The 60,948-nt window shown below is 37.3% G+C and overlaps 3 protein-coding genes and 1 long non-coding RNA gene across 6 annotated transcripts in view; 2 read left to right on the top strand and 2 right to left on the bottom strand.

Annotated features, from left to right (window-relative positions):
* Nucleotides 1–5,408, top strand: part of runx2a (RUNX family transcription factor 2a) — an 84,697-nt gene extending 79,289 nt beyond the window's left edge. For all 3 annotated transcript variants that reach the window (XM_039660853.2, XM_039660854.2, XM_089120094.1), the window contains one exon: nucleotides 684–5,408. In XM_039660853.2, coding sequence (XP_039516787.2) covers nucleotides 684–1,180 — 497 coding nt within the window. In that variant the 3' untranslated portion in view covers nucleotides 1,181–5,408. The remainder of the gene's footprint in view (nucleotides 1–683) is intronic.
* Nucleotides 5,409–22,780: 17,372 nt separating this feature from the next.
* Nucleotides 22,781–44,299, top strand: LOC120471087 (uncharacterized). Its single transcript, XR_005620759.2, has 3 exons — nucleotides 22,781–22,830; nucleotides 24,994–25,116; nucleotides 43,973–44,299. It is a non-coding gene; the product is annotated as an uncharacterized LOC120471087 (long non-coding RNA).
* On the bottom strand, nucleotides 27,962–44,420 carry clic5a (CLIC family member 5a). Its single transcript, XM_039660942.2, has 6 exons — nucleotides 44,288–44,420; nucleotides 38,896–39,005; nucleotides 32,804–32,929; nucleotides 32,611–32,717; nucleotides 32,207–32,385; nucleotides 27,962–29,164 (listed from the first exon to the last, which is right to left on the bottom strand). The coding sequence occupies exons 1-6, from the start codon at nucleotides 44,336–44,338 to the stop codon at nucleotides 29,000–29,002; spliced, it is 738 nt and encodes a 245-aa protein (XP_039516876.1). The 5' UTR covers nucleotides 44,339–44,420; the 3' UTR covers nucleotides 27,962–28,999.
* Nucleotides 44,421–50,963: 6,543 nt separating this feature from the next.
* enpp4 (ectonucleotide pyrophosphatase/phosphodiesterase 4) lies at nucleotides 50,964–60,685 on the bottom strand. Its single transcript, XM_039660960.2, has 4 exons — nucleotides 60,516–60,685; nucleotides 58,194–59,053; nucleotides 55,112–55,282; nucleotides 50,964–51,553 (listed from the first exon to the last, which is right to left on the bottom strand). Exons 2-4 carry the CDS (start codon nucleotides 59,017–59,019, stop codon nucleotides 51,180–51,182), a joined length of 1,371 nt encoding a protein of 456 aa, XP_039516894.2. The 5' UTR covers nucleotides 59,020–59,053; nucleotides 60,516–60,685; the 3' UTR covers nucleotides 50,964–51,179.
* Between the last annotated feature and the right edge of the window lie 263 nt (nucleotides 60,686–60,948).

Here is a 60,948-nt window from a genome sequence, read left to right on the forward strand (position 1 = left end):
TATCTGTGCATTAGTTAAGCATGAATTAATGCATATTAGTGCACCCGTATTGTAAAGTGTTACCGTTTTTTCTTTATTTGCTAATGTGACCGTTTTACACCACAGATTGGACAAAATGAAGCATTGCTTGGTAATTGGTTGCCCTAAGTTGGTGTTCTCTAACGGTGTGCTTAAATTTAACAGCTGACAGATATTCGGCCTGATTCATTTGTGCGAGTCTAACAGATGGATCATTGAAACCAGTGAAATTTCAACGGATTTGACATTTGAGAACTGAGTTCTTGCCATATTCTATTACCATTTTCGAAACTATAGCGAATAAACTGTGAGAAATATTGAAGGTATCTGAATATACTAAAAAGCATACTACAATTAATACGTATAGACCATTTTGCAAGATGTAAACAACACTGGTCCAGAAACACTTCCTGTTTCAGTTTGTAACCGTTTTCTTTATTTCACATGTAGAAAACATCTTAAAGGTGTTTGTTTAACTTTTTGATTCAGTTTTATATGTTCTGTTGGTTGTATTTTATCCCAGCTTTTATGTAGTGTTAAAAAACTGAATCAGGAAGTGCTTCTGGACCAGTGTTGTTTACATCTTGCAAAATGGTGGATCCCACTGAGAGAACACAACTTCCGAATTAAGAATCACTGAAAAACTGTTCTTTTCTCTCCACCAGGTACGTCGGATCTCAGTCCCTTCTCGGCCGACCCTCGGCAGTTCGAACGTCAGTTTCCCGGTCTGTCCACGCTCACAGAAAGCCGCTTCCCCAGTCCCAGAATGCACTATCCTACGACGTTCACGTACACCCCCACTCCGGTCACCTCCGGCATGTCTCTGGGCATCTCCACCAACACCCACTACCACACCTACCTGCCTCCCCCGTACCCCGGCTCCACCCAGAACCAGAGCGGGCCCTTCCAGACCAGCAGCACGCCCTATCTCTACTACGGCGCCTCGTCCGGGTCGTACCAGTTCTCCATGGTGCCGGGGGGAGACCGCTCCCCTTCCAGGATGCTTCCGCCTTGCACTAGCGCGTCCACCGGCAGCTCCCTCATCAACCCAAACCTGCCCAACCAGGCGGACGGGGGCGAAGCGGACGGCAGTCACAGCAGCTCGCCCACCGTGCTCAACTCCAGCGGCAGGATGGACGAGTCCGTTTGGCGACCCTATTGAGACAGCCTGGTCGAACCGTCTCAATAGGCTCAATAGGGAGACCTCAACGCAGCACTGTTAGCCTTAAAGACAGAGTGCGAGAGATAGTTGCATTTAGGCATGATCGGATTTGAAGCACAAACTCGTTGGTACTCATTGTTGAATGGTTGCAGTGTATTTTATGACTACACTGATGTTGTTTTGATTTTCTAATACAGATGACGATTTATCCGATTCATCTGACATTCCACATCGGCTATCGGTCACTGAATTTAAGGAATAGTTCACTCAAAAAATTCAAATGTACTGCCTCATATCGTTTTCAAAGGACTTTTAGTACAATTTCAGAGAATACAAATTCTTAAAGACATTGTTCACCCAAAATTTTCAATTCTGTCATTAATTACTGAGATGAAATCTGAGAGATTCCTGTCACTCTGTTGTCAGCTACGCAACTACTACTTTGTCGCTTCAAAGAGTTCATAAAGAGATTGTAAAACTAAACCATATGAATTGAGCGGTTTAGTCCAAGTTTGACTCCAAAAAGAGACACAATCACTTTATATGATGAACAGATTGAATTTGGACTTCAACTCACACAACAGTTCCTTCTCGTGTTACGTAGCACGTTTGAGCTTCAGCAATAGCCAATGAGGTTCATTCTCGTGTTACGCAGCACTTTTGAGCTTCAGCAATAACCAATGAGGTTTCTTCTTACACCGTGTCCTAACTACACGCGACGCAATAAAATTCCAGCGACAGGAAGTGTGTCTGTCCACACTAGACGTGACGCGTCTGTGAGACGCACACATTCAGAACAGCGTGTGAGCCTATGGTGTGAGCAGAGTCTGTCTGTGAAAGCGCACTGTTGGCCCGCACTTGCATTGGAAATGGGTAAGGACATAATCAAATCAAGAAATAACATTATTAAAAATCTAAACATTAACTAAATATACTCATTGACTAATTTTGTTACAAAGTACAGTTGTATGTTTGCATAGAATTCATTTTGAACGCTATATTACATGCTTTCAAAATCTGAGGTAAATTATCCGTTATCGCTTGTGGCACCGTGACCTATTTTTAACTAAAAATAGTTCTGTCAGCCGCGACGTCGCAGAAATAGGAACCGTTTCAAAATTAGAAACTTCGCGTGTCGCCGTCGCGTCTGGTTAGGACAAAAACTCTGATTAACATGGAAAAGATACCTTTTATCGCGTGTCGCGGCGTTGCGTGTAGTTAGGACACGGTGTTATGCTCAATTCATTTGGATTAGTTTTACAATCTCTTTGTGAACTTTTTGAAGTGTCGGGTAGTTGCGTAGCTGTCAATGGAGGGACAGAAATCTCTCAGATTTCATCAAGAAGATCTTCATTTGTGTTCTGCTGATGAACGGAAGTCTTGCGGGTTTGGAACGAAATGAGGGTGAGTAAATTATGACAATTTTCATTTTTGGGTGAACTATCCCTTTAAATAAAGATCCATTTACTTGAGAAGCAGATATAAATTCTTGTTTCCTTAAAAATTATCAAAATTGAGTTATGGGTATAGGGTAAGAAGAACAGGTATAGGGTCAGTTTTTTTTTTCTGACCCCACTGGCAGATATTTGTTATTGTTTCAAGCATGACTTCACTTAATTGTATGAATTTTTCAGATAAACAAGACTATATTATCATGTCATTTTGCTTCTCAGTTACATGTATCTTGATTTAAGAAAGTTTTGACATTCTTTCTTTTGACGAACACAAAATTAGATGTTTAGCACAATGTTAATGCTGCACATTTAAACACAATGAAAGCAAAAATTCAATGTGGTTTTTGAAGCTTGACAGCTGATCACGGGGCTTTCACCACCAAAAAATGGCAGATTTTGTGCTATATATTCTAATTATTCTGAAGGCATTCAGTAGCTTTGTGTAAAGAACAGACCAATCTTTAAGAGTAAATGTTGCCAGAACATAACTTTTTGGATGAACTATCCCTTTGCCTGTCCTAGAGTAAACTTTCATTGCAATGGGAATGCATACACACTTTTGGCTCAGAATATTTTTATACTAACTCGGTCTAATTTAGCATTTCTTAACACTGAAAGCATTTTTATTTTTATTTATGCGTGTTAGAAGTCAGCTTATTGAAATTCCCTCTGATTATCTTAATTTATGTATGAAACGGTAGCAAACGGTACTGATTGAGAAGCAATATAAGCCATATAAACTTTAAATTATGCAATGTGTTTAGAGGGACAAAATTTAAGACGTTTGAATATTATTTTTGGGACAATTGTAATCTATTGTAATTTAAATGTTTTGTTATTATTGTTGTTATTATTGTAAAGCAACCAAAAAGAAAATCCAATGGTACGCAAGCAATGAAGGAAGGATATTTCATTGTAAGATTATATCTCAGAATAATATCTCAGTCTGAAATGTTTAATATTAATAACATGAAGTAGCAAGCATTAAGACATCCAGCAATGTTTTGGACTGAGTACATCTGAGTAACATTTATAACAAAAACAATCAATAAATGTACAAAGATATGTTACGAGAGGTGACGTCCTGCACTCTCCACTTGTTTTATTTTGGTATCCAATGTTTAGCAAGTTAATTTATTTTAGATGTATTTTTTATTTAATGTTTTTTTGGTGACTACAAGAACGACCAAACTCTTGCAGCAGTGGCCTAAATCTCTGCATCTTCAGATATAGACATGATCAAATCTCATGCATGCACTTGCAATCAGTTTCAGTCCCTCGTGCAGATATGAAATCATAATCAATATCAGCCTATAACTGGATGGTTAACTGCACTTTGTAGGTTGGTTAAACACTATGCAAACTGTACTACAACAATCAAACTCTGAAATGTCTCTGCTGTGTGCTAATGTTCTTGAGGTACAATAAAGTCAAAATGCTTTAATATTACTGGCATTGAACACATGGAAACTTGGAAATCTCTGATAGAAGTACTGGCAAATGAAACGCAGGCAAACATCATACTGAACAGACAATCAAATGTAATTATTTAGCTACCGGAAAAGCTTATCATCTCGATGTCTAGAATTTATTTATTGGTCAACAAACCATAATGAGATGAGACGAGAACACATTTTCGATTATATTTGTAATGATGTGATTCTTCTTTACACCTTGGCATCTTTCATGATTAATGTATATGTATCTGGATTCAACAACAAGTGGAACTTGATCAAATGTTTGTCCAAATGTAAGTTAACAGGCTGCTGGCAGCGCCCTCTGAAACAAATGTCACTTGTCTGTTTTATTTCTATTTTTTGTGTGGAACAAAGAAAGCACTTCTTTTAAAGGGATGCAAAACAAATGAAGCCTGAATGCCAGATATAAAGAACACCAATACATGTATGGGTTATATTTTACTCAAGAAGTTATATTTTGCATGAAGAAAAGGCAATTGACAATTTTTTCCCAGACTAACCTTTCTGTTCGAATCAGCTTCGATTCAATCCAGTACAATGTTAACTACAAAATACTTTTTAATTAATATTAATATACATAATCTCAGCTTAAAACCGGTCTGTATGCGTTTGTCACGCCGGCTATTTGTTCTGTACAGTATTAAACCCCATTTCTCTCAGTTCACTCACACTGCTGTCCTTGACTTCCCCACTATTTGAGTTTACCATGGTGTCTTCTGGTAGCGAGGAGAGCGTTTATGTTTACAGAATGTTTACAAAAACTGCAAGCAGGGAACTGCTAATGTAAAGAACCTCTGCACTGTTAACTTTTTATGAATCCATGTTTAATTGCTTCAACATGCCTGATAACACAAGAACAACATTGTCACATGTCAACATGTCACAGGGCCAAAATATTGATATGCTTTTGGGCGTTTTCCTATGTTTTTCATTCACCCTTTTTCCTTGCAAGAGTCTTACAACTTCTGGGTCAAGCAGCTGAGATTCCTTCCATATCTGTTCTATATATTAAAACAAGCATTGAGATTTCATTTACGAACATTTTGTCATTTTCACAGAGTTTTTTGGGATTCTCCTATGGTATATCTATTTGCAAATTTCATTTATATTGCCAGTACGCAAGGTCAATTTTAAATATGAAGAAAACCAAATGCTTCTGCAACATATTTTGCGCTTTGTTATTTTCGTTTCTGGACCCTGGAAACACAATGCTATTGAAATATGCATTCTTTTGATTCATCACAATGCTTTGTTTGTAACTTCCTTGCACATACTGTACAGATGTTTAAGTTTCAACAGTTCTGTTTGAGAAACTTTAACCTGTTTGTATGGGACAAACAATCCAGTACAAAATATTGTGAGATTTTTGAGCGTTTCTGATGATTGTATCATTTGTCTTGAGAATAAAAATGGCTTTTTGTTATAACTTGTCGCTTTCCGACTTTTTTTTTTTTTTCCATTTCATTAATGGGAAACATAAGAGTTTGATAGACACAAATATGCATTTTTGAAACTTTATGTATTTATGAAGTTTGAAGGAATAGATCAAATGTGTCCTATTCTCGAGACAGCATGAAAAAGTTAACGATATAGACCAAATATTATACAAGTGCATGAAAGTTATAAATGTGCATTTACTTTCCACCCCATTTTAAATAATCTAAAGTCTTGCCATCATGATTGACTTTATTGAAAACACATGAGAGCAGGTGCTTCCTAGAAAACTTGAACTTGTTTTAGAAGCACCAAGGGGAGCAAGAAAAACTTCTTTCACTGCGCTAAAGTTAAAAAACAACCTGAGGCGCGTTAGCTGGTTTGACAGTTCTCTGTATTATACGGCTGCAATGGAAAACCCCCTCGACCAATGAGAGCTAATCATCAAGGAAGTGCTTCATTAAATGTCTCTATCTGAGTCACTAAAACATGTTCACAATCTGCTACATTTAAAAATGCTGTTTGGCAGCCAGCAGTTACATGGAAGTAAATTTAACTGAGCTGAACTCACCTCAACTGTATTGTACTGAGCTGAGCTGATTTTAATTCAATTTAAGGGAACTAAACTTAGCTGAGGTAAGCTGAGTGAAAATGAAAAATCTGCTACAGTAAGAAATGACAAACTTAACTAAACTTATCTTAAACCAACCGAATTAAACTGAATTCAATTCAAGTTTATTTGTAACGCTTTTCACAATGAACCCTTTAAAGTGTGAAAATGCAGTTTCAAAGCAGCTTTATAGAAAATGCATTTTTTTATTGTTACAATCAGAAAGTACCTTATCTCTCAGAGAGCTGAACTGAACTGGATAAATAGAACTAAGCTGAATTAAATCTAAGAGAAATTGAACTGAACTGAACCATGCTTAACCGAACTGAATTTATTTGAAAAGCTGAGTTAAAACGAATAGAACCAAATTGAATTTCCCTTAACATAGCTGAACTAAATAAACTGAACTAACTGACGCTTTTGACCATCCGACGTTTTAGGGCACCCTTTAACGTCAGTTAGATGACGCTATCCTAGGGCGTCATTAAAGTCCCTGTAAAGGTAATTCAACCAAAAAATTCGAAACATATAAATGTTACAAACGTATTGCTAAAACATATTACAAAGACTGTAAACTGTGAAGTTTTGAAATACGGAGTTAGACCGTTAAACAGTTTTTCACCCTTGCTATTTAACGGATTTTTTGGGCGGGGCTAAAACAGGGCTTGATGACGCACTGGAGCCCAAGAGCTCGTGGACATGCCCCAACTTGATGACGCACGTTGGCTGATCCAACCCGATCTCACGACCAAGTCGTACGAATTCGACGAATTATTAAAAAGTGGCTAATTCGTAACAATTCATTCATTTTGCTAAATCGTACATATTTTACGAATTGGCCAATTTGTATGAATTCGTACGAATGACCTACCCCTTACCCCGCCCCTAAACCTAACCATCACGTGGGTTTAGACAAATGTACGAATTAGTACGAGTGAGGTCGTACGAATTAGTATAAATTAGACACTTTTTAATCATGCGTCGAATTCGTACGAATTGGTCGTGAGATAGTGTTGGCTGATCCATAGACAGGGGCTGATCTCTCCCCTAACAATAGAGCACATTTGCATTCGCCGCTCAATCGCGAGTTACTGTCATTACTATTAGTTACTACAGTCTACAGTTTGCTAGCTTGCTATGCCTTTGACAAGGAAATGCATAGGCTACTACCTGTGCTACCTGGATGCGATCATGTACAAAACAGATCGGTGTCTTTATTTAAATTTCCTAAAAGCGATCACATCAAGAAGAGGTGGATTAATTTTGTGTAGAACCAACCTTGATGAAGAACTGAGGATCACCGACAGCAACACCGCAGTGATCATTTTACACAGGATCGTTTTATAAACTTTCCTCAGAGACAGCATTCACTGATAATCCAATCCGATGCTGCTGGTGAACAGGGCCGAAACGACTATCTTCCGCCTCAGCGTTCATCCTCCCGTTCAGAGAGCAGTCTCACCTAATATCACCGTCGACAGCTTTCCCGCGAGTGGGCGTGGTTTCAGCGCAGCCAGCAGACACGCCCCCAGCGTTTGAGAACAGAGATAACTGCAATTTTTCAAGATTTTGATGGCTTATTTTCTGTACTTGCTGGCTTTTTTATCATTCAAATTTGGCTGGGTGGCTAATATCACATTTTTCTGTGGTGTGACAGACTCAGAACACATACTTAATTTTGACTTTACAGGGACTTTAACTGATGCTTTACCTTTGGCGTCAGTTAGATGACGCGTGTAGGTTTAGGTCTGGGGTAGGGTTAGGAATAAAGGCCAATTTATACTTCTGCGTAGGGTGCGTGCAGTAGGTACGGCGTAGCATACGCACAGACGCGTCCCATTGCGCGTACCCTTCGCCGTCGCCTGACGCGCACCTCCTCAAAAATGTAACTACACGTCGCGACGACGCGGACCGCAAGATCGGTGATTGGTCGGCTTGGTAGCATCGCATTTCCTCCTACGCATTTCCGCACGTACCTTCTCACGCATTTCCATCACTGTCTATGATTTCCGCACGTACCATCTCCTCCGACGTCTTCTCTCATTTCTGCCTTTCAGTTTTAGTCATTTCACTAAAGTGAACTGTTTTTCCACCTCAATAAGCTCCAACTCCAACATGATCCACTCTCTTTCAATCGCTATTGCTTGTAGTACCCTAGCCGCGAGGAATCTAAACACAGTGGAACATTAAAACTCTCCGCCGCCAACTAGCGTTTCGGAGCAGTACTGCAGAGCAACCAAGACCTGAACGCAGAAGTATAAATGCTCATAAAGGCCAATTTATACTTCTTCGTCGAGGGTACGCCGTAGTGTACGGCGTTGGCTACGCACGTAGGCGACGCCGTTGTGAGCATTTATACTTCTGCGTTCAGGTATTGGTTGCTCTGCAGTACTGCTCCGAAACGCTAGGAGGCGGCGGAGGGTTTTAATGTTCCACTGTGATTAGATTCCTCGCGGCTAGGTTACTACAAGCAATAGCGACTGAAAGAGAGTGGATCATGTTGGAGTTGGAGCTTATTGGGGTGGAAAAACAGTTCATTTTAGTGAAATTACTAAAACTGAAAGGCAGAAATGAGAGAAGACGTCGGAGGAGATGGTACGTGTGGAAATGCGTGAGAAGGTACGTGCGGAAATGCGTATGAGGAAATACGATGCTACCAAGCCGACCAATCACCGACCTTGCGGTCCGCGTCGTCGCGACGTGTAGTTACATTTTTGAAGAGGTGCGCGTCAGGCAACGCGGAAGGGTACGCGGTATGGGACGCGTCTGTGCGCATGCTACGCCGTACCTACTGCGCGCACCCTACGCAGAAGTATAAATAACGGCGTCGCCTACGTGCGTAGCCAACGCCGCACATTACGGCGTACCCTAGGGTTGCCACCCGTCCCTTAAAATACGGATTCGTCCCGTATTTGTGAAATAAAAAGCGCGTCCCGTTTTGAATCAATACGGGACGCGATTTGTCCCGTATTTCCGAACGCATGATCCCATGCAAATCATGCCACCCGCATTCTGTGAAGACGCGTCCGTCCGCTGCCATTGTTGGTTTGATTGGTTTGTTTAACACCATCAGGTTCAGGGCCAATCAGAGTCAGGAGAGGGCGGGTCTTTTGGCAGAGAGTTGCGTCCACCTCTGAAACGAAAGTGTATGAAAAAGTAACGACGAGAGTGTGAGGAAACAAATACTTTGCTGGAAAGTGTCAGTGGCAATAAGTAGCCTAAATAAGTTATAATAAGAAATAAGAGAGTGATATTAAATACATATTTAATAATAAAAATCTGAATGTTGTGGAGAAAAATAACTTGCTTAACAAACCCAGAGAATTCCATCATTTAATAGGCTATACTATAGAATTAACAATAGCCTATGTCTGAATACATATATAATAAATAGATTTTGTTACCAATAATACAAATAGTCATATCAACAGACATAATTTTACATAGACCCATACATAAACAAATAAGGATTTTACAGTAGGCTATGGATAATACTAATAGCCTAATTATAATGAAATCAATTAATTGGCCTTATAGCGTCATCTAACTGACGTTAAAGGATACCCTAAAATGTCGGATGTATCGTCAAAAGTGTCAGTTAGATGACGTCTTGGGATCATAAATAACATTTAGCCTTTAGTTTACTAAAATGAACTGAACTTAACTGAATTGTGTGTTGTGTTCACACTTAGCTGGCGCGATTACTCTGTTAGTGCGGTTCATTTAAATGGTTGTGTTCACATGTAGTTCGGTTCGCCTGGTTTGTCTGGCCTTGACCAAAAAACAACAACATTTAGTCCTGGTCCGATTAACATTCAGATTAGCATTTTTATCCATGAACCAAAAGAGACCGGACCTAGGCTAGGGATATATTCACAACCTGATTGGTCGGCTTGTATGACGTATTGTCAGACAGAACTTACTGAACATTCAAAACAATTTTGAACAGCTGAGAACTCGTGAAGAGCTTGTAAAATGTCAAATGTGTAAATGAGTCAAAACAACAGCAGGAATCCCTCCGTCGCACCAGCCCGTTCTCATCCCAAGGCGTTATATACTGACGCTTTTGACAATGCGTATACATCCAATGCACATCGCACCAATATGAGACGCTAAATATGGTCTTAACCCTAACCCTACCCCAGACCTAAACCTACCCATAACCGAAGCGTCTTATATTGACGCTAAAGGGGATGCCATGTGCGTTGGATGTATACGCATTGTCAAAAGCGTCACTATATGACGCCCTAGGATGAGAATGCGTTGGCCGCACACACAAATGAAGATCTGCTTGTGAGGAGACGCGGTTTTAATCCCAGACAGCAACATAGTCTTGGCCCAGATCCGGCCCACATCAAATGTTTGCCTTGCTCTGTTCTGTGATGCGAGTTTGTGACTCTCCTGTTCGAACTCGTTCATTAAAATGAACGAATCTTTTTTTCGAGTCATTTCATTCATTTTTCATTTATTTTTTAACTGAGCAATCGTTTCGCTAGATAAGACCCTTATTCATCGTCTGGAATCGTTTAAAGCCCTTTGAAGCTGTCTTTTGGACCTTGAACTGTTTGGTTCCCAATGAAGTCCATTATATGGAGAAAAATCCTGGAATGTTTTCATCAAAATCCTTAATTTCTTTTCGACTGAAGAAAGAGAGACGTGGACATCTTGGATGACATGGGGGTGAGTAAATTATCAGCAAAAGCACTTTTTTTTTAAAAAGTGAACTACTCTTTTGACTGAAAATGAAAACTTAATATAACATCTGCTTCAGTAAGAAATGACATTTGCCAACACTTTACTGCAAACAGAATTCAACTGTAGCTGAATTGAACTGTAGCTACATATGAATATATACGTATAATTCTTTTAAAATCTAGCCTTAATTGGTTAACTGAACTGACACTGAAGGTTGTACTGTGGTTGTCTGGGTTTTATAAGTTTGCACTTCATCTTTGCAAGGAATGAAAGATATACTGTAGCCGGTCTGCATTTTACGTTACACTTCCCCGTCACACACGCTGAAAACAAATAGGGCTTTCTGAAAAGCTCTGATGAAAATCTGAGATAATCCATGAGAGGTTTTCGTCCCTGGCGCATTGTGCAATGGCACTTTAACTTGAAGAGCAAAGCAATGTTTAAACTTCTCCGAGTCAGTTTGTTGAACGGGCCTTATCTGTGTATATCTTGCCAGAATATGTAGTTCCAAATCTCCATGAGATTTTATATGATTTCCTGTCACTTTCCCTGACTTAATCTAAATTTCCGCCAGACTTTCATAACATATACTTCAAGACAGACAAATGCTCTATTATATAGCATGTGATGATTAATGCACGTTAATGTGTCAGATGAAACAGATGCGTTAATGCTGTGAGCTGTTCAAACACGATGCCAACTGTTTGTCTAAACCTGCACTGAGGGTCTTTAAACGGCCCTATCAATGAACGCAAACATCCATGAGAACAGCCTGGATCAATGTTTGGTTTGGATCCCCTCAGCCAGGAAACGACTCAATGGGCTTATTTAGCGCTACTTAGAGCGGGCTCGACACTATTACATTGTTTTAAGACAAAACACGTGTGTTTCCTTTTGAAAATGAACATTGTACTCAATGTTCTGTCATCTTTATCAAGGCTAATTGATAAACGGTCTTTAATTCTGTATTCATTTGTGGGTTGGCTTGTTGCCTGATGGTTTTGAGTTCAAATAAATAAGTCGCGGTAATGCAAAAGCCAAACACTGAGAAGATCTAAGAATAAGGAATCATCTCTGGACTTTTTGAGGCAGAACTCAAGAGTGGATATTGATATTGAAAACGGGTAGGCTAAATGTGAGATCAAGTTTTAAAATAGGAATTATCGCATCGTTTTTTTTTGTTTTTTTTTTAATTGAGACGTGAATGTGAAAAAAAATACTGCTTGTGATAAAACACAAGAATTAAACAGAAATGTACACAATTTCATTGCATTTTAATTTGTAACATGATTACTAAATCAATTTGCATGAATAGGACCAGAACATACAGCCATAATGTATGAATTAAAATAGTTTTGAAATGAATAAAATAATTTCAAATGGTTTTGAAATTTCATTGAGATAGGCAGCAAAATAATTTTTTTATTTTTTTTATTTTTAAAGGTGCTGTATGCGATTTTTAGCGGCCTCTAGCGGTAATGTTTCAGAATGCAACAAGAACGCTCGTGCTCGTGTGCGTGCTAGATCTCAAAAGCGAGCAGTCACGCAACGGCGAAATAATCACACAACATGCTGGAAACTAATGTAAACTCCCACTGCAGGTACAATAATAGCCTACTTTTATCAGCTTGACGTTGAACTAATGCTCTGTGCTCGTACCATGATAATGTTACACTGCATTTAGCCGACATGTGATGTTATAAGCCATTTCACTAACTATTTTCGTGTATCTTTCCAACCCGGTCTCATCCCAAGACGTCATATAACTGACGTTTTGGGACGTCTTTTGACCATACGTCAATATTCGCCTTTTTAGGGCCCCCTTAAACGTCGGTAGATGAGGTTATGGGATCCTAACTCTACCCCAGACCTAAACTTAACCCTAAACCTAACCCATCACCTAACTGACGTTAAAGGTAAAGCGTCAGTCGTATGACGGCCCGGGATCGCCATCTACCGACGTTTAAGGGGGCCCTAAAAAGGCGGATATTGACGTATGGCCAAAAAACGTCCCAAGACGTCAGTTATATGACGTCTTGGGATGAGACTGTGTTAATCTTTCACAATCAGCAATGTCAACATAGGTGAATGTATAATATGATAACGAAAACGGTTAGTGAACTAAACTGAACAGTTTCAGTGTATCAGTAAGATCGCAGGAAGTAACATTACTGTACTGAATGTGTCTGGAAATGTGTATTATAAACAATATGATAGTAGTGGGGAAGTGACGTTAGTCAGTAGATCTTGTAAATAAAATAAGTTACATCCTAAAGCACCGACTTTTTGTTATCCTGGAACATTCTTTTGTATTCATGTCATGTTTCATGTAGTTTACCTTGCTATTTCACTAGAGTTTACTATGTTGATCCTCGTTTTCGTCCGGAGTCGATCAGATTCACGTTTTGCCTGACTTGGGCAGATAAAACTTTATTGTTTTTTTATATTTATGTGGAGTTTGTGTTGGAGTCTGTGTTGTGCTGGAGGCAGGACGTTTTGGGCTGTTATCAGACTCCATGTCGTCAGCTGAAGTGCCATTGGTCGCATGGTTGACTGTATAGAGACTGGATAGAGACATGGTTGACTGGATAGAGAGGCTCGGGACTCGGGAGCGCGCATGCACGTCACATCTGATGGATTTCGCAGGAAATCCGACCCGGAGACCTCACTTATAAATATGAATATTGGCCTTCAGAGGTAATAGCAAAACCCGAAAAGTGGATCATTGCAATGTGTGATTACAACTCCTTCAAACACAGGCAATAAAAAAAGGATTCATTTTATAAAAAAAAGTTACATATAGAACCTTTAATGTTCATTCAAGACTTTGTTTTACTTTTTTTTCTCTTCAACGGAATGGTATATGAAACTTGGTTAATGTTTTGGTACTGTCGTGAACACAAAACAAAATCATGGACATGATTCGACATGTTTTTGAAAATATATATTTCATATAGAAAAAATCATAACAATAAACAATAAACTTTTTTCACTTTCAAAAACTTTTTTCACTTTAGCAATAATCTGACAAGTGTTTGAAAAGAGATCAAACTTAAGTCTGTGCTCTAAAGCATTCAAGATTTACGACAGTTTAAGGTCTCTGCTCAAAATGTGAATAAATGGATTTTAAATACACGGTAAATATAATTTAGTACCATAAAATCCCCTAAAAATACAAAATATTAAAAACATTATTGAACTAAAATACAGTACATTCCTTTCATTGAAAAAAACAAACAAAAAAAAACAAAAAAAAAACTTGGGGCATTTTTGACCGACACGCGAAGAGCACCAGAGAGTTGAGGAAAAAAAATCTGTAATTTAATTAGGTAGCCTAACCGTTTTCATCAATTTAATTGAATTAAGTTTATTGAACTTTCTTTTTTCAATGCAAGAACTGAACAGAAGTCTTTCTTTGAGGAACACTGATTTACGCATCATTTCCTATAGTCCTCTTTGGGTGAAATAGGAGGCTTCTGGTTTCACAGCGTGTTGTAAGGGTCACTCATTTCTCATTCAGTTAAGCCCCTGGTTGCTCCAAATCACTTCACAAGCAATCAAATCTGCATAGTGCTGTCCCAGTTTGGCTGGAGGTGTGCCAACGACAATGCCCCGACGCCTTTAACAGGGTGAAACCTGCGGGACATCTGAAAATAGAGACCCTTTAGTGTCCCATGGCTGTCTGAAGGTTGCAGACTGGCTTGTCGGGCCTGATGATTTATGCTGGCAGCGCTCGTGAAGTATTTGCTGCCGCTGGGAGGTTTCCGTACAAATGAAGTGTGAAGCTCACGGGAACACGCAATCTTTAAACACCTCCAGTCAACGAGACACTTTATAAGAGGAGGGTGGAACTGATGTATAGAGATGTTATCTAAAGCTGATCACACCTGTAAGATCATGATTCATCCTCTGTTCTTTGCTAACAAATATGTGACCACATGAAGTTTCCAAGTAGGTTGTGCTCCTGTATCAGCGTTTTTTGTTCATGATCAATAAATGCTGTCAAACAAACAGTGTTAAGAAAACTCTAACCACAATTGGAATTTATTACAGGGAAAAATATATGTGAATACACAATTAAGTGGAATAACAAACACACACTACTATATATATAGGGGTATAACAATAAATCGTGTCACAATATATTGCAAAAAAAACAAAAACAATATGTAGGCCTATGAGAAAAAAATCAGTTAACAGAGTACAGCTACTATATATAATCTTTAATACAGTGTTTAATAACACAATGGGGGAATATGTGTGCCATATGTCTTATTTTACCAGTAAAAAGTGGCCTACATTATGTTAAATATACAGTATATAGTCAGAGTATATCTCACAGGGCATATTCATCAAAAATAATTCTTTATTTTCAGCTTTAGAGTCATGAATATTTTTATTCTGGTGTCATCATTGTTCTCCAAGTCCAAGTCTATTCATGTAAACCCCTATTGTAATATCAAATTAGTATTTTAATCAGCAGTAAATTTTTTGTTAACCTTTTATGTCTTGGAGTATTGCAATAATATTGTATTGTGAGTTCAATATCCTGACATGTCGAATGATTATATGAGGGTATCGTTACACCCCAAATTTATATATATATATATATATATATATATATATAAATATATATTAGTGCTGTCAAACGATTAAAATGTTTAATCGCGATTAATCGCATTAATGTCATAGTTAACTCGCGAGAGTCGCGATTAATCGCACGTTTTTATCTATTCTAAATGTCTCTTGATTTCTTTTTGTTACATTATTTTTTTCTCATTTTAATGCTCTTATCAATATGGAAAAGTGGAAAAGTGGAAAAATTATTATTGAAAATAACATTGGAATAGTGTTCAATTTGAAATCTCTCACATGATGTAACACTGTCTATCAATAAAAGGGTGAAAGAAATACTGACGAGGCCCTAATATTGGCGAGGGGGCGGATAATTCGCATCATCTCTGTATGTGTGTGTGTGTGTGTGTGTGTGTGTGTTTGTCCTGGTAATCCTTATGGGAACACAATGGCCTCACAAAGACGGCAATATCCAAAATCCTTGTCCTTGTGGGGACAGCTTATAAATCACTAAGTGATGTTTTTTGAAAATGTTAAAATGCAGAAAGTGTTGTGTGATGGGTAAGGTTAGTGTAAGGGAGAGAATATAAAGGAATATACAGTTTCTACAGTATAAGAATCGTTACATCATTTTGTCAATCATTAAGTCCCCATAAAACATGAAAATCCAACGTGTGTGTGTGTGTGTGTGTGTGTTTGTGTGTAAAACTGTCTGTAAGACCTCAAATGCAACATCACCTCATTCCCAGTCCCCTTTAAAGGTCATGTCTGTGCCGACTGCCCGAGCCATGGGCAAATTTTAAGAAACACTGCCCTCCTGTGGGTAATCTTCCTTCCAACTTCCTGTTAAAAACATGTTTAAACACCAGGGCCCGTATTCATGAAGAATCTTAATGAAAAGAGTAGCTCATAGTGACAAAATTCTAAAAAAATTCTTTGAAATATGGGCGTTTACTCTTAAAATTAAAGTAATTCAGTAAAGTAAAAAGTTATTCAGAAAGCATTTTAACCCTTAAAGGGTTAGTTCACCCAAAAATGAAAATTAAGTCATTAATTACTCACCCCCATGCTGTACCAACCCCGTAAGACCTTCGTTCATCTTCGGAACACAAATGAAGATATTTTTGATTAAATTTGAGAGCTGTCTCACTACCACATAGACTGCCTAAGGGACTGCCTCTTGACGGCCCAGAAAGTCAATAAAGAAAATGTTTAAATATCCCAAGTGACTACCGTGGCTCAACTATATGTTTATCAAGCGACGCGAATACTTTTTGTGCGAAAAAACAAACAAAAATAACGAGTTTATTCGACTATTTCTTTTCTTCCTTGTAGGCCAGAACGAGACTTCCTTAGATTTCCACGACGCATGCGCGAGAATTGCGATCTGAAGTAGTGTAACCTGGTGTGAGCAGATCGCAAATCTCGCGCATGCGTCGTGGAAATCTAAGGAAGTCTCGCTTAGGAGTTTTACCGCCACCTACCGTATAAAATGACAACGCATTCTCACCCCAAGGCGTCACCTTTGACCATGCTTCAATATTTGACGTTTTAGGCGCCCTTTAGCGTCACTTACATGACGCGATCCTACGGCGTCATCTAACTGACGCTAAAGGAAAGCGTCAGTTAGAGGACGCGGTTAGGTTTAGGTGTGGGGTGGGGGTAGGGTACACGCGATCCTAGGGCGTCATCTAACTGACGCTAAAGGGCGCCTAAAGCGTCAGATATTGAAGCATGTCCAAATGCTTCCCAAGGCGTCAGTTAGGTGACGCCTTGGGAGTGAGAATGGGCTGAAAATGATGATCCATATATAAGGCGCTCCGGATTATAAGGAACACTGTCGTTTTTTGAGAAGATTAAAGGCTTTTAAGTGCACCAGTGTGGAAAATACGCAAATTGAAAAGCGTATGTACAGCGCGCATCTTCTGCTTGTAAACAGAAAGTTTTGCGCTTCCAGCTATATCAGCACATCATCTTATACGGTAGGTGGCGGTAAAACTCCTAAGCGGTGAGCAGCCGGTAACAAGAAGTAGACGAATGAGAATGTCCTCGTCTCAGTTCTCGCGCATGCGCCCATAAAGAAGTAATGGAATAGTGGAATAAAGCCGTTATTTATGTTTTTTTTTCGCACAAAAAGTATTCTCGTCGCTTGATAAACTTATAATTGAGCCGCTGTAGGCACATGGAATATTTAAACATTTTCTTTAATGACTTTATGGGCCGCCAAGAGCCAGAGTCCCTTAGGCAGTCTATATAGGACTGATCCAGCTCTCAGATTCAATCAAAAATATCTTTATTTGTGTTCCGAAGATGAACGAAGGTCTTACAGGGTTGTAACAGCATGGGGGTGAGTAATTAATGACTTAATTTTCATTTTTGGGTGAACTAACCCTTTAAGAGGCTAAAAGCAGGTTTAGACCTTGCCTCATTGAAGTCAACAGAGTGCCAATTTTAAAAAGAGGTGTAGGCAACACTGATTTTTGTTGTTTTTGTCTGTACTGACAGCACTCCAAATGTACAAAAAAATGAGCTCAATGTTAAAACTGACCGGAGTTCTCTTTTAATTTCAAACATGAAATTGAGCAACACGTCCAATTAATCGTAACAAATTCAACTAAAATATCAGGGATGCACCGATATGAAAATTAACCGATAATTCTTTATATTTGAAAGCCTATAACCGATATATTGGCCCATAAATCTAAATGGATTTTTATATAATTTTTGAGAGCCTTGATTACAAAAACAAAAGTCTCACCATTAAAAGCCATAACCCAAACACAATTATAATGTCCTCATTATAATTTTATGGATGACAGACTTGCGCTGCATGTTGCACTGAACTTTTTGAAGTGATTTTCAATCATATTTCAAGCAATTTAAAACCATCATTGCGAAAAGTGCGCATCTGAAGTGTCTCAGCTGAAGGAAAAATACCAAATTTTTTTATTGGGCCGATAACGATAACATTAAAAATGATCAAATATAGGCCGATGCCGAATCTGGTGGCCGATATATCATGCATCCCTAGCAAACATTATTTACTTTGACACATTATATATATATATATATATATATATATATATATATATATATATATACACTGTTTGTGTATAGACCATTTTGCAAGATGTAAACAAAACTGGTCCATAAGCACTTCCTGTTTCAGTTTTTTTAACACTACATAAAATCTGGGATAAAGTACAACCAACAGAACATATAAAACTAAATCAAAAAGTTAAACAAACACTTTTTTTTTTCCTTAAGATTTTTTATTTACATTTGAAAAAAACTGAAACAGGAAGTGTTTCTGGACCAGTGTTGTTTACATCTCGCAAAATTGTCTATATATTTTTTTATTTATTTAAAGAAAACATGATCATTGCCATTATCGTGGTCATATTAGTTGGAATAATGAAATTTTTCTGGTATTGACTAAAGTTTGATGTTATGACAACACGAAACGTAAGAACCCGCATCAACACTTTCATCATTATTCCCGAGCCCTGCTTGACACGGAATCTAGTTTCAGAAAAAGGACGTGTGAAACAGAAGTGAGGCTCATTCTGACACCTTGGCTGGAAGCTGCAGAGTGCCAAACCCTAAACAAACACACGTGTGTGAGTGACACTGTTCACCTCATCACTCTCACCCTCTCAATCTTCCCAGCATGCACACCGCTGGAACCCTGCACTCAGAGCGGGACGGCTCAGATTAGGACCACAAGGGTCATCCACGCTCTTCACCGCAGTACAGGGACTCACTGAGAGGAGCTGTTCCATTGACTGTAAAAGATGATAGTAGATCGAGGTGTTAAGATGATATCGCAAGCATTTTGATGGAATGTTTTGGTTTCACATCATATTTGTGCTTTATTTCAAGTCTTCTGACTCCTTATGGGGGAAATTTACTTATATTTCAGTCCATTTCTTAACATTTCTTAGGTAACTACCTTAGTTAACATGAAATAAGAATGAACAATACTTCTCCAGCATTTATCAATCTTAGTTAATATTAATTTCAACTTACTAATACATTATTAAAATCAGATTGTATTTGTTAACATTAGTTAATGCACTGGGAACTGCCATGAACAAACAATGAACAGCTGTATTTTTTATTAACAAAGTTGAAATAATACTTAACAAATTTTTTGCTCGTTGTTAGATTATGTTATTAAATACATTAACTGATGATTTTTTTTTAAATATATATTTTATTTCAATTAACTGTTTATATGGTTTTAGTGTTAGTGAACTGATACAGAAAACAGAGGCTTTTTTTTTCAAAATATCTCCTATTGCATTCCTATTTAGAAATCAGAAAGTTATGCAAGTTTGGCTCAACATTAGACTAAGTAAATGTTGATAGAATTGTAATGTTGGGGTGAACCATGCCTTTCAAGCTTTCCACTGAAAAAATAAATTATATTGGGATGCAGATCTAAACACTCAGATGGGGAACACATGAAAGCATAACGTATATACTGTATATAAAGCGAGATGGAAACTTTAAATAGACAGAAGAGTGGGTATGCAGCAATTTCACATCCCAGAATCCCAAAGGCAAGTTGGCGATGGACAAAAAACATATTTCGACCAAAGCAAACAATACCAAACAGCATTTCATACACTCTCAGCATGCAGACTTTTTAATTTTCCACCATAAAATGTGAAACCTCTTGGATCTCTTCATGAGGTGCAGACAGACAGCATTGAAGTCTAAATCAAGATCTGACTGATGCATACCCACAATTACCCTGCTGTTTGAAATAGGGGCAAACTTCAACATTTGGTATCATTTAAAGCCCAGGCGATGTCACTGATGCAAGACCGATTCACAGTCACAAATCCAACAAGATCTCAAAGGATATTACTGCGCAGCGATGCTTGAATCCAACTCTGTGCGTTAACCTATAATTATGAGACTCAAGCAAACGCTTGTTTTGATAAAACGGTTTGAGTGAACTACAGGTTGCCTTGACTTTACTGCCCTGAAATCCTCTGATGTTGGCGATCCGAGCCGAGTTGTGGAGGAATCGCATATGCCTCTTGCGTGGCGTGTTGGCAGTGTCCATGGAGTGGGCCCTGCTTTAGATTACTTTTTGGTTTTGAGCTATGAAAATGCAATTGCCACTTCAGTGTAAGTTAAATCAGGTGGGAAGTGAGTAATGAGGTCGGCGTCTACCGCTGCTTTGACACCCTTCAAGAAAGGTAGAAGCATTCAGGAAAAGACTCATTTTCTCACACGTAATTGCCGGTTTTAGGACATATAATTTGATTCGTCCAGTACAGTAATGGTATCATTCTTGCTTTCTTCCAACCAAACACAGTTACTGGAGTTTCTGTTGAAATAAAGTATACTCCGGTTATTGTAAACACTGTAAAATCATTTTAAAATTGAGATTTTCTATATTTCCTGAAGAACATGTGAGGGATAAACTTACCTATGTGATGCTAGAGCATCTGCCAGGGCTTGGTAATGTGGTTGCAGAGGTGTTCTGAGTGGTTGTCAGCAAGTTGCTGTGCGGTTGCTAGGTGGTTGCTTACTAGTCCAAGGTAAAAGAGCCCACCCAAAATTCTTTGGTGGTATTTAAGCATACACTTCATGCATTTAACATATCAGACAATCTAGACCTAGACCAAGTGTAAAGGCATTTGAGATGAAATGCAAAACAAGAAGCAACTCTAAATTTAAATGCACACTTTATTCAGGCCACATTTAAAACTTTACTCTTCCTATTGTTATTAATATCAGATAAGAAATAAAGAGATTCTATACTGCCCCTTTTCACAAGATTTAATAAAAGTCTCTGATGTTCCCAGAGTGTGTATGTGAAGTTTTAGCTCAAAATATTTATATAGCATTTTAAAATTGTCACTTTTTGAGGGAAAACTTTTTGTGTGTATCCCTTTAAAGTCCCCATGAACCAGAAGTTGCAAACGATTTTTCTCCAGTGCTGTGACGTATTTCCAAGAGAAACGGAATATTGAACAGAGGGCAGGGTTTTACTCTAGCGCTCCTCCTCTCCGGTTTGAGGGGAGTGGTTAAGCGTTTCCCCACCCAAGTTGTGAAACCTACGTCATCAGAAAAAGAAACCGTTCCAGACCGGAAGTAACTTTTCAGATTTTGATTAAAGATTACCAAGGTAAAACATTTTTTAAATATATTTTTACTTGCACGGATTAATTGTTCACCACAAGACTAGTAATATGCGCTAACAAAGTAAATGTTCAATTTTGATTTCACGGGGACTTTAAATGCAAATGAGCTGCTGCTCCCGGCACAGAGGGTGGAGCTTCAAAAGCTTTAGCGTCTTTCTTTGATTATATCACAATCACACACAGGTCAGGACCGTCACACACTTAATTTTTTTTTTAAAAACTACCCTTTTATGTTCAAACCTGAGTCGGGAAAAGATGGGGAGACTCAAGAAGAAGTTACATGTAGAATGCAACATTTCTAAATGGTTAGTTGATGAACTTATGTAAGTTAGCTTATGTGGAGTTAATCCTATCATTGATTACAGTAGCATATTCTGTCATGATAATCTATTAATCGCGTTTTATCAGGGTTTATGTACATTTTAATGGGTTAGTGATATCCTAACCCGTTAGTTTGGGTCAGGGTTAGGGTTTGTTGTTGTCCTTTAAAAGCAATTTCTGTAAAATAAAATATCTCCCTTTGCTTTGAACTTTGAGCGTTGTAGCGACTGCAGCAAGATGTTGTTTATGCTCAAACAGCAACATTACACACTAACTAAAGTTAAAAAAGTGAAATCATAATTAACCAGCCCTCTAAAATGTTGTTAAACTGGTATAGCTCAGCTAGGCTATTTAAAGTGATACTATGCAAACAATGCTGATTTGTGTTTTATTTTGGGTTCTGTTGCTTTCACTTTTTTCTTGTAAACTCGTTTGGGCTCAAGGTTCATTTGTTGTAGTTTTGAGCGACAGTAGCCTACCACAACACCTTCGACAGAATATAGTATTACCTGCTGATCTTCATTCCTTTATTTATGAGAATGACACAAACACCCACAACATTCAACCGTATTTTCCCTGGAAAAAATCATCCAAAATTATAAATCATAATATCATAGTAATATAGGGTAAGGCAAAACCACTGTTTGGTAGATTGATTTATGATAAACTCACTTTATTTTTTTTAAAGGGGTCTTAAACTACATATTTTTATAATGCTTTGTGATGGACATTTATTTTCTTTTTTTTCCTTTTTTTTTCTGTGATGGACATTTATAATGTTATCAAGATTTTTATATAAATTATATTATTTAGAAGTAATAGACTATTTTCTATCCTGTTTTTGACCCTCCCTTTCAAACACTCTGTTTTGATAGACTGCATTCAAGACTTGGATGTAAACGCCATATTCGATGATTGGGTAAGTTGCTTTTAAAAATAATTTTCATCTTCCCCGCCATTACACATGTAGAATTGTTTTGAACATTTATAATGTTGAGAAATATTTTGTTACACACATATTCTTTACGAGTAGTACTTGGAATTACCACAGTTAGCCTATAGTCTGTTTGTCGCACTCACTGTCATTCTTATAGGCTATTCATTGTTCATCCTTTTCGCTAATGAGAAAAAAGTAGGCTATACATTATCATTTGCACTGCAGTGTTAAATAAAATTAAACATGTTGTCTTACTCATGAAAAAAAAAACAGAAGATGTTGCTCACTGAAGCTTTTATTCAGGATCACAGAGAAAGGCTTAGATGGAAACAATAACAAAAGCAGCATTCTCTATGTGCTTTCATCCTTATCTGATGAATCACAACTAGGATATTCACAGTTTGACTGAGCAACAGTATACTCAATACATATCAAATGATCTGTAACAAACAAAGCAATAGTGACACATGGTAAAAACAGTGTTACTCACACTTGTGTTGAAACATAACTGTATCCAATATAGTCAGCTTTGCATCATCTTTTATTTTCACTCTCTCTAAGGGTGTGATCATACACTTCTAGTTCGGTTCACTTGGTCAGGACCTTAGCGCATTTTAACACCAAACCTAATGGCATAAGGATATGTTCACAACCCGATTGGTTGGCTTTTATTACGTATATTTTGTGGCGGAAATTACCGAACATCCAAAACAATGCTGTGTGCCGTTGCACTCGTTGTATGTGCGTAGCCTACATACTGTATGATGAGCTTATAAAATGCGTAAATGAGTCAAAATAGTGGCATGAATCCCTTCATCATACACACAAAAGGAAGATCTGCTGTGAGGAGATGCGATTCTGATGCCTTTACCGAACTGTGACATCGCGACTATGACCAAAAAAAATAGGTATGCTTGAGCATTATGTCCTACATATCATTGGTCCGTGTTGCGTTCATATTTCATTCTTCAAACCACACCAGAATTCGTTGGGAAGTGGAGCGAGACCCACCTTTTCAGCGGTCTCGGCCCGCTTATTTGGTGGCTTATATCAAGGTGGCAGGGTTCACACTTATTCAAATGAGCCACACTAATAGAGCAATCGCCCCACAGTACGTTTTAATCAAACCAAACATGCCAAGTGTGAACACACCCTAAAAAGCCTAAAAAAGTTTAAAAATGAATCCGCAGTCAAATGAAGCGAACAAACGAACAGTGTCTAACTGACGTAATCTGGAACTGCATTAAAAAATAAAGTTAATCCGAGCTTATGTCGCACTATTACATCATAATGTTACACAATCCAAAACGAAATATTTGGGCAGATTGGTTTCAATAATAGGTGTTTTTGGACTAACAAGGAATTCTTGAGTTCTGAAACTTACAGGATATTTTTAGAGTACAATGACGTGTTATGTCAAAAGACCAATGGAAGATTTGATTTCTCATTACCCCTTTAAATTTTGTCCATTTCAAAAAATAATAAAAATAGGGTCGCTTTAACATGCAGAAGTTTGGAAACCTCAATCTACCCAGACAGCAAACTGACATTGAATCAACGTGGAAACGACGTCTCTCATGACATCGAAACAACGATGATCTGGCATTGTTTTGCTCATCAAATTAACGTTGAACCAACGTCAGACGCGGCATTCTTCAAAGCTAAATGAAAATCGAAAATTGGTTTGCTTTCATAACGTTGATTTCAAGTTGATTTTCCGTTAGTTTTGAAAGAATGACGCGTCTGACGTTGGTTCAACGTTAATTCGATGAGGAAAACAATGTCAGATCAACGTTGTTTCGATGTCATGTTTCCACGTTGATTCAATGTCAGTTTGCTATCTGGGTACACATGAAAAGGCAATCATGAATGAGATATATGGAAGGAGAAACTGCAAAACTCCAACATTAATTGTAATTTGGAGTGGCATGAGCATCATCATGGTAAAGTAACATTTTCTGGCTATATACAGATGTTCTGTAGCCATGAGTACATGGAACAAGGATACCCAATTGAATGCAATCTCATCAATCAAGTTGAACGAAGTGACTACTTAAAAAATAAGCCAATGGAAACGGCAAGTCAGAAAAATTAAAAATAAATTTGCAAAAACAGATTTTGACACATATGTTGTTTTCTTCACAGATAATACTGTTTTTAGGGTTTATAAAAGGATTTCCTTCTGATTGGATGTTTGGTGCGTTGATGCTTGGGATGTGAGCGAGTCGACCCGACCTTCATGACTGCAGGACATTTCATCCAGATACAGTAGGTGCACAATTTAATGAAGCAATCAAGGAAGGTGCAAAGCGCATGTTTGACCGGCCCTTTGCCCCACTGCCCAAACAAAGTCTGCAGACATAAAGATACAGATGGTTTAAATTTGCAGTGAAAGAAATGTGTTGGACGACTCGAAGATGGTGAAAGGGCTTTCTTAACAGGACGTAGGGTAATTAAAACCCATGAGGCCGATCGGCCCGGAGCTACTAGAGGAAAACCTCTCCTGTTTCGGCATGTGTTCCAATCTGATCTCCATGCTTGTTTAATACTGAAGCAATATTATACTGCTGCCAGCTAAACCTGACAGGCAGACATCGCATGTGCTGGAAATCAGATGGAATGACAGCTTTTTTCACACGTATTTGACAGTTTGATAGAGGGTGACCATTTGGTTTCCATGAAATATTATCTTAAGCGTCTCATATTGTATCCAGTTGTTGGAACTCAGCAGATGTTCGGTTGTAACCACGCCAAGTCACCAACTGCAGCGTTTTTCAAAGTAAGTTGTGTAAATGAATATGAATTAATATGAATATTTATCCTGCTGGGGAAAAAACCCAACAGCAACAACATTAACCTTAAATCAACTCAGGCTGGTGTTCGACTGGTTTAGCTAGTTATATGATCGCCCAGCCTGACCAGTGGCCAAAACACCTCTAAAACAACCCGATCAAGATAGAACAACAGCTGGTTCAATACAAAATCAACTCTACAGAACATGTAACATATCCATGCCACTGAAAAACTCAGATAAAACAAAAATCACATTTTCTTACATTGAAAGTCTATGGGACAATACACAAAGCACAAAAATGGTTTTCAACGTAGAGCTGCACAACAATTAAAAATGCACACGTAATGTGATTTGCTAACCTGTATTTCCTGTCATGACTCATGACCACGCCTCCGATAAACCTGGTAACTGTATTACAAAAGGAGGATACAAAGACAGGAGCTTCATTAAACGTGAATATCCGACTAGAAAAGCAGTTCCACGGCGGGACGAGTTCGGTTAACTTTACAGATCACATGATACGCATTTTTGTATTGAAAATAGAAGCTATTTTCTTATTTGAATTCCATAGTAGCTGAAGGAGAACACGAATGTGGAAATCGACGACATGTTTTGAGTTTTTTTCACCTTGAAATATTCATCTTGCCCTATAACACGTCTGTGACCTAACAAAAGAGGCATCACAAGCTTGATAAAAAAATATATATTTCTTATAAGAGAGCATGAGTTCAAATAGGCTTTATGAAAATTCCAGGCAGGGCTAGAGATACCTCAGACCTAAACAAGTGACTATTTTGTGTGATGGCTTTAATTTGATAATAGAAACAGTTTAATCTTAAATATTATGCCATTTTGTGTCTGTGTCTGTACACTGCCTGGCCAAAAAAAAGGCAAATGCTTAAGAGTCTATGACTGGATCATTATTGCAGTGATTTTTATGTTTCTATCATGTTATATACTGTATTTGGCAACAGTTCTTCTAACCCTAATTGATGGAGTTTGTAGCTTTTCATTTCTTAAACAACCATGTAGGAAAACACATCATGGCCATATTCCAGGATGACAATGTCAAGATTCATCAGACTCAAACTGTGAAATAATGTTTGGGAGGAGCATGGAGAATCATTTTCACACATGAATTGGTGGAAATAACGTTGACGGAATCTCTTGATGGACGTAAATGTTGTGATGTTTCCATCAAGAGGTGCATATCAATCTTTGGTCAAGATCTTGTATTGAGAATGCAAGAGTCCAGCACTCTGTAAAGTCTCCTCCAGCACATCCCAAAGACTTTCAATGATTTAAAGGTCTGGACTCAGAGGTGCCGATTCATGTGTGAAAATGATTCTTCAAGCTCCTCCCAACCATTCTTTCACAGTTTGAGTCTGATGAATCTTGACATTGTCATCCAGGAAAATGGTCATGGTGTGTCTTCCTACATGGTTGAAAACCATGAGAAATGAAAAGCTACAAACTCCATCAATTAGGGTTAGAAGAACTGCTGCCAAACATAAACATGCTAGAAACTACAATAATTAAAGGATAATTCCGCTATTTAACACCTTGAGTCAATTTTGTAGTTTGTTTTGAATGAAATAGAGTGGTGGACTTAGAAATTTTGACAATGGGAAATCTGACAATGAAATCCTTAACATTCATTTTCAAAACTGTGCAACTCACCGAGTGGTTGGTGGTGTTCCTTGATGTTCCGAAACAAGTAGCGTAGCGAAATACCGTTTCTGTCGTGTTTTATTTGTCATTTTTTAAAATCGCATTGATGTCTGCTGGAGGACGCAGTGCTCGTTGATATTTCTGCGCTAGCTACCGGAAAAGGAAAGTAGTCTGTTTACATTTGGTTGTAAGTCTTTTCGCTCGGTTCTCCGTCTTGCCCATAGGTCTTGCCATATTCGACTGTGTCTTGTGTTCTGTACAGCGTCCTGGTTGTCACCATCAAGTGGTCGGGAGTGTGCTAACGCTTCAGACTCAAATATCGAGCAGAAGTTTATACGCGGTTGTGAGGTATCTGAAAAAATAGTTCCACTATAGCAAAAAACATGGATTGAAAGCATACACTGCGCCGATATATTTGTTTTTAATCATCAACGAACACCACCAACCACTCGGTGAGTTGCACAGTTTTGAAAATGAACGTTAAGGGTTGTTTTAAGGACATGTTTGTGCATGCCCATAGACAGCCAGTCTAACGCTGTCATAGGCGTTTCTAAAATAATCAAAAAGTCGAGACAGGACCCATTGTCAAAATTTCTAAGTCCACCACTCAATTACATTCAAAACTAACTACAAAATGGACTCAAGGTGTTAAATACCGGAATTATCCTTTATTTGCCAATTTAAAACCAAACAGCAACTTTTCTTTGGCCGTGCAGTGTATAACATCTGCAGAATTATGGGCTTTATGCACAGCTGCACTACTTCCTGAACTTAAGCCAGCTCCTTTGTTTCCTGTCTGTCATTATTGGCCAAATTGATTAATTCAGGTGTGCTTGACCTCAGTAGTCACGGCAACAATAATCAGACACACCTGAATTAATCAATTTGGCCAATAATGGCAGACAGGAAACAAAGGAGCTGGCTTAAGTTCAGGAAGTAGTGAAGCTGTGCATAAAGCCCATTTAAATAGTTTTATTAATTTCCTCACTAGGTGGGGCTTTGTGCTTAAATAGAATTGTTTTCAAGCCAATTTTAAAGAAATGTAATTATTTCATGATCACGTTTTTTCTCCTTCAGAAATGTACAAACATTAGCCATAATATGCAGCTTTGAAAGCACTATATAAATAAAGGTGACTTGACTTGATAATAAATACTAAGGTTACATATAGTTCTCTGAGATAAAGCACACATTTATGTCAGGCTACTGTTTCAAAAGCTAGCAAAAATAATTTATGCAACACAAAAACGCAAAGGGCTTTACAGCAAGAATTTGCCTTTAACTGAAAAGAATCTCCATCCAACCCTGAAAAGTTGTAGAAACAGTGGCACAGTGTTTTTTTTTTCTAGACCGTCAGAGATAGCGACACTAATAGAGCAGTTTATGTCACTTACAGTCAGTAAACATAATGGCAATAGTAATGGAAGTACCAACCCGATCTCACAGCGATTTGTACATATTATTACGAGGTGGCTAATTCGTGCGAATGCATACGACCTCACTTGTACGAATTGGCCGTGAGATAGCATTGGAAGTACTCACAAGCATGACGAGGGCAAGTAACAGTTTAGAATATCACAGGACTGAGCCAATATGGCAAATTCTGCTCAAGAACTGCTGAAGGAAAATCCTTTTCTCTTTCACCAGTTTTGCATATGATTATACGAGTCACTGCTTGGTGCGTGTTCATTTGCCCGGCCGCTTGGCCACGTCCTCATAGGCCAGTTCAATCTCTCTGTCTGCCGCACAGGTGTTGGTGAATTCATCACGTGCGTAGGCATTCTGCAGGTACCTCCAAACTCCAGTCAACTCTGATGGAATCTCAAAGTTACGGAATTTCTTAGAAACCACCTGCATGAATGTGGGAAGAAAAATAATGAAGAAACCAAACAACTGACACTGCTAGTTTACATTCCAAACAAATCATCGGGTCGAAGTATTTTAATCAATGTCAGGTTTGGGCAAGTTGTCACATGTGTTTAAGTTATATGTCGTAATTTTATGGAAATCATCAATTGCTGTATATCTTAGCATGATTTGCTTCATGAATTGTTTTAATTTATCCATTAAATAGAATTTTATGTATAGATATGATGTGCACTGCAAAAATATATATTAAAAATAATTTTCTACTCAGTACTTTTGACTTGTTTTCCAATACAAACATCTTAAATCAAGATACATTTACTTGTGGTCTTGTTTTCTGAGAAAGTATGAAAATTAAGCGAGTTCATGCTTTAAATAAGAAAACAATGTCTGCCAATGGGGTCAGAAAAATAAAATAGTTTTCCCTTTAACCCTTATGCTGCATTAGGGACATTTTTGGTCTTTTGCAGTTTAATTTCTTTGACCATTTTGGCTGTTTTAATGCAAATGGTATGAAATTTGGCAAAATTGTGACTTTTTGGATACATGTAAAAAATGTGATCCCATTTTGCAAAATATGTATAACACACACTGTGTAGATCAAATAGTAACACTCACCACCATAAAGACCAAAAATGGCCCATTGAAACCCATTAAAACGTTGTTGTTTAAATCTGAGGCTGTCAGTAATGCATGAAACATGATTTTTGCACAAACATCCTTTCATTTTGAAGCAAAAGCATTATATTTGCATTATATAGTGTATTCCACCAGATGACGTCACTACATATTTATTCCCTATGGGTGGAAATGCACCTTATTTTAGGCAATAGGCAATGTTTAATAGGTGGCCATTTTTGGTCTCTAACGCACTAAGTGGGATTTTTTGCAAAGTGGGACTGTGATAATCCAAATCTAAAATTTTCTCTTTGCATTTAGTTTATTGAAAATAATTGAATTTTTGTGTTTTTTCCTCTTATACAAATCGATGGTTTCGCAAACAAAACTGGTAATTAAAGGGTTAAACTCCTGAAATTGAATACATTTTTGGTAGTTATGATGAGGACTGATGCTGGTTAAAAGATTTAACTTGGTAAAAGTGGAAAATTATAATAATATATAATATTTTAGGCAATGTTTAATATGTGACCATTTTTGGTCCTTAATGCACTCTAATGCAGCACAAGGGTTAAATTAAAGCTGCAATACATAAGATTTAGATGCCGCTAGAGGGCGCTACATTCAAAACAACAACAACGGCTTTGCTTGATGACGACGTGGAGGAACGCCGAATGATGGGAACTGTTGTTTTCAACTCCACCGTGGATAAATCAGTCAGACGGGAATCGAAAATTAGTTGTCATGGATGAGGTAAAGTTCGATTTCTATAAACGTTGCGTTTAATGACATGCTTGTTTTTCATTAAACTGAAATAACCGCAAGAAAAGTCAGGTTTAAAAGTAAATTAGTTACTGTACGAGTCACTGGACGAAGCTATGGTGGAGAGGGTTTGAAGGGGCAGGTCTCTTGCAAGGAGTTGACGTGGCTGGTCCTCCTTGGTAACTTTATAAAAATAAAAAATCAATTTAATGTACATTTCACACATCTTTTCATGTCGTGTAAGTATTCAACCACAGCTACAGTTTCACAAAATTAACGTTAAGGGGGTCGCACACCGGACTAGAAGCTGCAGCGCCGCGTCGCGCCACATCTTTAAAATTCGAAAACATTATTATCTATAAGTGTAACGTTACACATACCGGCAGCGCCATTCGGCGTCTGTCCGCGGCGCCCAGCAACAATGCCTCAGGACCGTGTTCAAAATCCTGCTGCGCCACAGAGCGCCATTTACATAGTTTTATATAAAATTTTAAATATTTTTGTCTCAAATCGTTGCTAATGGTTCCTGACTTCGCGCTATGCTGCAATATGCATTTAGTTTTGCAGTGATTTACAGAAATCAGCTGCTTGAATGACAATTGCTGATGTTATTATTAGATTTTTCAGGTGAGATTCTCAATTCATTCAGTGAACGGATGATCTGAGGTAAAGTTTTCAGAATGCAAACTCAGCAACGATTGTATTTAATTGTACAGTACAATCATAACATAGAACAGACATTATCTTCATTTCATGTCATTAAACATAACAATATTGCTGGCCATACACAGATGAGAAAGTGCGCGTCCGGTGTTCGATAACGTTACTGTGGAGTTGTCCTAAACGTGGCGCGGCGCTTCTCATCCGGGTTGCGACCCCCTTTACAGTTCACATTCCGAGAATAAATGAAAAGAATAATTGTGCTCCATTCCATAACAAATGGGCAAAACAAGCTGACGTTTGTTGCTTGATAGACGCTAACGCACAACTACAACTACCGCATTTGTTCAGGACTACACGTAGTACGAGCGGAAACCGAGGTAAGCGGATATGACGCGATTGACTGGCGACTCCCAGCTCACCCCTGCTCGTTTCCTTGGTTAAAATCTCAATTTTCTCGCGATTTAAACATTGTTTGAAACATTTGAAATATTGTGAGTTATCATCATAACTAAATATACACTAGCCTTGTGATTTTGGGATATTTGAATGCAAAAATCTTAGGTATTCCACCTTTAAGTTCATTTTCTTACTTCATTGGCAGATAGAAAACACAACTTTATTTTGCTTCTAAATTGATTTAAGAATCTTTAGCTATTTTATTGAAAAACAAGTCAAAAATACAGTGTGGAAGATTACTGCTTTTAATCGAGACAGTATTTCATATTTCAGAAAAGGTATTCTTCTCAAATCACTGTTAATAAATTAATAGGATCCCATTGTGACAACTTACCCCACACAGTATACGAAGTGTGACAACTTGCCCCACTGTATCTTATTTTCCTGGCCATAATGCTGGGAATGTTCAAAAGACTTTCAAAAAGATTCAGTTCAATAAAAAGTAACTCCTAGAACGTTTCAGGAATCACCAGTATTTTATCGTGCACTAAGTGATCAATTACACCAGATGTCCCAGAGGTACGTCACCTTCACTACGTGCAGTTTAGGGAGGAGGTTGCAGTCTGAGAGCGTTAATTCATTGCCGTCCAAGTACTTTCGGTTGGAGAACTTCTCCCCCGTACCATCGGCATCAATCTCATCCGGGAGAGGGGAGTTAAGGAAGTTGTCCAGTTTCTTCAGAGCTTTCAGTAGCACCTTCTCCAGACCTACACAGCCAAAAGTTTGATATGTGATTGAGCTGAATGTTTTTATCTGAAGAAATATAGTGACTTTAAGTCAAGACAATCCCTGTAAAGGCCTAGCGGAATGTGAATGAGCTTTGGATAACATGTGGCTCCATATTTTTTCCGTTGACAGCAGAGCTTGCATAAAGAGCTGTGGATATTCCTTCCACCTGTCTAATAAGTTACAGAAGCAGACGTTAAACTCACTTGCATTAGCTTCTGGCTTTGTGTTCTTGATGTAGGCTGAGAACTTTGCAAAGATGTCATTTCCCGCTGTATTTGACTCTTTGTTCTTTGCAACCAGTTTTGGATACCTTTGGAAGAGAAAGAAAAAAAAAATAGCAACGCTGTTCACATTACATAAACAATCAATCCATCTATCAGCATCCTGTCAACCTACTTGGGAGGTGCTAGCATCTCTTCCAAGTATTCCTCGATTTTGTTGACGTCTGTTCGCACCTCTCCATTGAAGGTAAGGAATGGCGGGGGAGTTCCAGGAGCGAGATTATGAAGATCAGCTGGTTTCCTTGAAGAATAATTTAAAAACTTTAGATTTTTCTGATTTTGATCATTACACAATGTAGAAGAGAATGTCATTTCTGATCAATTAAAAAAAGCAGTTTTCTTCACAATGTTAATGCATTTCCCAGTAAAACAGGGTAGGCCTATTTTGGTGGGACAAACATGTAAAGCAAATACAACCTGAACAAAATAAGTACATTGTACTTATTTTTCGATGTACAGGGGTTGGACAAAAAAACTGAAACACCTGGTTTTACTACACAATAATTTGTTAGAATGGTGAGGGCCTCATTTTGCATCCAAATACAGCACCAATTGACAGACAGAAGTCCTTCACAGTGACCAGAGGGATTATGAGCTGTTCCTCTTCCAGAACAGTGTCCAGGTCACTATATGATGCTGGTGGACTCGCTCCTCCAAAACACCTCAATAATATTCAGATCTGGTGACTGTGAGACCATGGGAGATGTTCAACGTCACTTTCATCTTCATCAAACCCTTCTGTCACAAGTCTTGCTGTGTGTGTTGGTGCATGATCATGCTGATACACGGTTTGAGCATCAGGTGCTCATGATCCTCCAGAAGGGTTTGGTAGTCCTCGGCAGTGTCGTGTCCATCAAATACAATCAGGATTGTCATGATATTGGTATGAGGTGCCCCTAGGGACATTATTCAGAAATGCCATGCATATACATGTACTTTTCCTCTCACATACACATATGAAACCAAATTCATTCACATACTATAATGAAATGCTCACACACATACAAGTGAAATGCTTTTACACACACAACTGAAACGCTCTCATACATACAAGTAAAAAATATACGCTCACACACACAACTGAAATGCTCACACACACACAACTGAAAAGCTCTCTCACACACAAGTGAAACCCTCACACACACACAACTGAAAATATTACGCTCACACACACACAACTGAAACGCACACACACACACACAACTGAAAAGCTCTCACACACACAACTGAAACGCTCACACACACACAACTGAAATCCTCTCACACGCACAACTGAAACGCTCACACACACACACAACTGAAATCCTCTCTCACACACAACTGAAACGCTCTCACACATACAAGTGAAATGCTTTTACAAACACAACTGAAACGCTCTCGCTCACACAACTGAAAAGCATTTCGGTTGTGTGTGTGTGAGAGCATTTCAGTATGTTGTATGCAAGCATTTCAGTAGTGTGTGTGAGAGCATTTCCGGTATGTTGTATGCAAGCATTTCAGTAGTGTGTGTGAGAGAGAATTTCAGTTGAAACGGAAGCACATTTCAGTTGAAACGGAAGGTGGTTGAAGTCCCCAGTCCAGTTGGTGGCAGTAGTGCACCTCAAGACGAAGAACTAGAAGCTGTAGAAAGCATAAAAACGCGCGCAGCCGCGCACCTTTCACAAAGCACCGTTCGTCACAAATACTGTAGGCCTATTAATAATAAAGTGAAAGAAGTTTCATTTAAAATTTTGCCTCAAATTTATCCTGTTAAAGATACTTTAAGAAGATTTAAAATAAACATAGAAGAGTCTTGTGTTTTTTGCCAATCTAATAAGGAGACAATTGTTCATTTATTTTATCACTGTATGTACACAAAACAATTTTGGTCTGATTTGGAAGAATATATAATTACAAAATTGAATGTAAACATCAGAATCAATATTTTTGATGTCATTGCTATACTTTGACTTTTGTGGTTTGTCCAAAAAAAATGATTTTTGTCATTCAGTTGTTTATTATCCTTGGAAAATACCATATTCACAAATGTAAATGGTCTAATTCACAACCTTGTTTTAAGGCATTTAATTTGGACTTTAAATTATATTATAAAACAATAGAAAACATGGAAAACATGAAAGCTACAAGAACATTTCATCTCCTGAAGGAACTGCATATTTTTTAATTTTTTCCCCTTCTATAATTATATTAATTTATTTGTTATTATCCTCTTGTCTATACACTATTGATTTAATTTTGTTGAACAGGTTACATTATCTGTAGTGTTCTCTGTACCTATTGTCCTGTGTATTGTTCAGAATAAAGAAAAAAAAATAAAAAAAAATAAATAAATAAAAAGCACCGTCCGTTCGCTCGCAATCGCGCAACGTAACAGCAATGTCTGCTCAACAGCAAAGAACATTAACCGAGGCAGCGGGCTTGCTGAGCACCATATTAGCCTCAGCGGAGTCCATACGAACCCTGTCAAATGCCACACCTAGCCTCGCTCTTCCCTACCCGCCAGCGTAGCGGCGTGCCAATGCCAACTGCAGGTCACTTATTGCCAACTGGGTTCGTATGGACTCCGCTGAGGCTAATATGGTGCTCAGCAAGCCCGCTGCCTCGGTTAATGTTCTTTGCTGTTGAGCAGACATTGCTGTTACGTAGCGCGATTGCGAGCGAACGGACGTGCTTTGTGAAAGGTGCGCGGCTGCGCGCGTTTTTACTATGCTTTCTACAGCTTCTAGTTCTTCGTCTTGAGGTGCACTACTGCCACCAACTGGACTGGGGACTTCAACCACCTTCCGTTTCAACTGAAATGTGCTTCCGTTTCAACTGAAATTCTCTCTCACACACACTACTGAAATGCTTGCATACAACATACCGGAAATGCTCTCACACACACTACTGAAATGCTTGCATACAACATACTGAAATGCTCTCACACACACACAACCGAAATGCTTTTCAGTTGTGTGAGCGAGAGCGTTTCAGTTGTGTTTGTAAAAGCATTTCACTTGTATGTGTGAGAGCGTTTCAGTTGTGTGTGAGAGAGCATTTCAGCTGTGTGTGAGAGAGGATTTCAGTTGTGTGTGTGTGAGAGCGTTTCAGTTGTGCGTGTGAGAGGATTTCAGTTGTGTGTGTGTGTGAGCGTTTCAGTTGTGTGTGTGTGAGCGTAATATTTTCAGTTGTGTGTGTGTGAGGGTTTCACTTGTGTGTGAGAGAGCTTTTCAGTTGTGTGTGTGTGAGCGTTTCAGTTGTGTGTGTGAGCGTATATTTTTTACTTGTATGTATGAGAGCGTTTCAGTTGTGTGTGTAAAAGCATTTCACTTGTATGTGTGTGAGCATTTCATTATAGTATGTGAATGAATTTGGTTTCATATGTGTATGTGAGAGGAAAAGTACATGTATATGCATGGCATTTCTGAATAATGTCCCTGCTTCACTCTGAAGATTGGCCGCCAGGCATATAGATGTGAAACCTCCAACATTGGCCAGTGTTTCAGTTTCATTGTCCAACCCCTGTAAGTACATAATGCCACTTAATATAAAGTGGGACCGTGCTGCACATTCAGCATGGGGATTTATTAAAAAAATAATAATAAAAAAATGTAGGCCTAAATCTAACTTTACACATTTACCCAAAATTTTCAGGCTAATTGTAGTAATGATGGATCAGACCTGTTTGCCCAATAGTGGCAAGACCTTTTATACACACATGTATAAAAGGACATCTGACAAATTAGTTTGTCCATCAAGAACCAGAAAAAAAAAAAAAACTCCCATCCCCATTCAATGTCACTTCTCTGTCTTTCACTGCCCTGACAAGAACGTCGGTCTCCTCAGCTGTGAACCGCTCCTGGCGAGCGCCTGGTAAATTCGCCCAAAATAATTAACAATCATGTTATTATTACAACCATGTAACATGCGCACCTGCTCTTAAAGTCCCCGTGAAATCAAAATTGAACCTATTTACTTTGTTAGCGCATATTAGTCTTGTGGTGAACAATTAATCCGTGCAAGTGAATATAGTTTTATGACTGTTGTATTGCTGTAATTTTTAACTCTTTTTTTTTTCTAGTTAAGAGCCTAATAACATCTGGCAAAGGGACTACCAATAAAAACTAGCCTTTGGGCTAATTTGGGTACATTTACATTTAAGAATGTTTATTAATATGTACACTGTCCCTTTTCTAAATAAATAAAATAAATAAATATATATTAAAAAAAAGTTTTACCTTAGTAATCTTTAATCAAAATCTGAAAAGTTACTTCCGGTCTGGAACGGTTTCTTTTTCTGATGACGTAGGTTTCACAGTTTGGGTGGGGAAACGCTTAACCACTCCCCTCAAACCGTTAGTTTGCTATGCGAGAGATGGAGAGGAGGAGCGCTAGAGTAAAACCCTGCCCTCTGTTCAATATTCCGTTTCACTTGGAAATACGTCACAGCACTGGAGAAAAATCGTTTGCAACTTCCGGTTCACGGGGACTTTAAAGGGTATGCATGTTGGATGATGCTCAGATTGGTTTATTTCACGTTACGCCCAAACCACACCTATGAATAATGAAGCTATTTCAGACCAACCCCCTTTAAACTTGCGTCGGGCGCAAGAGGCATTTATCCCGCCGGTAAAATAGCAACAGTGCCCAAGGCCCGCCCATAAAGTTACTTGCGCTTCGAGCTTGTGATACTTGCGTTTCAGATCGTTAAAATAGGGCCCGAAGTTTATTTCTGTAATATATATACAGAAACTCTACGGCTGGGTATTGATACAGATGTCCAGATTTGGGTAGAATCCAATTTGCAAGATCTCAATTCTATTCTCAATTCAGTTCAATTAATAATTTTTTCTAATACAAAAAAGTAGAATAGTTTCTACATTTGTGCTTTTTAAAACAAAGTTACACCATTGTATTTAACTGATATAATTTTGAAATATTATTAAAGACAAGTAACCCGTCATTATTAAAATAAGAACCAACAATCAAATTGCAAGCAAAAGCACCAAAAAAATAAATAAAATAGAACAAAGATATAAATTAAATAGATAAAGCTTTTCAGGTTTTACTATAGATCTAATAGTTTTCAAGTAGGTCTACAGAAATTTTATAAAGTAGCCTAATCAAACGGAAGATAACGCTACATATTCTGTATAAATTAAATATAGATGAATCCTTTTTAAAGTTATAGAAAAGTCATTCAGTCAAGAGCAGTGAGTGATTTTCTCTTTGTCTTTTGTCAAACACAGATGGCCGCATGAATATTTGGTTATTGTCACTTGAAGACGAGTGCACGTTTCCAGTACACTGATACTGTCCACATGTCTTTCTCAAATGTTAACATTACTTAAGACATAAGAGACTATGTTTACAAGATAAGCAATTTGATATAATTTTGCCTGAATTTGTCCTTTCAAGTGCAAGAAGACGACAAAGATAACTCAGTAGGTATTCGCACGCTATCTGAGAACGAAGCTGCTTTCTGGGCACATTGTTCAGATCGGTGAGGCTTAAAACATGGTGCAAATGATAATCTTTCATGACCGTTCCATCTGTCCGGAACGTCTGTCACGCTGAAAGGCGCTCCTGCATCTGTCATGCTAAGCACTGAATGAAAGGCCCCCCATTGTAACATCACACAAGGTAAATAAGAGGATGGTATCTTGTGGAGAAGATGTCACAAGGTCTGGTTTGTGTTTCCCTGGATAACCACCAGAGGTCCTCTTCAACCAACCTCTTCATTCACTCATACTACATTTCCCACCATCATCATTGATCATTGCACACAGCTGTTTCCATTCACTTTGTTAGTATCTATGTGTTTATATACCCTGTTTGTTCAGTGTTTGTCACAGAGTTACATGTCATGTCTGAAGTGCTGGTTTATGTTTGGAATGACTATTTGGAGTTTGACCCTTGCCTGGACTGGTTTTGTGAGTACGGATTACCCTAATAAAACACTGCAATTGGATCTTACAATTGCCTGTGTGTGTATCATGACAGAAGACTAGTAATAAAATCCACATTAATCGGATATATTATGTTCAGTGTTTAGTGCAAATAAATACCAAAAAAAAAAAAAAATTATTCGAGGCTTTTAAGGATAGATATCGAATCGATTGCATTTAAAAAAATTAAAAAAAAACATAAAATTGAAAAATCTTTTTTTTTTTTTTTTCCGCCCAGCACTAGTAAAACTATTTAAAAAAACTATTGATATTTCATTACCTTTTCAGATCGACAGTGGTCACGTTAAACACGACTCCCTTTAGCCACAGGATCATAAAAAGCCTTTGAGAGAAAGGACAGTTTCCGATGCTTTCACCATCACTTCCAGCCTGAGGAACACAAACCAGACTCAATACATTCACATCATGTACAGATATGAATATAATAATCATGGCACATAACAAAGTAAAATAATACTGTACCAGAATTTTTGCAGGCGGGATACATTAATAAAGTTTTTTTTGCAAATCAGCAATACAAAAATTCTTGCAATCATTTATGTATTTAAAAATGTGTAATTTTTTTTTAGATGTATATATTAGGGTTATAAGTTTTTTTTTAATATTTAAAAAAAATATATATTTCCTGTATCATAAATCTATGAACTTTTGCTTAAAAACATAACACTATCTCACGACCAATTCGTACGAATTCGACGCATGATTAAAAAGTGTCTAATTCGTACGACCTCACTCGTACTAATTCGTACGATTTGTCTAAACCCACGTGATGGTTAGGTTTAGGGGCGGGGTCAGGGGTAGGTCATTCGTACGAATTCATACGAATTGGCCAATTCGTAAAATATGTACGATTTAGCAAAATCGTATTAATTCGTACGAGTGAGGTCGTATGAATTGTAACGAAAAGGCCCAATTCCTCTAAGTTAAAAAAAGGTGTCCATGGATAAAAAATTGGAACAACTAAAGGTTACACTTTATTTCGATAGTCACTTGAGACATTCTACTAACTATAAGTAACTTTTCAACTACATGTCAACTAAGTGTCATTAGAGTATTAGTAGACTGTCAGTAGACTGTTAGGTTAGGGTTAGGTGTTAGGGTTCAGGTTAGGAAAACAGGTTGACTTGTAGTTTTTTTAAGTTACTTACAGTCAGTTGAATGTCTGTTGGCGGACCAACAAAATAAAGTGTTAGCAGATATTAAGCTGACAGTCTACTAATACTATAATGATAGTTAGTTGACATGTAGCGGCAAAGTTACTTATAGTTAGTTGAATGTCTAAAGTGGACTATCAAAATAAAGTGTTACCCAACTAAATAACAAATGTTACTGCTTATAAGTAGAACTTTCTGGAACTTTCTAGAACTTTCTGGAACTGTTTTTCAATCTAAATCTTGGTATACAAATGAGGGCCAGGGAGAGGGGTAAGCTGTTTGAGCAAACAACTCAACTTGATACTTTTTTATACTTGTTTCAGCAATTTATAATGTTGCACAAGATAAGTGATACTTTACAGAAGAACAAGGCTGTCCGGACCAATAACCTAGTGATATTTCAGCAATCACATACAAGGAGAGGAAGTGTGCCTTTAGCCCGGAAAGTACTTGAGTAATTAAGATTAATTTACAGCGTAACTTTCAGAAATTATAGTGTACCTACTATAAGTACTTGCATAAGTATAAGGGAACAATATATAAAGTTTTGGGAATAAAGGGATAACAACCAGGATAATAATATATTAGAACTAAGGGGTGCTTAGTATTCTATTATGATACAATACATTTGGGAGCAATTTAGGTATCTTTTGAAATAATGGTGCATACCAATTCATACTGTATAGGATTTTTGAAAATTACAGGGCACATATCTATGCATTTATACGGTTTTTGTCGAAAATGTGCAGATGTTTAAGTTTTTAAGTTTAAGATATTTTTGATTAAATTTGAGAGGTGGATCACTGCTGGGATCGAAACTTGACGGCCCAGAAAGTCAATGAAGAATAATGTTTAAATATTCCATGTGGCTCAAGTTTATCAACATTTTCTTCATTGACTTTCTGGGCTGTCAAGTTTCGATCCCTTAGGCGGCCTATGTAGTAGTGATCCAGCTCGGAAATTTAATCAAAAATATCTTCATTTGTGTTCTGAAGATGAACGAAGATGAACCCTCTTACGGGGTTGGTACAATTAATGTGACTTAATTTTCATTTTTGGGTGAACTAACCGTTCTTGTTATCCTTGTGTTCCATGTATTTAAGTACAATAAAAAGTATAATCTAATATCAATGACTCGGAAACCTTTATTTGAAAAACAACTTATTACAGTTGGTTTGAAGCAATAGACTACAGTAAAATGTTTTACTGCATTTTCTTTTAATACATAATACAGAATAGCGAGACACATGATTTATTCCTACGATTCATCAGTTGAAAGAAATAAAAAGAAGAGGAACAAAAGGACAAAGCCAAGCAAGAGAAAAAAAGGGGGACAAAACGTGCTAATTTCTGTCAAGACTTACTGTAAGCATTTGAAAATATTGTTTTATTAAAAAAAAACAATTTTAAATGAAAAATACTTGTAAATCTGTTTTGAATTAAGTTGTTTTTCAAATAAAGGTTTTCGAATCAGTGATATACGATTGTGTGTATGAAGAGTTCAGATGCAAAAACCTCTAAGTGCCATTTGAAATTTTCTTCTAAAATGATCATTTTTATCAAGCTTGTAGGCTATATGTAAGCTCAGTAATTTCACTTAAATGACAATGAAGATTACCTATTAATTGTCATTTAAGTGAAATTACTGAACTTAAATATACAAGCTTGATAAAAATGATCATTCTAGAAGAAAATTTCAAATGGCACTTAGAGGCTTTTGCATCTGAACTCTTCGTATTTTATTGTACTTACCCTACATGGAATAAGAGGGTAACAAAACACAAGAGTAGCTATCTTTCCCCAATTTTTAAGCAAAAGGTGCAATAATTTTAGTTTACAGTGCACTTTTGTTAAAAATATTAAATGCATAGATATGAACCCTGTAATTTTTACCCTGTAAAGCCTATATTTTAGGCTTTGTATTGGTACACCATTTGTATTGGTACACCACAGTTTGTATTGGTACACCATTATTTCAAAAAGGTACGCAGTGTGTGCTTGTTAAATTGCTCCCAAATGTAGATTCACGAGTTCACACTTACATATAATTTGAGTGAGTAAGATTCAATGCGTATTTGGCGTGCTGTCCGGAGGGAGGGCTCCGAGCTCGGAATTCAGCCCGAACCCAGAGTAATCCCCCCGTATGTAAGTGATTTTTTAGAAAGAGGAGTGTGGAGAACTAGGAGTGTGGAGAAGGGGTGGAGGAGGGATGCTGCAAACTGTTAATGGATTGAGGTAAGACTGCTGAGTCTATTTGTACCCTCTTATCATTGATTGCTGATTGCTGTCCACTCGTGTCAATTATCTGAACGTGCTCCTCCCGAACTTAGTTAATAAAACTTCATTTGTTGTATCATAATAAGAGAATAAGTACCCCTATAGTTCTATAATACTTATAAATCATTTTTTTTTATTTCTCCTGGTTGTTACCCCTTTATTCTCCAAACTATTTCATATTGTTCCCTTATACTTACATGCAATTACTTAATAGGTACACTATAATTAATGAAAGATACCTCTTTAATTAAGCAGTACTTTCCAGGCTGAAATCTAAAGCATTACTGAATCTTCAATAAGAAAAGTGCTGAATGCCCCTCCAAATGCACATTTTTTTGGAAATCAAAGTGAAGAAAGGAGTGGATATTTTTTTATATATAGTGGATATACACGAATAGTGGATATTCAAAAACATTGGAGGAATGTATTGAACTGGAAAATTCAATGTATCCTTAAATAATCAGGGCAAATGTGAGATTATTAAACCCCTGAAAGTCATTCACCATTCAGTACATGATTTGTAATCTTCAAAACAATAGTACACTACAAAGCACCAATGGGATTCGGTGCCAATTTTCCATATCTGAAATTAGAAGATCAAGCTATCCAATAGCGTCCTTAAACTGGGCCAGTAACTTGAGCCGGACATCAGATCGGTGCTCGAGCTGAATTATACATGGAAATTCCATTACCTGCCCCATTAGCCCACAGCAAAGGGGTTTTGGGTCATACTGTACCTGTCAACAGAACCAGCGTCCTAGCCACCTAAATTAATGTGTTTATCAGCTTGCTAGGATAAAATGCAAAGAGGTTGGTTTCAAACACGTGTCTGAGTTAAACGCTCAACGCTCGATTGGCTCAGATCGTATGTCCAACTTATTGCTTATGCTCACATGGAGACATTTACTGTACACTCTAAAAAATGCTGGGTTGTTTCAACCCAATTTTGGGTAAAATATGGACAAACCCAAACGTTGGGTTAAAAATGTAATTAAAAAAATTAACCCAAAGACTGGGTATGTCCATATTTTACCCAAAATTGGGTTGAAACAACCCAGCATTTTTTATGTGACTGCAAAGTTTTTTTTTAATCTGACATTACTCAATCCACCCAACTTTTTACCTTCATGGGATAAAAGATCTTCAGAGCAAGGACTAAATATAATATTAATATTAAAAAAGCTATTTTTTATATGGATTTCTAAGTGGCCCTTGTCTTAAAAATTAAGATTCTGTATTGGCATTTTAGTGACATCCATTGAACATTTCCAGGTTATTTATAGTGAAATAGCCTACAGGTTCTATTAAAATGTTCTCTACACTTAAAAAGGGGTTCTTTTAAGAACTTTTCACTAAAAGTTCTTTGAATGACCCAAAACGGCTTTGTGTTTCAAAGTGTCAGTAGTTAAAGCTGGTTACCAGGGCATGTCTATGCTGTTGCTATGGTGTTTAGAGTGCTTTTTTGCATGTTGCTATATGTGGTAAAAAGAATGTTCTAGACCGTCTGGCTCAGTTTAAAAGAGCACTTCTAAATCTCTGTGATCAGTAACGTTTTGTGCTTGATTTATAGTCTAGATCACATAGTAAAGTAACAGGACACATCTCTACAAGAAGACACATGATTTAAGGAATCATTAATGTCTGTAACACAGTAAGTTTAGTCAATCCACTAAGCAAATAACCAACTTGGCAAACACTACAAATAAGGACAATATTCAGCAACTCAATCAAGCAGTAAACACATACTGTACCAGTCAAAGTTTTTCTGTCACCTTTAGCTCTATTTATAACTTTGACTCATGCAAGAAGACGCCACATGGAATAAATACAGTATCTGACCTTATGTGATTATGATGGTTCTTTGATTAATAAATGCTTTTAATAATGTCTTTTGTATTCTTTCAGCAATTTCATCCAAAACAAACCACAGTAAGCAGCAGAAGTTCCCTTCAGCTCTACAGAGGAATTAGAGCATGCAGAGGTGTTGATAGCAAGAAAGAAATAATTCAAGAAGAGCCCAGAGTTTCTGCTTTGAAATGTTACCTGCCCCCTTTTGAGTCCTATCCTGGGCCAAACGCCCATCTTAACCTCAACCGTTGCCAAGAAACTTGTCAGATTGCTTTTCAAAGGTAATGCCGCCATTGATTCCTGACATCTGACTATTGATTAAGTGCACAAAACACAGTAAAAGAGCTCTTTAAATGTGACCTTCATGCTTACCTTCACAAAAAGCTCAATATCAGGATCTTTGTCCTCCTCATTTGAGGTCATATCGCTTAAGCTCACTCAGATTCAGAGGCTGACAGAGAATTGTGAATATGAAACCTCCTTTTCCTTGGATGCGAGTCGTGTGTGTGTCCAGCAGGGTGTTGTGATGGTCTCGGAGCTGTAACAGGTTGGTGGCTGTGCTGTAGTTGTTTTGATTTGGCCCCCGTGGTCAGCTGTCAGTGAGAGACGCTCCAACGGTCACAGGAGGGACCAAAATAGCCTCCACGCAGCAAATGGGCAAAAGGGAGGAGTTCGGTGTCACTGTCACCTACACCATCATCTGGTCTCCAACTCTCTGCAGCTCGGGTCCTTTATAGAATATGATGAATCATATGTCACACCTTCCTTTCTAAACCTGAGTCACGAAATACTGACCTCTCGCAGCGCTGGTGTGAAAATCCAAACGGCTTAGGAATGACTCAAGGGTCATTCTGTCAAATCAACCACATTTCAGAAACTTTGAAATGTTTGAAACAATGTTTGATTTTGTAGTGGGTTTTTTTCTGATGAATGACAAATATAAATAGCGATGACAGACAATATATTAGAATATTTACTTGGTAATAAACTATTGTGTAGAGGGGTCAAAATGATTAGGCCTGTTTTCATATGTGATTTGGAACCAAATTAAAGGTGGAAGAAAATGACTTTAGAAAGATGGCAGCATCACTACTTTATATTTACAAAGAGATTGGTAGGTCTGTTGGTAAAATCTGTTGACTTTAACAGTCCTTGTTGCATTGTATATGCATGGAGACAGTTAAAAAATGGGAAAAAACACTTTCCCCCCTACAGTTTGTATGCCTGTAACTCAAGAAGTACCTTTTTACATTTTTATGACCCTGTTCAATTCCAGAGAAATGGGGATCTCAATGTGGCTCCATGAAAATAATGTTCAATTCGAATGTTAATATTAGGGACCCCCAACACTATCTCACGACCAATTCGTACGAATTCGACGCATGATTAAAAAGTGGCTAATTCGTACTAATTCGTACGACCTCACTCGTACTAATTCGTACGATTTGTCTAAACCCACGTGATGGTTAGGTTTAGGGGCGGGGTAAGGGGTAGGTCATTCGTACGAATTCATACGAATTGGCCAATTCGAAAAATATGTACGATTTAGCAAAATCGTATTAATTCGTACGAGTGAGGTCGCATGAATTGTTACGAATTAGCCACTTTTTAATCATTCGTTGAATTCGTACGACTTGGTCGTGAGATCGGTTTGGGACGCCTGGTTAGGGTTGCCAGGTCTGTGTAACAAAACTAGCCCAAAAGTAGACTAATCTCCATATCGCAAATATCAAAACCACTCATCCGATAGTGACTGTTATGCACATTGAAAGCCACTAAATAGCCGAATAATGATCATAAACAGAGCGCCCTCCTTTAAAGGAGAACTCTGGCGAACAATGAACCTTTGGTCTAATAAAACATCGGTACCTAGTCAACCGTTCTCTGAGATTTGTTTTCATGATAATCGAATGTAAAGAGTTTTATCTCTAAAAACTGTTAAGCGTATAATGCCAGTAATGGGGGTATTGACTAAGTAAAAAGAAACCGCTAGTTTATACCACTAACAAGGCTCAAAATCGATAAGTCAAACCACGAACGCCGTGCTGAGTGATCTGAACTGTATGAAGTTCAACGAACTTCTGAACTGTATGAGCGGCGTTCGGGGATCGACTTATCGAGACTTTTTTTTAAGATGGCTCCTGTCTGTATACGCGAAGTGAACTGTCTTCATAAAGTATCTTCTTATTAAACGGTCTGTACACTTACAAACTTTTCAATGCTTCGTTTTGTATGTATGGAGCCTCATTATGTTACTGTGTTAGTGTGGGGCTATTTTGAGCCTTGTTAGTGGTATAAACTCTCTTTACTAAGTCAATGCCCCAATTACTAGCATTATACGCTTAACAGTTTTTAGAGATAAAACTCTTTACATTCGATTATCATGAAAACAAATCTCAGAGAAAGGTTGACTGTGTACCGATGTGTTATTAGACCAAAGGTTCATTGTTCGCCGGAGTTCTCCTTTAAGGGATAGTTCACATTTTGAAATTCATTTTTGGTATGTTTTAGCTTATCTCGAGGGCATCCAAGATGTAGGTGTTTTTGTTTCCGCAATAAAATTTACATTTTTTTTTTATTTTTAGGTCAAACCGTTCGTGTCTATCAGTCATATAATGCAGGTCTATGGTCACCACCTCAAAGAGCTGGTAAAAACAATATAAATACTGTTCGTTTTCTCACACAAACCGCTCGTTTTGTGTCTTAGGCCACCAAAGTGTACTTACATTTACGAGTCATTAAATCATGTTTAATTTGGACTTCTCTGTGCATGCTCTTTGAGGTGGTGACCATAGACCTGCATTATGACAGACAAGAACGGTTTGACCTAAAAATATCAAAATTGAAACTACTGCGGAAACAAAGACACGTACATCTTGGATGCCCTTGAGGCAAGCTAAAACATATCAAAAATTGAATTTCAAAGTGAACTATCCCTTTAACAAAACTTAACATCTAGCACAGTTTTATCATTGGTATCGTTTATGCAGTGTCAAACTTTTAACTCGTGGAGATAAAAATCAACCCTCAGCAAAGTAGCTAAATTCAATACACAATCCTAATAATTTTTAAGGGGTCAGTCGCTCACTGTCTCTCAGACCCCAGTAATGCTCATAATCAACTGGCGGTTCGTAACGGATGGTGTTCAGTGTGGCTTGGTTATGGGTAAAACATTCCAGTAAGTTCTCTCTAAATATAGAGCTGTAACCTCCCTGAACACTCATTTACACATGATTACTGACCTCAGGACTGTACAGTAACAGTCACACACTAAACTGTTGCTCTGTATTCAACACCAACTAACCAGATAAGTATTTGTGGTACGTCATGGACTACGCAGATTATTCATGGACTATTAGATTATTATATACCGGTACACACTATTACACACTACATACACTGCCTTGCCAAAAATAAAAAAAGTAGCTGTTTAGATTTAAATGCTTAAGAGTCTTTTAAATGCTTTTATCATGTTGTATGTTTGGGAACAGTTCTTCTAACCCTAATTGATGGAGTGTGTAGCTTTTCATTTCTGAAGACAAAAGCTAAGATTCAAGCCCGTTCTCATCCTTTAACGTCATATAGAACGCTATATGACAAAACGGCGCTATACTACGCACATGGCACCCTTTATCGTTAATATAACACGCGAACCCAAGACGTTATAAATCCTTTAGCGTGAATATGACACGCACACCCTACCCCACACCTAAACTTAGCCCTCACAGAACGTGTTATATTAACGATAACGGGTGCCATGTGCGTAGTATAGCGCCGTTTTGTCATATAGCGTTCTATATGACGTTAAAGGATGAGAATGCGTTGAAATAACATCACAACATTAATTTCCTTCAAGAGGTCTATCAAGATTTTTGGTCAAGATCTTGTAATGAGAATGCAAGAGTCCAGCACTCTGTAAAAGCACATCCCAAAGACTTTCAATGAATTTAAGATTGGACTCAGAGGTGCCGATTTATGTGTGAAAACGATTCTTCAAGCTCCTCACAAACGATCTTTCAGTTTTGAGTCTGATGAATCTTGACATTGTCATCCTGGAATATGGCCATGGTGTGTCTTCCTAACATGGTTGCTTGAGAAATGAAAAGCTACAAACTCCATCAATTAGGGTTAAGAACAGCTGCCAAACATAAACATGATAGAAACGTAATGATCCAATCAGATTTTTGTTTAGGCTGGCAGTGTATGTATGCACATTACAAAATTTGGGGTCAATAATTTTCAAAATAATCTTCAAAATCTTCATAATCTTTTTATTTTTTTAAACAGACCCCAAAGTTGTGAATGGTAGTGTTTATATATAGTATTTAGGGTGATAGTGCACTGCATTATTGCTAATAATCTACCAATAGGCAAGTATCAGCTGATTAATTAATGTCAATTCTGTACATAAAAACCTTGATTGTTTTCACAATAGTGTCATGATATACAGTTAGTACAGTAACCCATAGATGTACATGAAGTGAGACCTCTAGTGGCTGCTTGACATCTACAAAGACCCTTAAAAAACAAACACTCTTTAAATATCTGAAATAGATATTTTATTGGATGTTAATGACAAATGTCATCATTTTAGAGTGAGAAAATTTAGTTCTTGCTTTGCATAGATTCACAAAGATTCAGAAAGCTCTGAACATACGACCACAAATATTAGACAGCCAAATACAGCACAAGCGATGTTGACAACATTCCTTTTCAGTAACTGAAGACTGATGCAAAATTATTTTTTTACCTTGTAAAATGTACAGACAAAACAGCACGTAATACTTTTATGAAATGATGAGCCTTGAAAAAAAAAAAAACAGTATTAAAAACAGCATTAAAAGTCAAAATCCCCAATTCAAAAAGCAATATCCTTTTGCTATTTTCCACTAAAATGAGCAAAATAACAACTAATTAAACAGGACAAATAAAATCACTTAAATAAACGCACTCATTTTGAAGCATTGAAGAATTTTTCATTTTTAAAGCAGCAGCGGATTCCCTTTCTCCAAATCCGAACACACAGATTATAGTGCAACAAGCAATAACACATACAACAATCTCTGAGAAAGGTTCAACAACACTCAAGATTATTCTACTTTACAAGAAAACATTCGATCTTCAGGTAAAAAGCCCTCCTAAACCCTACAGAAATATTCCTCAGTAGGGATTCATGAACAAATGTGAGATTGACCATTCCTTTATAGACATAGCGACACTGAGATCCAGTAGCATTTAATCTAAATGTGCCTCTTATGCAAAGACAAAAAGACAATGCAACCTCTAAAAAAAGAAATAAATATTCAAATTGAGCTGGTTGTGTATTCCCTGGCATGCAAAAACAGATGTAACAAGACTCAATAAATAAAGTTTCACTACAGGCATTATCAGTACGGGCATTTTCAAGTAACCTCAGTATCTTGTTTACAAAACTTATAGGATAGTTCACCCAAAAATGATTTACTCACCCTCATGTTGTTCCAAACCTATATGAGTTTCTTTCTTCTATTGAATGCAAAAGAAGATATTTTAAAGAATGTTGACTGTGGATAAACTCCATTGACTTCCATAGTCATTTTTTTTCATACTGTGGCTACCGTCAACTGTCTAGTTACCAACATTCTTCAAAATATCTTCTTTTGCGTTCAACAAGAAGAAAGAAAATCATACAGATTTGGGACAACTTGAGGGTGTGCTGGGTAAACAAACCCTTTAATCACACACAAAAAAACATAGACGGACCATAGCTAGTTCATAATTATTATTGCTTACGTTCTGCGCTTCTTAAAAGCATGGTAAGTCAAAGGTGATCACAGAAACCATTGCTTTACACCCTATGATCTATAGGCTTACGGTGCTTTTGGGAACTGCTGACCAGTTCAAGAGTTTACACCATGGTGTACCTCAGTAACCTGACTGGTTACATATAATATGCATAAGATTATTGCATTATTGGAAGTTGCACAATTGAATCATTCCGAAATCTGTGTTAAACGTGACGCCAGCATGCTTGTGCGTGTTAGGTTAGGAAATTATCTAACACGTTTGAAATGTATTTCGATTTTTTGTAAATATTGGTGTTGTCCAGAGATCTGATAACCTGGTTAAAAACGAAGCACTAAGGTATTTCTAGCTCAACATCTGATGTTGAAGACATGTTTTGTCATGTTGTTTAGTAGCCTACTAATGATGACTAATACTTATTGTGCCTAAAGTGTATTTTACAGGTTCTACAAGAGTTAAATTTCTCCCTTACAGTTTCGATATGATTGTCATCTCTGCACCATTTCAGCATTTAAAGGAGTAGTACACTTTTAAAAAAAAAGCTTTTGCTGATAATTTACTCACCCCCATGTCATCCAAGATGTCCACGTCTTTTTTTCTTCAGTCGAAAAGAAATTACGGTTTTTGATGAAAACATCCCAGGATTTTTCTCCATATAATGGACTTCAATGGGAACCAAACGGTTCAAGGTCCAAAAGACACTTTCAGTGCAAACTGCAAACTGTTCAAAGGGCTTTAAACGATTCCAGACGATAAATACGGGTCTTATCAAGCGAAACGATCGCTCATTTAAAAAAAAGTTTAAGTTTTATAAGCTCAAATGGTCGCCTTGCTCTGTTCTGTTCGTGACTGTCCTGTTCGAACTCGTTTATCAAAATGAACAAATCTTTTTTTCAAGTCATTTGGTTCATTCAACGAACGAAATGAACGAGTTGACTCTGGAAAAGGTTCGTTCATTTTAAAGAACGAGTTCGAACAGGAGAGTCACGAACGCGCATCACAGAACAGAGCAAGCTTATAAAAAACATTTGAGCTTATAAAACGTAAACTTTTTTTTTTTTTTTTTAAATGAGCGATTGTTTTGCTTGATATGACCCTTATTCATCTTCTGAAATCGTTTAAAGCCCTGGAACAGTTGTACTGAAAGTGTCTTTTGGACCTTGAACCGTTTGGTTCCCATTGAAGTCCATTAAATGGAGAAAAATCCTGGAATGTTTTCATCAAAAACCTTAATTTCTTTTCGACTGAAGAAAGAATGGATATCTTGGATGACATGGGGATGAGTAAATTATCAGCAAAAGTTTTTTTTTTAAAGTGAACCACTCCTTTAAAGGAACAGTTCACCTGACAATAAAAAAGGCAGTCATCATTTACTCAACCTGTTTTCCTAAACCTGTCAGACTTTTTCCATGTGTGGGTGAACTGTTCCTTTAACATTTTGCATGTTTACAATACAATAACACGCGTTTTGCACTCAAGTTCATTCAAGTAAAGGTTCATCATCAGCGTCGTCGTCATCTAACTCCAAGCGGGCGAATGGACGTGAAGGCGAGGCATCTCTGTTCTTTATCAGCTTGAATAGGCAGGTGAAGGTGGTCAGGATTATTAAAACACCAATGACGATGCCCACCGCTAATGCTAGCTCTCCGCACTGCTCATTGACTAGCGCACAGCGCACGTGAGCGAAGCTGCCGTTGTTGGGCTTTGGAGAGATGCCAATGAGGTGGCACATGAGTGGGTAGAGATCCACGCTGTTAAAGCTCGACATCTTGTAGCCTTTACGGAACGCAGGCCCATGGGCGGCTAGGAAGGGGTGCATGCTGGGAAGCGTATTGTCATAGCCATGATCGCCCACTGCAGAACACAAGAAACAGATGAAAAACAATTAAAGCGCCTCTATTATGCTTTTTCAGATATCAACTTGTATATTATTGTGTGTAATATAGCACTTTGTGAATGTAAAAGTTTCAAAGGTCACAATAAATGAAGTTATTGGTTGGCGGTGTCCGAAATCACCCCCTATACCCTTAAAGGGATAGTTCACTTTGAAATTATTTTTTGGTATGTTTTAGCTTACCTCAAGGGGCATCCAAGATGTAGGTGTCTTTGTTACCACAGTAGTTTCAATTTTGAAATTTTTAGGTCAAACCGTTCTTGTCTGTCAGTCATATAATGGAGGTCTATGGTCACCACCTCAAAGAGCATGCACAGAGAAGTCCAAATTAAACATGATTTAATGACTCGTCAATGTAAGTACACTTTGATGGCATAAGACACGAAACGAGCGGTTTGTGTGAGAAAACGAACAGTATTTATATCGTTTTTACCTCTTGTAACCACAACAACATCCAAGGGACCTGAGGGCGCGGGACCTGAAATCTCATTTTTTAATGTTTACACAGAGATTTCAGAAGTGTTAACCTTCACTGTGAAGATCTAAACATATTTAGATATACAGGAAAATTCAATGGAAGACGATTTCGATATATATCAAAAGAAAACGTTGAATTTTATTTTCGCAGACCGAAGTGCCCGCGGCCTCAGATCACTTGGATGTTGCTGTGGTTACAAGAGGTAAAAGCGATAAACATTGCTCGTTTTCTCACACAAACCGCTCGTTTCGTGTCTTAGGCCATCAATGTGTACTTACATTTATGAGTCATTAAATAATGTTTAATTTGGACTTCGATGTGCATGCTCCTTGAGGTGGTGACCATAGACCTGCATTATATGACGGACGGACAAGAACGGTTTGACCTAAAAATATCAAAATTGAAAATACCGTGGAAACAAAGACCCCTACATCTTGGATGCCCTTGAGGTAAGCTAAAACATCCCAAAAATTAATTTCAAAGTGAACTATCCCTTTAAATACCGACTATTTGAAGGAACAGCCATTTGTAGTGGTGTCTGAAACCATAGTGTACATTATCGAGTGCACTCATTCAATACCACAATGCACCGCAATAACGAGTGTACAACTGTACAAGTGAAGACTAAAAACTTTACTTTTTAATGTTTTTTTTTTTTTATAGATTTTTATTCATTAATTTTCATAATGTATTTTGTGAAGTCAGAGTATGTTGTACATGTGTTCTGAGCAGAGAGCTGGTAGAGTTGTATTTTGCCTAGAGGTACTGTATGTGTGCAATGCCACGCTCACTGAGAGATGTTCCAATGATGATGATACATTAAATGTGAACATGTTAAAGGAATGTTTCAACTGATGCAAATGTACCACTAATGTATACACTGAAGAAATAGTTTCTTAATGTGGAAAGTGGATTGTACCATATGCATTAGTTATACCTTTCAACTTTAAACATAAGCAACTTGTCTTTCTACCTTACAAGGAAGTTGTACTGTACGTCTCTCTGTGATGTACACTACCGGTCAAAAGTTTTAGTTCAGTAAGATTTTTTGTTTTTAAAAGAAGTCTCTTCTGCTCACCAAGGCTGCAATTATTTGATAAAAAATACAAAAAAAAAAAACAGTAATATTGTGAAATATTATTACAATTTGAAACAGCGGTTTTCTATGTGAATATATAGTGAAGTGTAATTTATTCCTGTGATCAAAGCTGAATTTACAACATCATTTCTGCAGTCTTCAGTGTCACATGATCCTGCAGAAATTATTATAATATGATGCTCAAGAAACATTTATGATTATTATCCATGTTGAAAACAGTTTTTTACATTTTTATTTCAGGATTCTTTGATGAATAGAAAGTTCAAAAGAACAGAATTGATCTGAAATTAAAAGCTTTTGTAACTTTAATCACTACCATTCAAAAGTTTGGGGTCAGTAAGAATTTATTTTTTATTTTGGGGGGAAAGACATTAGAAAATACTTTTATTCATCAAGGATGAGTTAAATTGATCAAAAGTTACAGTAAAGACATTTATAATGTTAGAAAAGATTATATTTTAAATAAATGCTGTTCTTTTGAACTTTCTATTCATCGTAGAATTTTGGGGGGGAAATGGTACACGACTGTTTTCAACATTGAAAATAATAATTTATGTTTTTTGGGCATAAAATCAGCATATTAGAATGATTTCTGAAGGATCATGTGACAGTGAAAACTGATGTGTAATCAGCAACAGTAATGATGTTGAAAATTCAGCTTTCAAATTGGAGTTTAAAATATATTAAAATAGAAAACAGTCATTTTAAATTGTCGTAATATTTCACAATATTACTGATTGTCATTTTTTTTCCCATCAAATAAAGCAGCCTTGGTGACTTCATTTAAAAACATAAAAAAATCTTACTGAACTAAAACTTTTGACAGGTAGTGTATATAAGCTCAATCTTACTGAACCAGTTCAGAGAAACTATGCAAAAGTGGCAGTGCTTCTTGCACACTCAGTGTCCAAAATCGATCACTTGTTTTCATTCCATTCTTCAAGTGGACTATATTAGTGGAGCAATGTAGGGAACAGTGATTGAGAGTATAGGGGGTGATGAAGAACACAGCCATTGTCTCTCAAGAGAAAGAACCGATCGTCAATAATTATAGTCTTACTTCCTGCTCGAACCTACATTTACATTTAGTCATTTAGCAGACACTTTTATCCAAAGCGACTTACAACTGAGGACTAAACCAAGGGAGTCATTGGGAAGAGGCAAAAACAACGCAAGAAGTGCTCAAAATAGAAAGTTCAGACATTGTTGGAGTAGCATAAGCCAGATAAGTGAGGATTTAAAGAAAAAAAGGAAATAATTTTTTTTCTACATATGTATGTAACAAATTTGCATAATGCCATTCTGTGGTCTTCAATGGCTGCCTGTCTCCAATGTCAATTTGACCCTTACGCTGTAGTTGTAGCTGAAACTGGAAGAGTTTATGTGTTGTCGACATGTTGATAAGACGGTGTGCTCTGTCCTGAGAAAGCAAATCAACTTTGATGCTCTTGAGGACTCGCGCTCAAATTTATACGTTAAAGCCGACACCATTGTTACTTATCATAGCACGGTATACAAGTGCTGAGGAAGAGCTAAAATTCAGATATGTTAATGTGTTTTTCATTTCTGACACAGACTGGGCCGTCTGACCAATCAGAGCAGAAGAGGCTCTCGGAAAGGAGGGGTTTAGAGAGACTGGGTCCTTGATTGAACCGTTTTAGATACTGTGAGAAAAGAGCTGATGCCCAGTATTTTTGTAAATGAAAGTGTTTTTTGACCTTGGAAACCTAAAAAATTATTAGAAACGTTTAAAATGGTAATAGCAACGCAAACTTGCCACGATAACAATGCAAGTGATGCTTGCCTTTGCAAAAACCATTCATTCATTATTTTTTAAAGAATTAAATAGTAAATATGTTTAACATGGACGTATAAATCAAAATACGATTTCAAGGCAAATGGAACCGTAACGATTACTAACTGCTTTCAAGGAATACTTACGTCTTGGGAGTTTGCCATGTTTGACAATCGTCCAGCCTTCATCTGCCACTAAAATGATTGGCTGAATCCTTTCATTGTTTTTATAGTGCAGCCTGTCAGGAACATCATCCTTCAGGTACACCTTCATGTGATTGTGACAAATGGACAGGTTTTGGTATACGGTGGAATTATCTGTAAGTAAATAAATATAAATATGAGGAAAAAATACAAGGTGGAATGGAACTACCAGGTAGAATCTGTAGACTTTTGCTGATTTTGTTAGGAAGGAAAGAAGGAAGGAAGGATTTATGTGTGTGTGTGTGTGTGTATACATACATATATATATATATATATATATATATACTGTATATACACACACACACACACATATATGTGTGCGTGTGTGTGTGTGTGTGTGTGTATAATTTACAATGTATAATGTATAACAAGCTAAAAAGATGAATAGCAAAAGTAATCCAATTAGCCTAAATAAAAAAGTTAAAATTAAAATAAAGTGGTATTCCTAAAGAGATCCCCAGCTCAAACATTAATTTTGTTCTTTTTTTTTTCTTTCTTTTTTTTTTTTACAAAAATTTTGGCACTCAGACAGGTATGTTCTATGTAGGCTAAATGTTTTGACAAGGAAATGAGTTACATTTCTAGTTTCAACAATATTTGTGCTTCAGGAATTCCCCTTTAACAGTAAAAGTATCAGCTGTATGTGAAATTTGGTTTTTGACCACTGAAAATGTGCACAATTTACTCTTACAGCCACATTGAGATCCCCATATCTCTGGGATTGAACCTTATAGGGCCTTAGATACTGTACCAAAATAAATGTTTAATAAGCAAAATCTAAAATAATTTTAAGATATCTAAAATTCTTCTTGGGCTCACAAAAAGTGGCATTGTCAACATTGGCATATAATGCAACAAAGATAGCTAAAGTCAACAGTTTTTACTAGTAGACCTACCAATCTATGAGTAAAGTAAATGAGTAAAGTAAAGTCTATGAGTAAAACTTCAAGTAAATATTCATTCATGACATTTGGTATTTTGACTTTTGGTTGCCTTTCTTCAGAAAAAATTAACAACAACATAAACAAAAAAGTTTTCAAAATTTGGTTGATTTGACGGATTGACCTCCAAACTGGAATGGATGGAAGTGGAAGGAAGATTTTTGAAGACAGAGTGTGATGGAGTGGGTCACGTTTAATTTAATATATATATATATATATATATATATATATACTGTATATATATATATTAGGGATGCACCGATATGAAAATTTTGGCCGATACCGATAACCGATAATTCTTTATATTTAAAAGCCGATAACCGATATATCGGCCGATAAACTTAAATCCAAATTTGTTTCTAATTTTGAGAGCCTGATTACAAAAACAAAAGTCTCACAATTAAATCCATGTCCCAAGCGAACAATTATAATGATGTTCTCATTATAGTGTTGTATAGCCGATATGACAGATTTGTGCTGCACATGTTGTACCGAACCGTATTTTAATTTTTTGAAGAGATTTCAATCATATTTCAAGAAATTCAAAAACATAAACAGTGCTCAACAAGTGTCTAAGCTGAAGGGCATAATACATTATTTATCGGCTTTAATATATCAGCCACATTTTCTTACCAGGGGTGTGTTTCCCGAAAGTATCATCCAACGAACATTCGCAAACAGCATCGCAAAGTTGTGTGGTTTGAACGACAGCTCTCGACCTATGGTTAGAGGCATCGTTTCTATATTGCAACACATTTGGAGGTATTAAATCCTTATCTTGAGCATAATGAGCAAGCTGACATTCAGTACAACCGGTGTCTTTTATTTAGAATACTTACAAATAGAATTTACGTCTTTTAGTTTGTCAAAATATTCAAAGTAACGTGTTTGAAAAGTGCGCATGTGCGAATGCGCTCCATATTGAGTCTGGTAATAAAGCAGAACAACTGAGAACAATTAGAAATAGTCCTCAGATGACATGTCTGTAATTTATATAAAACAAATCTAGTGTTAATTGGATCTCAAACAGTCATGACTAGCTAGTTGATTTTTCCAACGATGCATCGTACTATGGTAGTGAAACAGTGAACTACGTCGTTGTACGGGAAACGCACCCCTGGCCGATAACGATAACATTAAAAATGAACATATATCGGCCGATACGGTAACACAGTCTCATCCCAAAAAGTCATATAACTGACGTTTTGGGACGTATTTTGACCATACGTCAATATCCGCCTTTTTAGGGCCCCCTTAAACGTCGGTAGATGGCGATCCCGGGCCGTCATACAACTGACGCTTTACTTTTAACGTCAGTTAGGTGACGGGTTAGGTTTAGGGTTAGGTTTAGGTATGGGGTAGAGTTAGGATCCCATAACCTCATCTACCGACGTTTAAGGGGGCCCTAAAAAGGCGAATATTGACGTATGGTCAAAAGACGTCCCAAAACGTCAGTTATATGACGTCTTGGGATGAGACCGGGTTGGATACGGATATGCTGGCCGATATATCGTGCATCCCTAATATATATATATATATATATATATATATATATATATATATATGAACAGGTGTGTAGTCTTTCTTTACAAATGGACCTCTTTCTTGTCAGGCCTTAAAATGTATAATACATAATTATTTATCGCTTCCGCGTAGCCATGTGAACTGGAATTATTTTGACAACGTAATTTTCACAACATTTTTTTCCATCAAGAGTTTCAATCAACATTATTTCCACTAATTCATGTGTGAAAATGATTTTCCATGCTCCTCCCAAACATTATTTCTCAGTTTGAGTCTGATGAATCTTGACATTGTCATCCTGGAATATGGCCATGATGTGTTTTCCTACATGGTTGTTTAAGAAATGAAAAGCTACAAACTCCATCAATTAGGGTTAGAAGAAACGGCTGCCAAACATATAACATGATAGAAATATAATAATCACTGCAATAATGATCCAGTCATAGACTCTTAAGAAGCATTTGCCTATTAACATCCAAACAGATTTTTTTGACCGGGCATAATAATACAGTTCGTGGTGTCAAAAATGATTTAAATGGAGTATCAATGACAAATATTACCTTCCAAAGGAATGATGGCAGCCACAGGAGTGAGATCCACTACTGTATAGCTGCTCGGAGTGATGCATTTATCCAGTTCAATAAGACGCTCTTGAGAACACTGGGTCATCCCATGATCGCTAGTGATGATGACATTTATTTTCCCCCATAATCCTGTTTTGTTGAGGTGCTCTATCAGAAAACCTATGTGACCATCCACCTCGGTCAAAGCCTTGGCCATCTCAGTGGTGTTCTCCGGGCCATACTTGTGGCCGCTCCAGTCGGGTTCTTCCCAGTACAGAGAGGCAAACTTAACAGATCTGTCCTCCGTCATCCACTGTGTGAGGTTTCCCAGCCTTGCTTGGAAGCTCACCTTTGAGTCGTATTTAAATGTGTATTTTAACGTGTGGTTATGAATATTCACATCTGTTCCTGGCCACATAGCAGACGCTGCCCTGTAGCCATTCTCCTCCACCGACAACCAGATGGGAATGGCTTCGTCCCACCAGAAAGGGTCACTGTCATTTTGAATAGAAAAATGCTTTTTTGACACTGGGTCATACATAATACTGGCAAGCATCCCGTGGCTCTCCGCGTACAGCCCTGTGACGAGACTGTAATGATTGGGAAAGGTTTTGGTGGTGAACACATTGGTTAGCTCACGTACAAGGACGCCATCGGAGAAGAACTTTTCCAGATTGGGAAAAGGGTATTTGTTTAGATAGTCTGCGCGAAAGCCATCGAAAGACACCAGGAGGAGTGCCGGCGCTTCACTGCCATTTTCTAGCGCTGAAAGGGTTAATCCACAACAGGCGACGAGAGCGTAGAGATAAACGCTGATCTGCATCCTGTGGCTGGGGATGTGGAAGTCACTTTCTGCACTGTGAATATACAAAAGCAAGTTATAACAGACAGACAATCTTTTGTGTAAGTCCCATAATTACCTGACTTTTTTTTTTTTTACCCACAAGCCCTCCCTCCAACAAACGCTCTTTTCAGCAGTCTACAATGTTATTTAACTTGTGACTGTTACAAACCATTACCAACCCACCCTGAACTTTACTGACTGCACATATACAGCGCATGCAACACTTGCACATCATCTCCAAAAAAAATAAATAAATATTTTATTTATTATTATTTTATTTATAATAATATTTTATAATAATATTTATTTATAAATATTGTATTTATTAATATTTAAATTAATAAATATTAGGGTTAGTAATGGTGCTGTGACAACTAATCAATAAAATTGATAATGAAAATAATTGAACATAATGTTTAATTGCGCATAGTCTACATAGATGCATTCACTGTATTTGTTGTCTAAGTTGCACGCCGTTCGGACAAAGGACAGGTTTTGGTAAAATATCATACATTTATTCAAATTAATTATTTTCTAAGAATATTATTTGTAATACATATTTATTTTTAATCTGATTTATTGATTAATCAAAAAAATAACCAACAGATTAATCGATTGACAAAATAATAACATTTATTTTTATTCGTTTTTACATCCAAAGTTAATTGACTAGCCTAGAGTTGTGTTAAAGTCTAGTGTTGTCAAACCATTACACAATCTATATTAAAACCTACTTTATTTCTGGATATGTGATTTCACAATTTCCAGCCATCAAAAGTGCTAAAAGTGCTTATGAAATCCCCAAATTTAAAATTAGAATATCATGAAAAGATTTTTAAAGCTGTAAGCCATATAATCATCAAAATTATAACAAATAAAGGCTTGAAATATCTCACTTTGCATGTAATGAGTCTATATAATATATAGTTTCACCCTTTAAGTTGAATTACTGAAATAAATTAACTTTTGCACGATATTCTAATTTTTCAAGTTTCACCTGTTTACAGTATGATAAGGTGTGCAAATATGTCAAAGTGCAGATGTAGAATATGTAGAACTTCTAAGTAATTTCTGTGTTTAACTTCTATGAAATTGAGGCTATTGTGTGTTTATGTAAAAAGGAAGTGATACAGGAAGCGCCAGAGGACAAAACGTGGTTGTAAAAATAAATACTAATGTTGAGCAGGTGCATAACAAACAGAGTCCTGGATCAAACTTACTGGAGCTGATCAATAATCAATACAGGCCTGATTAAAACTCATTTATAATATAATATAAATCTGTCGGTCCTTTCGATGGAAAATAGTTAAAAAATAAACTACAAAAAAGAGCAAACAACAAGGAAAAATTGACAGTCTAGCACTGAATGCCGATGATCACATTACTGATTTTGACCTATGATTTTGACCACAAGATTACATTTTTTGGCCAAACTTAGCTATCAAGGAAGCCGAAAAGGACGAAACATAACATACCTTTTGACCCAGGACGTTAGAAAGCGTTTTTATCAACTCCAGTCACATTAAACTCTTCGATGATGTCGAGTTGTTTTATAAAGTCAGATTATGTTCTGGACTTGATGCAGTTTATTTCTTGCGCTTCCTCAAACACAATGCCCACATGACGTCATCGCATGACTGACAGATCCATCAGCCAATGAAATCGAGGGACGTCCCACTGCAGGTGCTCTTCGCTCTCAGCACAGTTTTGAGCACAAATAACGTTAAAAATTATGCATCCATTAAATTTGTCTTAAATTGTAATTATTCAAAATAATCTTTCTCTTTCAAAAGTAAAATTATCGTATTTTTAGCTTTTGGATAAACACATGAACAAAAATCACACTAAAATTTTGAAAAAAAGTGTGTGTCATTTGACTTTTGACTTTCAAAAAGACTTTCAAAACAA

The sequence above is a fragment of the Pimephales promelas genome, chromosome 15 (assembly GCF_988280905.1).
Source record: "Pimephales promelas chromosome 15, fPimPro1.hap1.1, whole genome shotgun sequence".
Lineage (NCBI taxonomy): Eukaryota > Metazoa > Chordata > Actinopteri > Cypriniformes > Leuciscidae > Pimephales > Pimephales promelas.

Excerpts from the sequence above, each read along its gene's own strand:
- clic5a (XM_039660942.2), bottom strand. The coding sequence starts at position 44,338 with ATGACCTCAAATGAGGAGGACAAAGATCCTGATATTGAGCTTTTTGTG. Across the intron at positions 39,006-44,287 it reads ATATTGAGCTTTTTGTGAAG|GCTGGAAGTGATGGTGAAAG; the intron begins GTAAGCATGAAG and ends TGTGTTCCTCAG. Across the intron at positions 32,386-32,610 it reads AAAGCCAGAAGCTAATGCAA|GTCTGGAGAAGGTGCTACTG; the intron begins GTGAGTTTAACG and ends TTGGCTGTGTAG.
- enpp4 (XM_039660960.2), bottom strand. The coding sequence starts at position 59,019 with ATGCAGATCAGCGTTTATCTCTACGCTCTCGTCGCCTGTTGTGGATTA. Across the intron at positions 55,283-58,193 it reads TGCCATCATTCCTTTGGAAG|ATAATTCCACCGTATACCAA; the intron begins GTAATATTTGTC and ends ATTTACTTACAG. Across the intron at positions 51,554-55,111 it reads ACATGGCAAACTCCCAAGAC|TGGGCGATCATGGCTATGAC; the intron begins GTAAGTATTCCT and ends TGTGTTCTGCAG.